Below are 72089 nucleotides of genomic sequence, written 5' to 3' on the forward strand. Positions count from 1 at the left end.
TTACAAAGGAAAAGTTCCAACATCTCCTATTTTTCAACCTAAAAAACCTTCTTCCATGCATCCAACTTTAAAATAAGATAATAACCCTATGCCTATTACTCCTAAACCTTTACAACCATCAACTAAAACTAAATGAAATATTTGTGTGAGAGAATGTCGATGGAGACGTCATGCTAAGTCTCGTGAACTTGCTTCTCAAAATACTTCTTCCCTAAATACACCAAATCTCGATATAATACCATTTTCTCAACCTTCGTCTAACCCTTGGGAAGAAGCTCAACCTAGTTCTCTGAGAGGTAAAATCTAATGCTTTCAGTATATCTTAAAGTCTAATGCTTTCAATATTTCTCAAAGTTTGATGCTTTCCTTATACCTTTCTCATCTTCGTTAAAGTTTGATTCTTTCAATATTTGTTTGTTCCTAAACGGGCTTGTATTGCTTTTATTTTGATCTTCCTTCGTGTGGCTCCTATGAAAGAACTCTTTGCTCATGTTTGTCTAAGAAGTTTAATATAATGACTTTGGCCTTCTGATTTTACAACTAGTTCTTTAATCCTTAGCTTGTGTTGTATGGCTATGGGTTGGCCACTAGTTGCTTGAGTATTATTTTGTTGGAATGTTCTTTTGTGAGTGGGTTCCAAATCATTACAAAACTTGAGGGTTTTGAATCCATTCAAAACTTGTTATTCAAAGTTTTGGAACCCCTCAAAACCAACTTTTTCCTTAATAAAAAATAATAGATACACTAAGTCTAGTACTTGCTTATGAATAATAAATTTAAATCTATATCTCTATAAAATAAATATTGGTTTTTGTACTTTCCTCAAAACCCACACATAGTAATCCAAAATTTTATTTCTATTTACAATTAAATTTTTCTATGCCCCTACCATCCTCTATATGATTTTGGTATTTTGTTCTTTTATTTAATATGTAACACAAACTGTCCACCACACATTTCCTTACAAATTCTTCATGTTTATTTTATTTTTAATGATATTAATCTTTCCTCTATTCTTTTTATATGCCCCTTTTTGGATTATCTCTTTTAGCAACCTCTTTAAATCTACAACATTTTAAATAAGAAGTCTTTAAATTATGAAATATGCACCTTTCTATTATTTTCCTCCCTCACACATTTGACTTCCCTTCCATGCACTCCTCTTGTGACAACCTATGCCAAAAAAGCCCTATATATATAGACACACACATACACAAACACATGCACATGCACACACACGCAAACATGCATGCGACACACACACACACACACACATACACACACACATATCTTCAAATATTTTATTGGCACCCCTCCATTATTCTTCTCACATAGTTGCTTATATCTTTCTCTATTTCATACACCTTAAATCTTCCCACTCTTCACATCTATACAATGTAAGTTGGCCTAGTAGTGGAGTGTGTGTGTTCTTGAAAGAGTTGTCACAAGTTCAAATCCCATAGGGGGTAAGGTATGTATGCCTTATTTGTCGTACAATTAGGTACCTCCCATGAGGATTATCTTTCCCATTGTATTATATATTATTTTAATCTAAAGCTCAAACTATTGATTTCATGCATCTATTTATCTTCAATTGCTAATCCATGTCTACTTGTTGTTTGTATATTCTTTTAATCTACCACGTACTCAATAGAAAATTCAACTATCCTCTATGATGGTTTTATCAATGCTAGTATTTTATTATTTTTTTAACTTTTCATATTCCAAACCTTTGTATAATACTATCTTCTTACTATCTATTCACTTTTTTGTCACAACACAAACAAATTTGGCTAGAACACAAGCAAATTTGCAAATGCCCAATTTGTCTTAGTGAAATGGGAGGCAAGGCATCTATTATATAGATAATCTGAAGAGAGGTGACATTATGGCACCACCAATAATACATCTACAAATATAAATAATGGACTACAGGATTTAATAGAAATTTCTTGTCCCAATGACCATTATTTTTTAATCTGCCAATGGACATTATCATTGTCTACCACCATCTGCATTATTACTAAATATTAAATAGATTCATCTCTAAAAAATTCATAATTTTTTTACATTAAAAAAAAAATTATAATGATATAGGTAAATTCACAAAATCATTTAATCAAATTTTATATCTATAATTAACTTTTAGATAAATATTTATTCACACAACCTTAGGCTATTGAAAACCAGAGATCACTGCTTTGAATACAAATATACCTTGTTTGAAGTATAATAATATTACAAAGGGGAATGCACATGCTTTTAGGTACACTGCCTAGAGCTCACTACTCAAATACAAAAAGGGCTACAACCCTAAGGAAGGCTCACTACCTTACAAATATATTACAATAGATAACTAAAGTGGTTGAACTAATAAATAGCATCTAGAAATGCGTGGAGATAGTTCCGATTAAGCTCATATATCAAACTGCACACTCTGCAACACACTTTGCTCTGATATGTTGTTCTACTGCAATTCAAAGTACCAATCTTCCACTCACGCATGAAGAATTGTGAACACTAGATAACCAATGCTCACAAAATAACCGTCGATCTCATAAATGATACTACCAATCACTCTTATATATCTGCAACATCAAATTAGATCTTCTACATGTTGGCCCAAAAATACATAACACACAAATAAAACATGTAATATCTAGTCGGTTAACTCCAATCTCCAATATGCATGCAAACCAAAACAATGTCTACTAAGATATAGTCTGGACCCAAATAAACACCACAATTATGAAACAACTCCAAGAATTATGCCTCGATCATCCGCAACATGCTACAACTCCATAAATGTCGCATAACACGAAAAACACAACAGATCAATAAAATAATCAATATCATGCACAACAATAAATGCAGACCAACAAAATGAATAAAACATGACCTAGGAAAATTCACTAGAAATATGAATTGCACCACAACAAGTACAACAACTCGGATTACTAAAATCATCATCATTTCTCCACCGAAGCTCAAGAACACTATCAAAACTGATTGTCAACATGAAAGATTCACTTGTGGATATCGAAATCATGAACCAATTGAATTGAGGATACACGTCTACATCTAGAACACATCCCATACATCTGCAACTAAAGATATAGAAATTTTGGAGCACAAACTAGAATACCGAATAACACAAACAATTTAATATCAACCTCAATACTGGATCACCTAACTCAATCAAGTCACCATGTGGACCACTGAAACTTATGTTGAATTAACTAGAGATACTTATCTCAAAACCCATTAAACTGCATCAGCTCAACTGAAACACACTGACCAAAATAACTCATTTAATTTGACTACAACACTAGAACACACAAAGGAATATGTTGACATCAATGAAAAAATAGTGTTCCAAAAAATATCTCAATAATATCCAACAATCTTCCCCTTTGGCATTGATAGCAACATATGAATGTGAAAAAAATTAATACAAAGAAAGAAAACAACTACTAACAACTCCCCATAACTCTCAACAAACTCCCCTTGAGATCAACACAAGATATAGTAGTTTTTAACATGATTCTCTCCCCCCTTGACAATAATGCCAAAGACATATACAACACAAATCTTAGATCACACATACAACTCAACAATATCCAACATAACTTTCTCTTTCCCTCGACAAACTGAAATATGAACATTTGAACCAAAACGGTGACTATTCCTCTTTGACATCAATATACCAAAAGTCACACAAAATGACTATGAATAAAATGACTCCACAAACTTACACAAGCTTGAATACATCTGAAAAAGGACCCAAATTGCTATCCCAACTACTTCTAACACTCTGAAAAAAAGATTTTCTAACTATTTTCCAAACTGCAAAACCTGCTTCTCTATATCCTCAGGTGCTATGTGGTTACATAATCAATTTAATAAAGCCAAAAATTATGGAACACTAAATCACCCTTCCTTGTCAATGTTCCTTGATTGTAATAGAATTAAATAATCAAATTATAAAATTTGATATATTTAATAGAAGAAGGGTTCAAATTTAACTAATTAATTGATTTTAATTACTCAGTAATTAATCAAAGATTGACTATAGAATAATTTAAAAAAATTAATTAGCTAGAAGGAAAGACCCCCTCTTTATTTTCAAGAAGAATTATGAGAAGAATGATGTATTTGTTCAGTAGGATATGGACAACAGTCCTATTCTTCTCCCTTCACCCAAAACTCAAAGCCTAGGATAAAGGTAAGACCGTTCATGTCTAAATTTTTCAGGATGTGCTCAACATCAATAAAAATGTTATAGCGGGAATGCTGAAATTTCAAATATGTCAAAAAATATTCAATAGGTTGTTGGGTCATGTCATTTTACCCCTCTTTTTATCTTTTTTTTAGTTTTTGGGTAGTTGTTGGTTGTCTTTTGGTTCTTTCTCTTATTGTTGGATGTCTCTTGTTGTTAAGGGTTTTGTGTCCCTTCAAAACTTATTTTGCTCTAATAAAGAATAGAAGTGATTTGTATATGCATATAATAATATATATTGTTTAGTATCTTTGAAAATCATTAAATTCATTAAAATAGCTTCAAAGTTTTTGATTAGGATAAACAGGTTTTGAGGGGACCATAAACCCCACACAACAAGTTTGAAGAGACCTGAAACCCTCATAAACTACATGGATCTAGAACCAATAATGGGACACTGCAAAAAAATAGATCAAAGACACCCAACAACCAACACTAAACAGATGCTAGCAAGATTACAAAGATAGAACAATACAAGCCATGCTGGCAGTACCAATGGATCTAAAACAACTAGTAGATCTCTAAGATAAAGAACAAGGGTTTGTTTGCCACCCTCAGCCAATAAGAAGGGTTTTCCCAGGAACCCTTATCATAAAGTAAAATCAACAAAACATCATCAACAAAACCTGATCCTAACCAAAAACAAAGACTGATTAGACAGGGCTCTTGAAAACTGTCAGCATCCAGCCTAGCCCTGAAGAGAGAATAGTACATAGGGTTTTTATAGGCTCCCTCAACCTTAAGAGTAGGTTCTATAGGGCTCCCACAACCAAAAGACATGGGGTTTTTCCGGGCTCCGCTAGCCTTGATGGGTTTTGACAGGTTCCCAAAACCAGTAACCAAGCTCCCACAACCAACAATAGGGATTTTCCAAGCATCCACAATCTTGAATGAGGGTTTTCCAAGGTTCCCACAACTTGATAGTCGTATCGCCAAAAACTACCTACAACTCCTATAAAAAAACACAACATCCATCTTCACCTCTATAGAAGAAGAGCCAACCTTAGAACACACCATCTCCACCTCAATAGAAGAAGGAGCCACCTCAATAGACCGAACCAAGGAAACCCAAAGGTGTTGAGACTAAAATAGGAGAGAGAAAGGCATAGGAGTCAAGAAATAGGTACAACAAAAACTAGACCCCATCAATAGTAATAACTAGGGTTTTAAAATGGATCCCTTAACCTTCCTCTAGAACAAGAAAATAGGGGTATACATAAAAAATCTAGGTTAAAGAAAAACCACCCCAACGGGATTAACACACTCCCCAAACCAATAGGGTTGGCTTTTAGAATGGCTCACACAACCATAACAGACATGGCAGTGCCAATCACTAGAGAACAAAGGACAACCAGAAACCCCTAAACCAAAGGGACAAAACATGCTATCCAAGAAAAATACCCAGAGCAACCCTATACACCCAGAAAAAGGAATCCCTATCTATTGAAAGCTTTTGATAGAGTCAATTGGATTTTTCTTCTTAGAGTCCTTAGGGAATTTAGATTTGGAGATAACTTCATCCAGATTATTGATCAATGTGTGTCCACTCCAAAATTTTGAGTCTTCATCAATGGTGTTGCCTCCAATTTCTTCTTTGGGTCGAGGGGAATTAGACAGGGGGATCCTTTATCTCCTTTCCTTTTCATTCTGATGAGTGAAGCTGTCAATAAAATTATCCAAAGGGAAGTTAGAAAAGGAAATCTTTTGGGCTTATGACCCTCTTCTCAGGCCTCTACTTGTTCTCACCAACAATTCATGCATGATACTTTGGTGATGGGGAAAATTTTAGTTAAAGAAGCTAAGAATTTAAAAAAGACTCTAGATACTTATGAGAAAGGTACTAGACAAAAAATTAGCCTGGCTAAAAGTTCCATTTTTTTCTTTAACACCCTGGACCATAGGAAAATGAAGATTGCCATGATTTTGGGGTGTAAAGTTGGGGCTCTACTCGACTCTTATTTAGGTCTTCCCCTTTGCCATGGTCCGGCCCCAAATTACTTTCAAGCGAATCTTATTGATAGATTCCAGAATAAGCTAGCTAGGTGGAAAGGTGCTTTGTTAAGACAGGCTGGTAAGATCTAGCTTCTCAAAGCTACACTATAGAGCCTCCTGGTGTATGCTATGAGTTTATTCAAAATTCCCATCAAAATTGTTGATAGACAAGAAAGAATTTTAAAAAAATTGTGGACAGGGACTGAAATTAAGAATAGGTTGCATCTTGTGGCTTGGAAACAAGTTTGCTTTCCCAAGTCCATGGGGGGGTTGGACATTAGAAATCTGAGAGATTTCAATAAAGTCTTGATGGCCAAGAATTTGTGAAGATGTCTTAAAGAGAACAATGAATGGATTGACATTTTCAAACATAAATACGACATCCAAGGTATCCAAAACACGCTGGAATCTTATGACCTTCCCAACTCTGACTCTGATTTATGAAGCAATTTCTTTGGTTCCACCAATATTATCTTGCATTGTTGTAGATGGGTGTTGGGGAAAGGAACTAAAACCAGATTTTGGGAGGACTGGTGGATTGGTGATGGCCCCCTTGTGGATTCTATTTGGGGCTCCTCCTTTGAAGGAATTATATCTCAGAAAAATTGGCTCTTGGGTGGCTGATTATGTTAGAGATGGAGCCTGGTTAGATCTCAAATTTGTGGATGATGCTTTGATACCTTTGAAACCTTGGTTAAACTATATTTATATCCCATGCTCTCATGTGGAGGATAAAGTGTTCTTGAATTTCTCCTCTTTAGGTAAATTCAAGCTTTATGATGCCTACAAGTTCATCTCTAGAAGTTTCTCTCCCTTCCCCTTTCTAGGTTGGTATTTGGAATAAGCTTTTAACTCCAAAAATTAACATCTTTTTTTTGGCTTTTCATGCAAAGTAAGATTTCTACCAGTGACAACCTTTGCAAAAGAGGTTTTCCTATTACTAACAAATGCTTCCTATGGAAAGAAGCGACAGAAAATGTTGGTCATCTGTTGCTACATTGCTCTTTTTCCATGGATATATGGAGTTTCTTTGTTGATATTTGGAACACTAATTGGGTCTTCCCTGATTCTGGTCAAAGGTTGTGGTTTGAATGGAAGTGCCCCTTCGATAATCAGGCTTTGGGAGTCCTATGGAATATGTCTCTTCCTCATATTGCTTGGGGTATTTGGAAAGAAAGAAATAATAAAGTTTTTGCAGATTTGGAATCTCCTACGCTTGTAGTGGCTATTAGAATTAGAAATGATATCAAGGAGAATTTTTTTCACTCCTACCTCAGTAGAAGGAATGACCATCCCCTCCCTACTCTCCAGGATGAGTGGGATACTATCAAACAATGACAAATTGGCAGGAATATCTCCATTCCTATGCACAAAATTAAACAGTGCAGACATAATGTTCCATGGAATCCCCCTTATGGGATGGATCAAAATCAATGTGGACGGGGAAGCTAAAGGGAATCCTGGGCCGACTGGGTGTGGGGGAGTGGCTAGGAATGATATGGGTCTACTGGTTTCTATGGTGGCACTCCCTCTTTGCACCCTATCCAACCATTTTGTGGAGGCCAGTGCTGCCCATTTAGAGATACACATGGCTAAAAGGGAAGGATTTAGAAAGTTATGGCTGGAATCCAATTCACTTAATATTATCAATTGTTTGAATGGGCATACGGATCCTAGCTATACTATTTCTAACTTGATCAAATATTGTTGTGATATGATTAAAGAGTTGGATGAATTAAAAATCTCTCACGTATTTCTGGAAGGCAATAAAGAAGCAAATTTATTGGCCAATATGGTGGTGGGCTACGTGGTGGAAAAATGGTGGAACAATCGGGACTCTTTCCCAAAAAACTTATGCAACCTCACATATGATGATACCATCCACTTGTGGTAATTAATGAAGAATAATCATGATTTGATTAAGTTGTTGGGGAAATGGTTTCCTTTCGATTTCCCCATTCGAAGATCTAGAAACTTCCCTTGTGCCTAGATTTTTTATCTTCTTGTGTGGCCCTTGTCCTTCTTCTGTTTGGAGACTTGTCTTGTGTGGCCCATTTCCTTCTTTTGCTTGGCAACCTAGACCATTATGGGTGGGGACAAGAATAGGCAAGAACAACCCACTTTTTATGAATGGAAGAAAAGTAAGGAGGTGTGGTAGGAACTTGTTGATGGGGGGATGGTTCCCTTCTTGGATAGACTCTATGGTCCTTCTCCTCTGCTCATAGAAACGTTTCTCAATAGGTGGAAGAAAGGGGTTTTGAGGGCTTATGGTGCTGAATTTTAGGTGGATGAAACCCTGGTGGCCATGGTTATGGGTTTGGCTACGAATGGCAGAAGGTTTTACAGAGACAAAAAAACAAGGGAGGAAGACATGGCAAATTTTTTTGATAAAGATAAGGAACATTTAAGAGTTAATAAAATGGCAAATGGTGGCTACAACATAAAGGACCTAATGGCTCCTTGGGTAGATATAGCTGAATTCATTGTGAGGTACATTATGCTTGATGGCAGATATGCCAATATCTTTTCTTATCATTTTACCATCTTAAATCACTTTAGTCATGGCAAAGTTATTTTGATTCCATTCTATCTAGTTTCTTCTTTGGAGAATAGTCTAGAAACACATGCTGAGAATCCGAATAATCCATTCCTCCATGAAGGGCTTATTGTTCTCATTATGGAGTATGCCAAACCCATAAAGTTGTGCTCTCTCTCTTTGTGAAAGGGCAAATCCCTAATACTGATGTTCAAGATGTCTTTGATACGGATAAGGAGATGGAAGATAGTGGGAGCGCCAAACCTCTTGTTGACCCTGATTACAAGCTAGTTGAAGAAGGTGAGATGTTGGTCACTCTTGGATCCCATAGCAGCAAGAACCCCCCTAGATGGGCTGCAAGTAAATATAAATCGACCAGCAAGATGGTTTCTCTCAAACTGAGCCTTATTCCAAAAAGAAGAAGTTGGTTTCCAAAGACTGTGGTCCCAAGACCTTGGACCAGGAAATCAAATTGGACATTCCTCTTCATGTCCTGATGGAGAAGCAAGGGACTCTGCCTAAAGATGTGGATAGTGGCTTACAAAAGGATATTACTCTGTTGAATCTGGTGATGGAAGAGAATAGAATCCAAGAGAAATGTTGGAAGTGTGTGGGGAAGGAGATTGATACCCTCAAAGAGGGGATTAAGGAGATAATTGATATCTTGACTGATTCACCTGAGCCTAAAAAAATAGAGAAGCTCATGATCATGACCCAAAAGCTTTCCCATGATGTGGAGGTTATCAAATGTAATCATGAGCAAAGAATTTAGAAGGTTGAGCAGTCTATGGAGGATATCAAGAATAACCTTAAGAATCTGGTGGACATAAGAAAGGAGGCCATGAGAAATAGTATGGAGGGGTTGGAAAAGATCAATTCCATGGTGGCGGAGTACAGATCCAATCCTACTGATAGTGATTATCCTAGTGACAGTAACACAAAGAAAGAACTGGGCGATAAAGACTCTGATGTGGGTGGCAATAAAAATACGGGCCCTAGTTTCAGGACCAGAAGTAGGAGTAACAATAAGGGTACTGGTCGCGCCCACAAAAGGATATGAAAATCACAGTAAAACCTTTCCTGGGAATTGGGCATTCCAACAGGTGACCAATATCTCTCTCTGTAGACGTTCATTTACTTGTCAAACCAGGGGACGTATACTTTAAATGGCATAGCAAAATATATGCACTAGGAACTCATTTTGGTCAAAACTTAGCAGAAATACATACTAGAAAGAAATTCTACCTACGCTACAGGAAGGTAATCCAAAGCTCTTTAACTCAACTATGATCTGATTAGAACAAAAATCATGATAACTACAACTGAAACACAAACTATGAACTGGCCTTATGCTACAGGAACAGGCATAGTGATGGATTCCTTGTGCTGCAGGAGCAACGTAAAGCTAAGTTTGTATAAAAATTTTAAAGATGAAAGCAAACTGAAGCTTTAACAGGAAAGAACAACTAACTAACTAGCTATAGATACCTACTAAGTGGGCCCCCTTAGCAAGCATCTCCTGATTACGCAGATGCTAAACTCAGAACTTCATTGAACTTTATTCATAAAAACAGAATGATATACATTGTTTTGTTGATATGGAAACTAACAACAAATTCTGTCTTTTATTATCATATTGATTCTTACATGATAACTACTATTCTAATTCTATCTTACTCTATCTATCATCTCCTCTCCTCTCTCTCGCACAGGAGAGAGCTTTATTTAAAAACAGGAGAGCAACTAACTAACTAACTTCCTTAAAGAAAGACGTGGGAGTAAAATATATCCCCGAGTCAAGGAACAAACTTCATAAATGAATTTATGCGTTCAACCCGATCCAGAGAGAAAATCTAGCGCTCCACTCTTTCCCAATTAACTGCCATTAAAATTCTTTCCCATGGTTCGGTCAAAGAGTCCTTGCCGGAGCTCCCTCGAAGTCGTACAAGAAATGGACTTTACTACAAGGCTGAGATCGGCTGCGCTTGACTCGATCGTTCTTCAACAACCTGCGAAACAAAAGGTAACAGGCAACAGAAAAAGGCGTATGGCACATACACGATATCTTTTCATTAATCACACATTTAAATCTACTTCATCATTCAAAAACTGTATACGATATACCAGTCATTTTAGGGAGTCGACGGGGCAATAAATGCAATCAAGTCAACACAATGAGCTGGAGGAATATAAAAGTATCTTGCTACAGGATATTCCAAAAAGGTTTCAACAAAGTCTGAACATTCATGAAATAACAAAAGCAAAGGCATTTAAAAGTTTATCATAACATCCAAATTATGAGCATATTTTAAGCTCATCAGGTACCTCTAGGTTCATTATGGAGGACTTGGAGGAAATCAACAAGGTTACCATGTAGAAGAACAAGGAGCTAGTGCACTCGCTTAATTTATTGTTTGTTTGTGCTTTGTTTTGTTGCTTGTTGTTTCTTTTTGCTTCTGAGCTCGGTCTGGGGTCTTCCCCTGTTTTGTTGTTAGTTTCTGTTTGGTTGGCTTATGGCTAGTATCTATAAAACTCTTGGTTTCAGATCCATGTGAAACCCATTTATCTTTACCAAAAACAAAAAATATTCTCCTAAACTAATATTTATTATATCAATAAGAACTTGTTTTCTATTTGTGAACTAGTTTCGGGAAAATTTTTAATGGATTGTATCTATCTATAAAGAGTAAAATGTTACAATAGGTTCATTGAATTTTTGGATATATAATTAAAATAAAAATAAAGATGTAAAGAGCTCTCTGCAATGAAATAATCTATAAATTGGATTTCAAGCCATTTTGGTCATAATTAATTTCTTTTCAAAGAAAGCATTTTGATCGGTTTTAACGAGTTAGTTAAAGGATTCTTTATGAAGAAATGAAGTTTAAAGACTATACTATTTTCAAAGAAAGCATTTTGAGCGGTTTTAATAATCTACCTTGTTATCCAAGTCTGAATTGTCACACTGGCATTAATGGTAGAACCAAAGATTTATTGGCTATGGTTTTTGGCATTCAAAATCATTAGATATATTATGTTAAAACAAAATAGCTCACTTACTCCCATGCTTGAAACAGACTTGAACTACCAAGGCAGGGCATGGCTTAATCTTTCTACAATAACTTTATCTAAAACTGACTAAATATTAATGTCCATTATTTTTCAAAAAAAATAATTTATTTAGTCCTTAATGTGCTGCAATTTATTCTCAAATGAAATGTGTTAGAGTTATCTTGTATTAGCTAATAATTATTTATTTAATTATGAGTTTATTTTACTCTACGCTTAGGCTAAACTTAGGCATTTAGGGTTGCACACCTTTAGGATTGCTAATATCCTTTTATAAGGATTGTATTGTACTTGTTCATTTAATTGATTCCCTCTCTGAATGATAGACTTTTTCTTCAGAGTCATTATTATGTTTTGTCTCCAATCTTCTCTTGTGATAGGTATTTTTCTAACACGTGTTCTTGGGATCTCTGAAATTGTATTATATCAACTTCTTCATGGTATCAGAACCTACATCTGCTGCTGCTTGTTCCTAATTTTTTAGAAGATTTTTTGGAGGGTTTCAATCTTTTTCAAAGTTTTTTATTGGATCTAGGGTAGCTATTTTGTTTCTGATCATTTTGGGCTCAAACGGACCTCACCGTTGAGCTCGAAACACTAAAAAAAACCCCATTTCCATATAAAATTTGTCAGATTTTGACAAATTTGGGTTCTGGACATTTTTTTAAAGTGCCACTATGCATTGTATACCTAAGATCTTGCACATCTTGTGCCTTATTGTACATGCACTACATTATTAAGTTTCATGGGGGGTTGATGTTTGCCTTTGTTTGTCATTTACCTTTGTCATGTAAGTGTTCCTTCCATGACATTAGCCTCATGATGTGTGTCAACTGAGTGTTTCTTCCATGACACTATGTACTTTTCTCTACACCTTCGATGTTCCTGGTTCTTCGTCATGTAGTTCTTGTTGGCCGTCATTTTTGATGTACTTGTCTCTCTCCCTTGTCAACATTATGGGGAGGTTTCTCCCATTGTTCTAATGTTTCCTTGGTTCATTGGATCAGCTCTTTAGGCTTTGGTGTTTTATGCCATCTGTATCTTCGAGTTCACTTGTTTTCCTTTGTTTTCCATCTGATTCGAGTAGAATTATTTAAGAGCACTCATGCAGATTACAGTCTTCTCTACCTGATTGTCTTCTCTTTCAGTGGAGGTTCTTCAAATTGATGGTTATTCTTCAACAATGTTTGTAGGTTCTTCATGCTTCAGTGATTCTTCTGCTCTTCTCTTGTTCTTATTTTTTTGGAACATTCTTGTTTGGAGGCTTCTTCAGTCCTTGACGTCCTTTTTCCATCTCTTTTTGGAGTAGAGATTTTTCCCATGTGGTTTTCTCTATTTCTCTAGTTCATAGAGATTTGATTGTGATTGGGTACCTCATTAGGCTTTATTGCCGAAACCTAATTTTTTTGCCTTCATCATGTAGTTGCATTTTTTTCTTCATGCATTTAGTTTTTTAGCTACTCCCTAAGTTCATCTTAAGGGGGGGTGTTAGATTTATTTTGTATTAGCGAATAATTATTTATTTAATTATTAGTCTATTATACTCTATGCTTAAGATAAACTTAGGCATTTAGGGTTGCACACCTTTAGGGTTGCTAATATCCTTTTATAAGGATTTTATTGTACTTGTTCATTTAACTAATTCCCTCTCTTAATGATAATCTTTTTCTTCAGAGCCATTATTGTGTTTTGGCTCCAATCTTCTCTTGTGATAGGTATTTTGCTAACAGGTGTTCTTGGGATCTCTGAAGTTGTATTTTCTCAACTTCTTCAAAATGCATAAATATAATTAAATATTTAATACTTGTGAAAAATGTGAGAATGTGATTAAACTTGAATAATGACTACAGAAGTGGATGAATTTGTCTAGACACATATAAACTTCATTGCCTAAGCAAGGATTTATTAAATCTTACTTCATCCAGCAAATCCATTCATACTTCCCACCCTTAGACCCACCACTGCATCACTAATAACACCAAAATAATGTCAAAATTAGAGTCCTTTCTATGTTGGGTTTTGTATGAAGCACAAAGAGAAAATCCTAAATTTAATTATTCAGAAGTTTTTGCAAATCTGTATAACAACAACCTTGTTTCAGATAACAAATATTCACTTAATTAACAATATTAAAACAAGATATATTGTAGAAAATAAAATTTAAAAAACTAATAATTTCAAAACCCACCATTATACCAAACAAAGAAGACTCTAAATTTGGTGGTGGAAATTTAGGTGAGACCTACCAAATTACTGAAGTCATGGAGTTCTATTTTTGCAGCAAAAATATACAAATAATTCTACCAATAATGATATTGAGTAAAACCCTTTAATGAGTAGCCCAAATTATCTCAAAATAGCTTCAATTTCTAATAGCCTACTATTTTAGTTGGGAAAATCTAGGCCAAAAATATAGTTGCAAAATGTATAATACATCTATTGTGTATGAGACTACTCTAAAGTTCAATCTATTTGAAAGGAAAGATGCACAAACACAAATATATTTACAACTACACAATGAAAATCCACTATTGTCAAATTTGATAGTTTAGAATAGACACAAGACTTTGTTTTTAAGTTGTGGGTGCGAACTCTAACTAGGTTCAAGAGCAATGTGAGCTATACACTTTACCACAAGCAATCATTTCCTTTAATGTAATCCCTAGCAACATAAATCTATAAACACATGAGTTAGAAGTTTTCCAAATATATTCTTTTGCAAAATATTTTTTGTATTCGAGGCTTCAAGTTTTGAGAAAGCTGCCAAAATATTGGGATAAGTCACCTAGTATGGTTTCAACAAGTTTATTTTTGAGTGGATATGAACTTTTTCAATGAACTTTTTCATGCTTGTCTATTTTCACACTACGCTCAATTGTAGAGAGTGCACACATATATTTCTTAATATTTAGTCTTAAACTTGCAAAAAATTTGGTGCAAACTCACCTAGAAAAAGCAATGCCTTTCCCTCCTCTACAATGCATTCTTTCCTTTAGAGTGCTAATCATGGGAGTTGAAATAAATGCCTTAAAGACTACTTCATTGTTTTATGAATGGCAGCTGCAAGCAACCAAAAACTTAAAGACTACCTAGTTAATACTCTGACCTTTGTATCGACTAATGCTTACAATCAAGTTTTAAGTACAGGAAGAGAATAGTGGAATGCACGGTAATGAAAATGTGCTTTTTTTTTAAAACCTAAAAATCAATGAAATATCTACAAAGCATTTAATAATAAGTAAATATTAAATTATATCAGAATCAATTCATTTATTTGAATTGTGCTCGCTTGCACTTGCCATGAGGATAGGTGCGAACTGACACAGAGTTATTTTCTATATTTTGCTATCGAAAATTTATTTAAACCCCCAACAAAATTATATCAGCCAATAACATTTCAAATTTTTTTTATAAAATCTGAAAAATAATATGATCAAAAGAATCATGCTTGAAACTTTATGATTAGAGATTTTTTATTTCATTTGACAAACAAAATTAATATATGAAAAGTTACATGAAAGGATTAGCTCCCTACTTAAGGCAAGGACTAATAAACACCTTAAAAATAATATTTCTTCATATCTTTTAGGTAGACTCAAGGACCTTATTCCACTTAAATCACAAGCCCAATTAAAAAAAATATCATTGAGATATCATTCTCAAGGTGCCTATTCCACTTAAATCACAAAAACAATTATAAATAGACACATTGAGATATAATTCTCATGGAATCCAATCCACTAAATGCCTTGAAAATAATATTTCTTGGTATCTTTTAGATAGACTCAAGGAGCCTATTCCACTTAAGTCACAAGTTCAATTATAAATATGATCATTGAGATATCATTCTCAAGGTGCCTATTGTACTTAAATCAAATAAATAATTATAAATGCATGAATTAAGATATTATTCTCATGATATATAATCCACATAAACACAAAAACAATTAAAAATGCATATTAGATATTATTATCAAAATTTGTATTCTACTTATATAGGGTTATTCATCCTTTTTAGTTAAGATCAAGGACTAAGGGGTATCCATTCCATCAAAGGCACCATCCTGGCCTCATCCCTTATGATGTTAGAGCCTTTCAATCAACAAAAAATGATCCCTCGTAGACTCATTAAGAGCTTTTGAAATTCACCTACACCTATTGACAATAGTTTTTTTATAACTTTTTCATAGAGAATATTTCTCGTTGTTTCAAATATAATTAAATATATTTGCATTAGAGCTTCAATTAATATTATAGCCATTCTTGATGACCCTTAAAATTTACAAAGATAATGCGACTTTTGAAGTCGATGAAGTTGTTCCTATCAAAAATGGATTAGCTTTTAAAGTAGCTAAAGTCAAGTCTTGCAAAGATGGCCAAGTTTAAATAAATAGAAGCTTGAATTCTAATAACCAAGTTTGTTGTGTGATACATGCCTTTTGAAGTTGCATTTATTCATCAGTTCTTCCTTCGCAACTGGACTAGCAAACTTTTTCATATAAATGGTAAATCACTCCTCCCATACCCCATGTATCCATCTTCATTTACTTGTTCAATAGAGATGGTATATATAATGGAAATAATAAGGAAGTTGTATATGCAAGGTAAGTTGAATTGGTAACATAATGCATGTTGTTGGTGGTTGAATGGTATATACATCTCCATAATATGTGTGTTTTTATTGCAGAGGTGGTAGTTGTTAAGTATGAGATACAAAGCTAGTGTCAATACACAGTTTGTGAGATTTGAATATTGTAATACCATTTTATAGTTGTTGATATCTTTCAGCCATTCCACATATTATTAATTTATATCATTTTATGCTCTTCACCATTCATTTTCTGTAATGGACACAAATTGAAAATTACTTCAAAAATAAACAAACAAAAAAATTATTGTAGTATCACATATAAGTATTTTCATAAATACTATATAAACAAGTGTTGCAAGCCGCGAAATTTCTACCGAGAGTCCAATCTTGTGTTTTTTGTATGTGTAGATTTATAAGTTTGAGGCTAGTTGGTTTGGGCTAACTGAAGATGGAATAGTAATAGGCATTATATTTTATAAATTATGAGTTGTTTTTTGTGTACAAACATTTAATAGCATTTATTCTAGAAAAAAATGAAGTCACAAAATTAAAGAACAAAACCAAGAAAGAAATGATTGATTGCATGATAAAAAGCATAAATATGGATAATTCATATTGGTCTAAAATAGTTTATTCGACTATATATTTGATGTACCAATCTCCAATAAAATATTCATATTGTAAGTTTCCTAAATAAGCATGATCTATATAGGAATCCCAAAATACAACATCTAAGAATGCTATAAAAACACTATATTTATTAATTCATAGACAAAACAGTCCAATATAGAGCAAAAGACAAAATATCTATATATATTGACATATAGTTCTTGACAATTGTTAATAGATTTATACATGGAATTTAAATTAAAAGTAGTTGTCCTGAATATTGTTTGTCAGTTAACTATGTACAAAACTAGTATAGTGGTAATGAACACTTTAACTTCATTTTCATTATATTTGGTAGTTAGCTTCCAAACAAATAAGCGATTATACAGAAAGTGGATTGCAATAGAAAGTATTGTGAAACGTTAAAAAATATATATATTGTTATTAATATAGATATAATTTTTAACTCTAGTTGAGAAATCGATATCAAGTTTGTTTTCTTTGAAAAAAAAATCAATCAATATACTATAGGTTACAACAGTTTGAGTAATGCTCGTCAGTTTCATGTTTAAAAGTACATCAAGGCCTTATCTATTTCACCAATTTTTCAATGGGCATCAATTAGACACCTATCACTGATTGCATTAGGAGTCAAGCCTTCATCTATTATTTTATTCATGAGTGAATGTTCTCTAGAGAGATCTTCTGCCTTGCAAAGACTATCAATGACTATGTTGTATGTCACTTCATCAAGTTTCAAATCGCCCGTTGCCATGTCTTCTAACATATTTCCTACCTTGATCATGCCTATTGTTCTAGAGAATGCACGTATTAGAGTATTATATGTAATTATATAAAGAAGATATCCCTTGTTTTCCATCTCAGAAAAGAAGGCTAAATGCTTATTTTCCCATGTTATCTAAAATAAAGCAACAATCAGAATGTTGTAGGTAACAACAGTTGGGGAGAAACCTTGCTAGACTTTTGAGCCCTATCTAGCTCATGAAAATTACAAAGGTTGTAAACAAAAGAATTATAAGTAATGACATTTGGCTTCAAACCCCCTTCAGACATGTTATGAAAACAATACCAAGCTAGGTCCATCCTACTCCTTACACAATCCATCTATGACTAAATTAAATGTCACTTAATTGGGAAAAGGGCCAAACTCCATTTTTTAAAATAAATTGTAGGCTTCGTCTATTCTTCCAGACTTAGAGAAGCCATCTATCAGTATAGTATAAGTGTAGGTGTCAATAAAATACATACCAAAAACCTTGGTATATTGTCCATACAGTTTTATGGTGATAGTGAGGTTCAAAAACCTTGACACAAAGAATATACCAAGGTTTTTGTATATATGTGTATGTGTATGTGTATGTGTATGTGTATGTGTATGTGTATGTGTATGTGTATGTGTATGTGCATGTGCATGTGCATTTGTATGTGTCTATGTGTGTATGCATGCATGTATGTATGTATGTATGTATGTGTGTATGTATGTATGTATGTATGTGTGTATGTATGTATGTATGTATGTATGTATGTATGTATTTGTAAAATACATTCCAAGTACAAGTAAACTTTCCTTTACATTATCTTTCTTTCAATCATTTTAAAACATATATAATCAATTCTTAACACAAAAATATATAATACTTTCCTTTAGTATAAGTGTAGGTGTCAAGAAAATATATATATCAATACAATTTTATGGTCATAGTGTCATTCAAAAACCTTGGTATACTCTTTGTGTCAAGAATTGATTATATAGCTAGGTCCACACAATGGCCTTAATGAATGAAACCAATGGCATTAATTGGTAATCCATTACAGTTTTGATTCTCAAAGTAATAATAAATAAATGCATATTAAATATAAGTTTAGTTATGTCTACACATAATTATATCAATCCAATTCATTGTCCTTGTAACAAGTTTTATTATCTACTCTTCTACTCGGTCTACCACAAGGTGATGGTTAGAAAATCTCAACTTGAAGTCCTCGGAGTATAAAAAATTTTGCTACAACACTGTAAGCTACTATAATTAATAACCAACAAACAACATCTCAAATTCGAGTACACTGGAGAAGTTTTGTATTAGTTTCACGCATGTAAGCTTGTCATAGTACAATTCTTTTATAAATTATTTATTTAAGATCATCTTTATTAGGTCACTAAGTGATTTCTATTTCCAGATTAAACAACTAAATGGTTTGCTCAGTCCCTCAATAGTTTGGGTTTGAATCTTAATTATATAAGAATGAGATGTGGTTGTGAGATATGATCACAACCTCAAACTACTACCCAATCCCCAACTTGAGACTAGAGGAAGAGAAACTTCAGTTAAATCTAATGTCTCAAGATCTTAGGAAACACAACACTTACAAACACATGAAAAGAACCAATTGATCAGTTTCAAACAAAACATAATCCAACATTTATATTTTCACTAAGATTCCACTATCCAAGTCAACATCAATTTTGTACAATGTATCCAAAAATCATATCAAATGCTAGTAAATAAACTTTAGAATATTAATAATTGAATAGCTAACTATGCAAAAGTTACCAAAACATAGAACCCTACTCTATGCCAAGTTGCCAACAGTAAAATAGACAAAATCTTGGTTGAAGCCAACACATAATAGCACTGCAATTTTACTAGACTCTCCTCTGGAGATTTTTAATGCACAACTGACTTAGTGCTTTGATTTTTGATATACAATAGTAGGTATAAGCCTTGAGACTAATGAAAGAGTTTGGAAGCAGAAAAAGTGCTCCTATGAGGGATAATAAAAATAAACTTAATCAAAAACCTATAATAATCTCATAATAAAATATGTTTTTATTAGTATATTCATCTTGATCTACAATACGTATCATCAACATCATTAATAAATTGATTTTTTATTTGATTTGGATAGAAAAAATTCTCTACTGAATAGATACGATTGGATCTATCTTTAATTGTGATTTTGGTTTCACATTAGCTTCACTAATGGTATGATAACTAGGAGTTTTATCATGAATAATGAAGTTCTCAAAACAAGAATCAATTGTGCAAAAGGTGGTGAATTGTTTATTAGAATATTGAAAATATTGTAATGGGATTAGATGATAGACTTTCATATGAGGATAAGGATTATTTTTTTCTCAAAGCTTTTGGATTTAGACATGATAGGTGTTGAGTGTCTTGTCCTAGAATGGAAGATGGGTGGGCAAAGAGAACATTTGTTATATTTTTTCTTAAAATAGTGTCTTCTAAAGATTGGGGAACTAATTTGAGTATACAATACCAACATAATCATCAATTTCAATGAGATCTTATTCTTCTTGATCAACAAAAATACCATCATCATAATCATTATGATTGTATTGGTTTAAGGAAATAATTTTATCTAAGGATTATATGATACTCGGTTTACCTTTGATTAATATTTTTAGGTTTATTAAAGTAAGATGTGGATCCATGTTTTCTGCCTATTTATATATAAAATTAGGAATTAATCTATATTAAATATTTTAATATGTTATTTATTTAATTAAACATTAAAATAAAATACAATAAAAATATATATTAAAATATAGTATTTATTGTCAGTATTGTTAGTTATTTAAAATATCATTACTAATTATGAGTCCTCACTCCTCCATAAATTTCATTATAAAACATGTCTCACAATGATATACCATCATTTTAGCACCAATGCACAATATTTTTAACACCAGTATATGCTCTTCACCAATCATTTGTTTGGGAGTGTATGCATTTAAAGAAACATTGTATCTTTCATTGGTGGTTAATCATATTACAATCATAATTACAAAGATATGCTCCACCTATTCCACCAACCTACAGTTCTTATTGACTCTAACACTGGCCAAAATTGTACTTAAATTCATTTTAAATCTACTTATTCTAAAATGTATATACCTCTCTAAAAGAGTGATCCATGGTGTCCCATTTTGCAATTGTGTCTTTGATTAACGATTGTAAACAATGTACAAGGATTTTCTTCACTTATTTATATGCCTTTACCAAGATGCAAACAATTAATCATTTATTTTGAGAGAGAGATCATGATTGTTTCATATAGAACTCTTCTTTCAAATGGCCCTTAAGAAAGACATTTTTTTCCATCCTTTCAAGATATGTGCTATAATGGGCAACAAAATTCTCATTGTGGTAAACATCAGAGACAAAAAGGTTTCACCATAATTTATACTTTCCTATTCTAAATAATCTTATCTAAGATTTTTACTTAGTGATTGATCAATTTTTCTTGAATTTCATGTGATACACACACTACCTATTGACTTTCAGATTTTTACTTACTAATTTATCTACTAATTTTGACCCATTTTATTTTATCAAACTATCATAACCCAATTTCATCACATGTTTTTTAATTTGTTTCATAACAACTCCATTAAAATAGAATAATATGTCAAATTTTCTAAATTATTTAATTCTTATAATTATAAAATTAATTAAATTATAAATAAGTTTGAAATTTGTAATTTCCTTTTTAGAGTCTCATATTGCCAATGCAATAGGAACTAGTTCCAATGGTGTTACTACTCTTGAAGGGATTAAGCCTGCCTTAAACTCCCCCCTTTTTTTTTGATACAGAAATAGCTAGAAGGGACAACACCTATTTGAATTAATAAGTTTAGACATTATAGAGTCTATATCATGTCCATGTTACCAAAAATTCCACTTGAAAATTACAGTCTATAGTCTATTCACATTACTAGAAAACCCCTTATCTCAATATTCCATAAACATTGTTCCTAGTTGGATTCAATTCCATTGCCTCTTAAGAAGGCTCTTATACAAATTCAATCATTCTCAATCTGTTTAGAAATGACAAGGAAGATCCACCTAGAATGATAGATATGCCACCCAAGGAATAAATTAATGGTAAGTGGAAATTTGTATGAGAAATCTTTGTAAGTTTTCTTGATAGCAATATTATTATGATCTTCAATATGTTCATACTATACCAACCATCTAAGGATCTATCTTTGGCTCTATTATTATTATGATTTTCCAAAGAAAATATTTGATTAAACTATTACTTCTAAATTGTAGGGCCATGTTGAGGCTTATTTTAGATGTGGAAATGCCTTGGATAGAATTGATGGTTTTTATACTAATATTTTAATTAGAAAAATGAAATATGGTCTATTGTAAGAAAAAAATAAGTTCTACAAGAGAGAAATTGCAATCACCCAGACAACTTTCTCAAACAATCATTGGCATAAATACAAGCTCTTTTTGTACAGCTTCAACACAATTGCTAACAGTGCATTTGACATCAAAAAACTAAAATTGTTTCTATAAAATGGAAGATTTTATTGTGTATATTTTTATATTGTACAATTTTTCTTTTCATGTGAATGTGTGGTGAGGACTAAATTTGGGGATGAATGTGAAATTTTTCGCTAAACAAAACAAGATCAATTTATGAAGATGGTCACCTTTATTAAATAGATCTAATTTGTTTCTTGTATGTGTTGTGTAGTTTTTATTAGCAATTTTCAACAACCAGAGACTTGTACTTTTAGTTTTCCTTTCAATACAAAAAATATTTTTCAGCTATATTAATATTTCAATTTTCCTTTGAATAGAGAAAACATTTGTCAACTTTAATAAAAACGAGATTAGAGGACTACGCATCTAAATCAAATTTTGGATTGCTTGTAATAACTTAACTATGATTAGTGTTAGACATTTGTGGTTCAGAAATAAATGTATCTTTTTATGTTTCCCTACAAAATTTTGATTATGGCACTCGAGGACTCCACTTTTAGTTTGTTATTAGTCAATGTTTTAAAATAGCATAATAAATATATATTGATTAGGATTATTTCAAATAACAGAAGTCTTATTGTTGACGACCACTCGAATTTTAAAAGACTGGGGCTCTCATATGATACGCGGCTTTGAAGTCGGGTTTAGGCTTCCACCGTAACACACGAAGCTCTCTTCTTCGTGTAAGTCACTAAATTCCTCTTTGAATACTCAATGTAACCATCTATCGGAAAGATATTGGAAAATATCAACTTTGAGCGGTCTATATTATAAAAATTAATTGTATGAAATATTTTCTTATCAATGTTTCGGGTAATAGCCTGTTTCATTATCAGAACGCACTAAGTCAGAATTCTTATCCATGATTCTTCGTAAGAATGTAGAAAGTCAGGATTTCAAACATTGATGGTTGTTCACATCTTGAGAATGGATCATATGATATGATTGAACTTGATAAATATATACGATTATGTTTGTGTGTGGAATAATATATTAATAAGTGTTGTGGGGGGTACACCGCCACCGGAATTGTTTCACACCGCAAATTCAACATTTCTTGTTGTCGTCGATTTTTCCGGCGGTTTTTCGTGTCATCTTGTCTAATGCATGGCTAGGGTTTATCTTGTAATAATGTGAGGGGCTTTCGATTCTAGTTGTGCTTGAGATTAGGGTTTATCCTGCAACCCTGTGATGGGCTTCTGATTCCAGCTGTGCGGGACATTGTTCTGCTTTCCTGCATGCATCCTGCACTCCACACATTTTCACCATGGCGTCCAAATTCGCTCTCATCCACCACTTCCCCTGCACACCGTTCAGACCCACCAAAGATTTATATAGACAAAGGAAAACAAAAAACAATCCCCAGCTGTTGCAGGTCTTCTTTTAATTTGTCTGGCTCGCTTTGAATTTATTTCCCTACAGTGTTTGCAGCTTATTCTTTGGTTGGAAATTTTAGGGCATTATTCTGATGCATCGGGCTCTATTGTGTGCATCATAGGGTTTTCTGCTTCTGCTTCATATAGGCATTTTCAAAGATAGCCTGAAAATGCAACTGTATCTATTTGGAATGCATTACCCAAACACCGCAATCGATCAGTCACACACGAAGTTCCACAAGTGTGATCTTTTTCAAATCTTAATATGATTTCTATCTCGTCAACCTCTAAAGGAGCCACCTAACTTGGCCCCACCCAAACCAAGATCCATTCTTCCCACTTTTCAAGATTGTATTTCTCTTCACTATCTTGCAGTTTCCCTCGTGAATTTTCAATTATAGTGCAGAGTTCTTCACAAAGAACACCACCACATCATCTAGAGTCTATGCTTCAATTTTTTTCTTTGATCCCATGGAGGCCAATAGTCCTTAGTCTGAGGAAGTGCTTCCTAAATAGTAATGTGGGGGAGAGGTAATGTTTGAAATCGCCCTTCTATTGGGAGATTGTGTACATAACCTCTTGGTCTTCTGAAAGCTAAAAATTACTTCAAGTCCGCCAACTCTGGTTCCACACTATAGAATTTTTTGGATATTGACTTCCAAATATCCTTCAGTGCAAAAGCATCATTCTCATAATAGAAAAAACGTGCTCCTTGCATGAACACATTGATTTCCTCCAAAGCGTGGCCCAATAGGTTTCGCAACAACTCCAATACTAGTTAGTCCCTCCGGACATAAATTAGAGACGTCACATCACACACTCCAGACATTGTTTGTTTGTTGTAAAGCGGAATATCGCGATCGAACCCTAGTTGTTCTCCCCTCTTCCAACTCTAAGGAGAGAGAAGGGAGGTTCGCTAGGATTCGATGGTTTTCACTTAGGGGGGAGACTTTACATTCAAAAGAGGGGTTGAAACCCACAAGATCCAATCCCACGCAATGCAAGATTGGATGCTAAATGAGTTTCAAGGGTTAAGATAGCAAGGCTACCCTCTTTTGTAAAGAATGTTGATAAAGGAATTGAGCTAGGAATGCATAGAAAGTGACAAAGATTCGCTTATAAACTGAGATAGGAATACAGTATGAAGCTGCGGACCTGGATTTAGCAGTAAAATGTCGATACGGTGCTGTCCGGCAAATTTGAGCAAAAGTTGTCGGGACGATGGCGCCCGGCACCACGGTCCTCCGAAAAATCCGCGAAACGAAGGGGGATCTGTTCGTCTCTGCACAACGATTCCAGATCTTCAATTTCAGCCCCGTACCTGCAACCTACACACAGAAAAGCGAAGACAATTGGGGGGTTAGGGATTAGGGGTTTGCCTTTAGGTCAAACCCCGGTTTTGGAATTAACCAAGAAATGAGCAAGAGCTGTAAATGTAAATGACTGTAAAACAAGTACTAATACCTTGTTCTAAGGATGTTGGTATCCTTATGTGCGAAGGTTTAGATGTTGTATGTTGTATGTTGTAGTAGTATGTGATCTCCTCTTCAATGGTTGAATCCTTGTCTTGAATGCAACACTTAGCCTTGAATGGAGACTTAGAAGGAATGCTTGAATGCTTGAGTATAGTTTCCACGCCTTTTCCATCATATCGAATGAAAGAGGAAAATGTAGTTTATATACTTGTCATTTAGGGCTGATACACTGATTTTCGCGACCTTAGGCCGACCAGGAAAGTTAATTTCCAAATTGCAAACAAAAAGACCCGAGACCCCTTAGGAGACCGGGCCCAAAATAGGACCCAGGGACCAGGGCGCTGGGCGCCCTGGTCCTGGGGACCAGGGCGCTGGGCGCTCTGGTCCCACCTCCTGGGACAGCAGGGTGCAAGGAGGTTAAGGCCAGGGTACTTGAAAAATACAGTTTTTGGTGTCATGAGTAGGCTTCGGGGTCTCCATTCAGGTTGCGTGTTGCGTCGCCATCGTGAAGACCGAAATGCAGTCGAAATTGCAAGTGTCACAATTTTAGGATGCTACATTTAGCCCCCACTTTAGCGGGAGTATGTATGCTCATACTTCCAGTAAAGTACAAGGAAACAACATTGAAAAACTTTCACCACGTCAAGGAGGCAAGACACACCAAGCCCCCAGTGGACTAAGGATCTTACGACTTTGATTGACAAAGTAAAAGGGAAGATCACGAAGGAGAACCATGACTGTCAGTAGTAAGGTTCCCTCACTATGAGTCACGCAAGAAAGATATCAAGAATTTTCAAGGCAAAGCTAAATTTGCCAAGAAATTCTCAAGTATCTTGAAAAGATATGAACGGGATGTATGCCCCCCTACATTAAAGCGATCGCACACGCCTCACCGGGGGTGATTGTTTTAACGTAGTGATACACATAAGAATGAGAAAGGAAAGGAGCACGTTATCGCAAGGATTTAGCCCCCAAATGTGAGATAAGCCAAAGGATAATAGACACAAAACACAAAGCACGAGGTGACTTTGCTTTCCTTGGGGTCAGTATGTTGTATGATAAGTCATGTATATATCATATATATGTATGCATAATTGTTCTTCATTCCCCAATCAAGGAAGGTCACCTAGAAGAAGGGAACACATGTGTCTTTTGAGTCAACATGAGAGAGATCGAGAGATCTCAATGCTTTGCATCGTCCTCAAGTAGGCAACACTAAGGACAACAAATAGAAGAATGAGAATAACATATAGAAGAAGTAACACAAGAGAGGAGGAGAGAATCTGCTATGCTAATGTAACTAGTCTAGCACGTCATCTACCCCCCGATCTTGCTGATCAATGTTTCGGGAAGGCAGGGAACATGCTAGAGGAGGAACATTCAACACGGTAGATGGAGCTATCACAAGATCCAAACAAGGGCTATGTTCATGTTCCGAGCCACATTGTTCTTGTCTAGGAGCTAGGATAAGTGCTTTAGAAAATTCAGTAGATAAATGGTTATCAATATCAACAAGTTCATATTCACTATCAGAAGCAAGAGAAGTAATATTTTCATCATGAATAACATTTTCATCTATATCATCATCAAGATTTATAAAAATAGGATCTTTAACTCGCACAGGATCAAGACCATCATGCATCTTATGTTTAGGAGATTTAGGCTCAATGTCCGGCTGAGGAGAAAATGGAATAATGCTCGTTGAAGGTGTTTTTGGAGATTTCAAAGTTTGAGAAGCAGCTGCTTGAGCCCTAAGATGACGCTTTCGTCGGCGTTCACGTGCAGAACGATTTCGTCTAGTCTTAGTAGGCAGTGAAGAAGATTGAGGAGGAGGAATGTTCTCATCCCTATCACTTGGGTGTTTAGGTTGTGGTCTCTTAGGCTGAATAATAGGAGAAGAAGAAGATCTCTTCTCTCTATAAAAGGAAGGAGGAGGAACTGCTCCATATAAAGGAGGAATTTTTGGTTTAGGAAGGAGACCAAGTCCATCATGATGAGGAGGAATAGGTCTACTTGTAGGAAGTTTATTAGACATAGACATAGTCACATCCATAGGGATGGGTTGGGAACCTTCTTGAGGAAAGACATTAGTTTTATCTTTCAAAGGAAGAACTTCCTTCTCAAGAATGATAGGAATGTCAAGTTTAGGTGTTCTAGGTTCACTTAAAGATAGGATCATATCCATTTTCCACTTTTGATAAGATTTGGAAAGATGATCACTTTGCGGAGGAAGGGATTGGAATTGTTTAGGCCAAAAGTAATCAAGAGGAACACTAGAGGTTCTTTCAGCTGGTTTAAAGAGGCTATGATTGATAGTAACAATTTCACCATTATGGGGAAATTTTGAACACTTATGAATAGGAGAAGCAATAGCTTTCATGGAAGATAGCCAAGGATAGCCAAGCTTCACACGAAATTGTTCGGAAGATGGAATAATAGCAAAGTTCACATCAAGGGATTTGTTATAGACCTCAATAGGCAATGTAATAGAACCAATTGCAGGAGAAGAAAATGCATCAAATAGTTTCACAATCACATCTGTTTTGTCATAAATCACTTGATTCAATTGCAAAGTAAAAAGAAATTCTTCAGTAATAACATTAACCATGCACGAAGGATCAATAAGCACTCCACGGCAAGGTGTATTCTTGACTTTTGCAACTATGTATAAAGGACCATCAGTTGCCCTAATGGTTTCACTGGAATCAAATGTGATGGAAGGTTCTTTAGGGTTTTCTTGCTGCTCTACAAAGTTAATCACATTTGGAGTCATAGACACAAGACCATCAGATGAAAGAGAGGAATCATTAGTCTCAATCGCATGAGAAGTATGAGAAGGTAATGGATTAGTGAAAATCTGAAGATTTTGATTAGGAGGAGCTACAGATGTATTGCCTTTATCATTCACTCCAGAAACAGAGATAGTATTATTATCAATCAAATCTTGAATTTTACCCTTTAAAGAAAAACATTTTTCAGTATCATGCCCAGGTTGACGATGAAATTGACAAAAAGATTTGTTATCAAAATAAGGTGAATTAATCTTTGCAGGATCAATTTGCCTTATAGGAGGAAGAGTAAGCACATTTTGTTCCAATAACTTATTCATAATACTATGCAATGATTCATTCAAAGGAGTATACTTTCTTTCTTTCTTGAAAAATTTAGAAATAGGAGGCACACCTGATGCTGCATTCACATTGTTGTTGATGATGTTTTCATTGAATTTGATGGAGTCTCTGTTCGGTTTAAACTTCCCAAATGGTTGTTGACTGCTATCACCCTTATCACTCGGAGCCATAGGATGTGATTGTTCCATTTGACTCACAGTCAGTTGATAATTGTGAAGAGTTGCACACAACTGTTGGAAAGAAGTAAACTCAGAAAACAGAAGTTTGTCTCGAATATCTTTTTGTAAATTAGAAATAAAGATTCTTTGAATATCATTGTCAGGCACTGGAAAAGAAATTTGAGCATACAAATGCTTATATCTACCAATGAAATCAGTCACTTTTTCTTTAACACCTTGTTTACAATGCATTAAATCAATCAAAGTAACTTTAGGACTTATATTGTTTTGAAATTGTTGAATGAAAGCATTTGCAAGTTGTTCAAAAGAAGAAATAGAATAGGAAGGCAATGAGCAATACCATTGTAGGGCTTTGTCTCTTAATGTTCTCGTAAACAGTTTTGCAAGCAACCTTGGGTCATAAGCAAAGTCAGTACATATTGTTTGAAAAGTCTTAACATGTGTTAGAGGATCACCTTTACCATTATAAAGTTCCAAATGTGGAATTTCAACATGTTTAGGGGGAATAGCTCGAACAATGTCAAGAGAAAGTGGGCTCGCAACATCAAATGTGGGCACACTAAACTTAGATTGATTCATAGAGGCAATTTGTTGATGTAAAGAAGAGACAGTTTGTGCAAGATTGTTAATGGTCGCTTCAGTCGAAGAGTTCATATTAGATGTGTTAGATTGAGATGGAGGTGTTATGTTATTGAAAGAAGGTAAAGAGTAAGGTGGTGGGACCCTATGATAATTAGTCATAGGAGATGATTGGACAGGAGGAACACTACAAGGAGGAATGGAATGATTAAATGAATTGCCCCCTTGTGTCATGTTCATTTGTGAAGATGTAATAGGAACACTCATTGAAGGAATGAATGAAGAAGTCGGATTGAATGAAGGAAGAGGGTTAATTGAAAAGGAAGGATTGCCCCCATGACTAGTGATCACAGGAGGAATGTCTTGTGTAGAAGTAGCCATTATGTTTGATGTAAAGGTAGGTATGCTAGCAATAGAAGTCATCAAAGGAATAGAATGATTGACTTGTGTAGGAGGTTGTGTATAACCTAAAGTTTCGGCACAACTCTTCATAGGCATCACGTTCGAATTCACAATGTGTGAAATACCACGCAAAATATCAATTCCATTCTTATCACTTTGAAGCATACGTTTTAGACCCTCAATTAAAGGAAGAGCTTGACTATCAGGGTACTCATGAGACATCCATTGGTGAAAATCATCAAATTGGTTATCCAATTTTGAAATTTGTTCTTCAGAAACCTCATGGAGAGCTTCTTCATCATTAGGAGGATTAGAGGAATTACCCATGTCCTCGTTAAAAAGGCTATTCAAATTAGGTTCCATCTCCTTAGTAGTTAAACCTCGGAAAGACTTAATTCTACGGCTTCGTCTAACAGGAATAGTGTAAGTAGGACTTATTGTTGTAAAACTCATGCACTAGAGAAGGAGAGAAAATTTTGATTTTAGAGGTAGCAATTTTCAGTAAAATCAGCCAATCTTCTGGATTTAAGCTGTTAAATGCAATCACGACAGTCTCCCGAAATTTCGGAAAAAATGTCCAGGACCGTGGCGCTCGGAGTGCAACACGGTCCTTGCAACTTTTTTCGAAATTTGCAGGGATGAAAGGTATGATGATTTTAGAGCTAATCTGAAAAAATTGAGTGATTTTACGATCTGTAGATACGCCAAATTAAAGTTGCAATCTCAAAATTGAACCCTACCCAGATTGTCGAAAAATGCAAAATTTGAATTTTGAAAAAGAGAGGGGAACTGAAATTTTGAATTTTATGATTTTAGAGGGAATGTCAAGAGTAATGCAAATTTTGAAATTTTTTTAAAATTGACTCAATTTCACGCAAAATTCAATTTTGAAAGCGGAAATCAAAGTTGTTGTAATTAAGCACTTAATTTCAAAAGTCACCAAATGCAAGAATTTGAATAAAGCACTGAACTTTTTAATGAATGCAAACACACTTTTCAGATTTAGGACAGTAAGAACACAATTCTGACACAAAATTTCAGTTTCAATGATTTTTGAATGTTTAAAAGCCTTAATCCAAGCAATCACAAGACCAACTTTGACTATAATTTGGAAGGTGTTAAAATTGATAAAATCAGCCAAAATTCTAGATTTTAGCAGAAAAATATAGTAAGATCTTGCTCCCGAAATTTCGGAAAAAATGTTGGGGATGATGGCGCTCGGCGCCACGGTCCTCGCAACTTTTTTCCAAATTTTCAGGGATGAAAGATATTGTGATTTTATTGCGGAATCCAAAGTTACAGCTGAGTTGGAGATGTTTTGATCAGTGAAATTGTCGAACAAAGGTTGAATCAAGAGGGTTTCAAAAATTAGGGTTTTGACACTTAACCACTTAATTTTCAAAATTAAAGCATAGATATGAATTGATAATTTGTAATAGAAGGACAGATCTGAAACAAGCATTAACAATTAAAAATTTCACAAGTTTAATTACTAAAAAGAAATTTTAGGGTTTTTATGCAATCACCTCTAAAATTTTGCAAAAGATCAAACATGGAAATGTAATCAATTTTTTTTTCAGATCTAAGCATGAAAAATCAGAAAGGATGTTCACGTCGGGTTCACCAAAATGTAAAGCAGAAAATCGCGATCGAACCCTAGTTGCTCTCCCCTCTTCCAACTCTAAGGAGAGAGAAGGGAGGTTCGCTAGGATTCGATGGTTTTCACTTAGGGGGGAGACTTTACATTCAAAAGAGGGGTTGAAACCCACAAGATCCAATCCCACGCAATGCAAGATTGGATGCTAAATGAGTTTCAAGGGTTAAGACAGCAAGGCTACCCTCTTTTGTAAAGAATGTTGATAAAGGAATTGAGCTAGGAATGCATAGAAAGTGACAAAGATTCGCTTATAAACTGAGATAGGAATACAGTATGAAGCTGCGGACTTGGAATTAGCAGTAAAATGTCGATACGGCGCTGTCCTGCAAATTTGAGCAAAATTTGTCAGGACAATGGCGCCTGGCGCCACGGTCCTCCGAAAAATCCGCGAAACGAAGGGGGATCTGTTCGTCTCTGTACAAGGATTCCTGATCTTCAATTTCAGTCGCGTACCTGCAACCTACACACAGAAAAGTGAAGACGATTGGGGGGTTAGGGATTAGGGGTTTGCCTTTAGGTCAAACCCCGGTTTTGGAATTAACCAAGAAATGAGCAAGAGCTGTAAATGTAAATGACTGTAAAACAAGTACTAATACCTTGTTCTAAGGATGTTGGTATCCTTATGTGCGAAGGTTTAGATGTTGTATGTTGTATGTTGTAGTAGTATGTGATCTCCTCTTCAATGGTTGAATCCTTGTCTTGAATGCAACACTTAGCCTTGAATGGAGACTTAGAAGGAATGCTTGAATGCTTGAGTATAGTTTCCACGCCTTTTCCATCATATCGAATGAAAGAGGAAAATGTAGTTTATATACTTGTCATTTAGGGCTGATAGACTGATTTTCCCGACCTTAGGCCGACCAGGAAAGTTAATTTCCAAATTGCAAACAAAAAGACCTGAGACCCCTTAGGAGACCGGGCCCAAAATAGGACCCAGGGACCAGGGCGCTGGGCGCCATGGTCCTGGGGACCAGGGCGCTAGGTGCCCTGGTCCTGAGGGACCAGGGCGCTGGGCGCTCTGGTCCCACCTCCCGGGACAGCAGGGTGCAAGGAGGTTCAGGCCAGGGTACTTGAAAAATACAGTTTTTGGTGTCGTGAGCAGGCTTCGGGGTCTCCATTCAGGTTGCGTGTTGCGTCGCCATCGTGAAGACCGAAATGCAGTCGAAATTGCAAGTGTTGCAATTTTAGGACGCTACATTTGTATTGCATACTCTATCTATTTATCACCCTTAAACACTTTCCTCTTCTTTTCTCCAATTAATCTCTTCTAGGCATCTGATGAGCTTTTTTCCATGTCATTCAAGATAATGCCTGCTTGCTTTCTTTTACAAAATTTTCTTGCACATGACTCTTCAGCTTGTATGTTCTGCTTGCATACAGATATAAATTTTAATTCATGCTCAAATAATAATTAAATAAAATAAGCATTTGTAAAGAAAAGATTTAGTCAAACGATGTTACATATTATCTGATGGAAAGATCCTAGACAATTCTTGGAGAGAGGAAACATCATTGATAATCATTTTTTTCAAATAACACTGAATCAAATAAATAATAAATGTTTAATACAATTTTTAAAAATAGAACTCGTTCAATGCTTTCATTCACTGACGGTGAATCCGTTTGACCCACATCATCTCTCACCATCAGAATTTCGACAACAACTAATGAAACGTCTAACAAGGATGTTGTATATCCGACGTCACTTCCATGTTGGATGGTCGTCGAGGAGCAATCATAGCATCCGTCAGAAATCCAACAAAAATCAGCTGATATTTATGGTCAGCGGTGCAAATATAGCCACCGTCAGAGGAGTTCATAACATCGTCAGACGACCGACGCAAATGGCATCGTTGGGAATCCCAACGATGAGTTTTCGATGGTAAATTTGGTCAGAAGTCCAATGTTTGGTCGTCGCAAATCCGACAATTAGCCATCAAAAATTAGGCCCAAATGTACTAGTATCATATGGTATTGTTATGGGTCATATCGTGTCCTAAGGGGTCATATGGTATTCTATAACCCATTATGACACCATATGACCCCTTAGGACACCACATGACCCCTAACAACACCATAAGGTGTCGCTAGGTGTCATATGATGTCCTTAGGGGTCATCTAGTGTCATAAGGGGTCATATGGTGTTCTATGACCCCTTAGAACACCATATGACCCCTAAGACCACCATATGGTGTCCTGAGGGATGATATGGTGTTGTTAGGGGTCATATTGTCTCTTAAAGGATTATATGGTGTTCTATGACCCCTTACGACACAATATGACCCCTAACGACACCATATGGTATCCTAAGGGGTCATATGGTGTCATAAGGGGTTATATGGTGTCCTTAGGGGTCATATGGTGCTCTATGACCCCTTAAGACACCATATGACCCCTTAGAACATGTCATATGGTATCATTAGGGGTCATATGGTATTCTATGACCTATTAGGACACCATATGACCCCTAACGACACCATATGGTGATGTTAGGGGTCATGTGGCATCCTAATGGATCATACGGTGTCCTAAGGGGTTATATAGTGTTATATGACCCCTTAGGACACCATCTGACCCATTAGGATGCCATATGACCCCTAATGATACCATATGGTGTCGTTAGGGGTCATATGGTGTCCTAATGGGTCATAGAATACAATATAACCCCATGGGACACCATATGATCCCTAATGACACCATATGAACCCGTAAGACACCATATGACCCCTAACGACACTATATTGTGTCTTGAGAGGTCTTACGGTGTGACACATGGTCATGTCATGTACTAGGATATTAAAAGGGATCATATGGTGTCCTAGGGGGTCATAAAACACCATATGACCCCTTAGGACACCATATGACCCCTTAGGACACCATATGGTATCGTTAGGGGTCATATGGTGTCCTAAGTGGTCATATGGTGTCCTTAGGGATCATATGGTGTACTAAGGGGTCATATAGTATTCTATGACCCATTAGGATGCCATATCACCCCTTAGGACACCATATGACCCCTAGTGACACCATATGGTGTTGTTATGGGTCATATGGTGTCCTAAGGGGTTATATGGTGTTCTATGACCCCTTAGGACACCATCTGACCCCTAACATCACCATATGGTGTCCTAAGGGGTCATATGATTTTCTAAGGGGTCATATGGTATCCTAAGGGGTCATATGGTGTTTTATGACCCCTTAGGACATAATACGACCCCATAAAACACCATATAATCCCTAATGACACCATATGGTGTCCTAAGGGGTCGTATGGTATTCTATGACCCCTTAGGACACCATATGATCCCTAAGACCACCATATGGTGTCATGAGAGGTGATATGGTGTTGTTAGGAGTCATATGGTGTCGTTAGGGGTCATATTGTGTCATAAGGGGTCATATGGTGTTCTATGACCCCTTAGGACACAATATGACCCTTAATGAAACCATATGGTGTCCGTAGGGGTCATATGATTTCCTTATGGGTCATATGGTGTTCTATGACCCCTTAAGACACCATATGATCCCTTATGACATGTCATATGGTGTTGTTAAGGGTCATATGGTGTCCTAAGGGGTCATATGGTATTTTATGACCCATTAGGACACCATATGACCCCTAATGACACCATATGTTGTCGTTAGGGGACATAATATGACCCCTAACGACACCATATGGTATCATTAGGGTTCATATGGTATTCTAAGGGATCGTACGGGGTCCTAAGCTATTATATGGTGTTCTATGACCCCTTATGACACCATTTGACCCCTGAGGACACCATAGGACCCCTAATGACACCATATTGTGTCTTTAGGGGTCATATGGTATCCAAATGGGTCATAGAATACCATATGATCCCTTAGGAAACTATATGATCCCTAACAACACCATATGACCCCTTAGGACATGAGATGACCCCTAATGATACCATACTGTGTCTTGAGGGGTCATACGATGTCACAAGTGGTCATGTCATGTACTAAAACATTAAAAGGGGTCATATGGTGTCCTAGGGGGTCATAGAACACCATATGACCCCTCAGGACACCATATGACCCATTAGGACACCATATGTTGTTGTTAGGGATCATATGGTGTCATAAGGGGTCATCTGGTGTCATTAGGGGTCATATGGTGTCTTAGGAGTCATATGGTATTATATGACCCATTAGGATGCCATATGACAAGTTAAGACACGATATGACCCCTAACGAAACCATATGGTGTTGTTAGGGGTCATATGGTGTCATAAGGGGTTATATGGCGTTCTATGACCCCTTAGGACATCATATGATACCTAAAACTACCATCTGGTGTCTTGAGGGGTCATATGGTGTCATTAAGGGTCATATGGTATTTTTAGGGGCCATATTGTGTGTTAAGGGGTCATATGGTGTTCTATGACACCTACTGACACCATATGGTGTCCTAATGGGTCATATGGTATCCTTATGGGTCATATGGTGTTCTATGACCCCTTAAGACACCATATGGCCCCTTAGGACATATCATATGGTGTCGTTGGGGGTCATATGGTGTCCTGAGGGGTCATATGGTATTCTATGACCCATTAGGATACCATATGACCCCTAACGACACCATATGGTGTCGTTAGGGGTCATATGGTGTCCTAAGGGATCATACAATGTCCTAAAGGGTTATATGGTGTTCTATGACCCCTTAGGACACCATATGACCCCTAAGTACACTATATGGTGTCCTAAGGGGTCATATCATGTTGTTAGGGGTCATATGGTGTTTTATAACCCCTTAGCACACCATATGACCCCTAACGACACCATATGGTATCCTCAGGGGTCATCTTATGTCGTTAGGGGTCATATGGTGTCCTAAGGAGTCATATGGTGTCACATGATCCCTTAGGACACCATATGGTGTTGTGAGGGATCATATGGTGACGTATGGGGTCATATGGTGTCCTAAGAGGACATAGAACATCATATGACCCCTTAGGACACCATATGGTGCTTTTAGGGCTCATATGGTGTCCCAAAGGGCCATAGTGATTAGGAGTCATATGGTGTCCTAAGGGGTCATAGAACACCATATGACCCCTTAGGACACCATATGGTGCCGTTACAGATTATATGGTGTAGTATGGGGTCATATGGTGTCCTAAGGGGTCATAGAACACCATATGACCCCTTAGGACACCATATGACTCCTTAGGAAATCATATGACCCCTTAGGATACCATATGGTGACGTTAGGGGTCATATGGTGTCCTAAGGGGTCATGTGGTGTGCTAAGGGGTCATATGGTGTCCTAAGGGGTCATCACACCACATGAGCCCTTAGGACACCATATAACATGTTCTAAGGGGTGATATGGTGTCTCAAGGGGTCATATAGCACCACATGACCCCTGAGTACACCATATGACCCCTAGGGATAGCATATGACCCCTTAGGATACCATATGGTGTTGGGTCATATGGTGTCCTAAGGGGTCATAGAAGACCATATGACCCCTTAGGACACAATATGACCCCTAATGACACCATATGACCCTCAGGACACCATATGGTAGTCTTAGGGGTCATATGGTGTCCTAAGGGGTCATAAAACACTATATGACTTCTTATGACACCATATGACCCCTAACGACACCATATGGTGTTGTTAGGGGTCATATGGCATCCTAAGGGGTCATATGGCATCCTAATGGGTCATAAAACCATATGACCCCTTAGGACACCATGTGACCCCTAATGTCACCATATGACCCCTTAGGACACCATATGACCCCTAACAATACTATATGGTGTCTTAAGGGGTGATATGGTGTTTTAATGGGTCATATGGTGTTCTATGACCCTCTAGGACACCATATAACCCATTTTAACATCCTAGTACATGACATGACCACTTGTGACACCATACAATCCCTCAAGACACAATATGGTGTCGTTAGGGATCATATGGTTTCCTAAGGGGTCATATAGTATTCTATAACCCATTAGGGTACCATATGACTCCTTAGGACACCATATGACCCCTAACGACACCATATGACCCCTTAAGACACCATATGACCCCTAATGACACCAAATAGTGTCATTAGGGTTCATATGGTGTCATAAGGGGTCATAGAACACCATATGACCCCTTAGGACACTATATGGTGTCATATGGTGTCCTAAGGGGTTATATGATGTCCTTAGGGGTCATAAAACACCAAATGACCCCTTAGGGCACCATATGGTGTCATTAGGGATCATATGGTGTTCTAAGAGATCATATGGTATTGTAAGAGGTCATAGAGCACCATATGACCCCTTAGGACACCATATGACCTGTAACGACACCATATGACCCCTTAGGAAACCATATGACTTGTAATGACACCATATGTTGTCCTAAGAGGTGATATGGTGTCCTAAGATATATAGTAATGGTTTCCTAAGGGGTCATATAGCCCACCATGCTCCTGCATATTCCCAAATAGGTTATATAGAGACATAAGATACTAAGAGGGGGAGAGTGGTATGAGAGACCTAGATAGGGTGAGAGAGAGAGAGAGGGTTGAGATAGATGGAGGGGTATAGAGAGACGTTGGTAATGAGATATGGATGGAGATGTAGAGAGGTGGAGAGAGAATGAGGGAGAAACCTAGAGAGGGGTCGAGAGGGTGTGATGGAAAGCTGATGATATATATGGTAAAGAGAGAATAAGAATTAGTAGCGAAGTGAGAGAGAGAGATGGGGATAAGGAGGGAGAGGGAGATAGAGAGGGAGAGGGGAATAAATGGGTAATGTGAAAAAAAGGAATTCATATGCAATATCTTATTAAAATTTTGAAGTTCAAATATTTTAATTCTAATTAAATAGGTAATGTTATTCTCTTAAGATTACATAGTTCTAATCAAAAATCATTCTACATTATTCACAACAATAATATACATACATACATACATACATATTTGAAAAGAAGATATTTGTATTTGAAAAAAATACAAACGTTTTAATTTCTAATAAAACAAGTACATAGTTTATGAGTATATTGACGTAAAAATAAGGGGATGGCTTTATGTTTCCTAACAAGTCATTTGAAACAAACTTAACAAAAACAAATTTACACAACTATAGACATCACTTAAACCATAATGCTAAAATTAGACTACACATCCATAAATACATAAAATTTAGTATTAAACGATGCATAATACAATATGTATGCAACTATGTGAGTGTGTGTTCATCTAGTTTCCATCATGCTAATTATTGCAAGGTGGGTAGGAAACTTCTACCACACCCAAGTTCTTTTCTTTGACATGTTCTTGCATCATTCCCACTAAGATTAAATGATCAATAGGTTAGTCCACAAAACTATAGTTGAAGAATATTTCATCATAATTTCCATTTTAATGCCATGCATTTAAAAATAACATCTAATGTAAAAATCATTTATCCATAATAAATGTGGGATTTTGCCAAGATCAAGAGCTCAATGAAAAGTACAAAATAGAGAGAGAAAATATTGATAGGATTAAGCTATATTCTATCAAGATGAAAATACTGATCAACTGGATCATCAAGTTACATATAATATAGATGGGCCTTATTATAAAGGCAAGGCTAGGAGACAAGAGAGCACACAATGATGTCATGTGGCTCAGTGAGATGCAAGGGTACATAGGGGTAGGTAGGAGAAATAGTCAAATATTCCACATGAGGTGGAACACCCACTAAAGGTGGAATTATCACTCCACAATAAGTGGATATGATAAGTAGAAACAAGATCACACCATAAAAGGTGGAAATTCTCCTACATACACACTCTCAATGTAGAAAATCTCCCTAGGTGTCTCATATGCAAACTACTATGATATGCATGTACCTAAGTAAACTTAAGTAAAGTGTAATTATATCCAAGATGTATGTATGATTGCCCATCAAAATTCTACAGCGTGTGGAAAGGCTCATATGAAGAGGCCATAGACTACAAAGATGCCATATGATGAGAATCCCCTAAATCTAGAAGTCATATCCTTGAATCATGACTTGTAATAACACAAAGAGTTTTTCCCTTTCCTTTATCTGTCCCAAAGGAGTGATTCTTTCCTTTATCCTTTTCCTTGGAAGAAGAAGCCAAAGTAGACATTCTAGAAGGTAAATTGATTTTGTTCTCCTCAAGAATATGTTTCAATTCATCAATATCATTCTTGTAACAATGTTGTTCATCATGTCCTAACTTCTTGCAATATGCACAAAAAATATTGTCCTTAGATTTCCTCTTAGGTGAGGATGTAGAATCACCTTGTTGTGGAGAGGAGGATTGTGCTCCATCTTGTTGTACTTTAGACTTAGGTTGCTTTGATTCTTGCCTTTTCCTTGATTTCTTTGATTCCCTCTATTAGCCACCAATGCTTGCGACTTTGAAAATTTGAGAATCCCCATCTTGGTCAACTTAGATTGGTCAAGTATTAATATCTTTGTGAATGCATCAAAGGGAGAAGTGTATGAGGAACTTTGAGCTAACCTCTATGTGTGAAAGCTAGATACAAAGGCTGCATACTCTGATGAAAAAAAAGTCCAACAAGTTATAAATCAATTGAGAATCCTTCTTGTCAATACCACAATCCTTTAGATTTTCTCTTAGATCATTTTCTTTTGTGACATAATCTTGGATTGTATCAAAATCCTTAGGAAAAAAACTACAAACTAATGGGATATTATGAAAGTAGATGAAAAATTATGCACTTTAAAAAATATGGCACCTAAAAAGAAGGTCGTATGACCCCAAACGAAGCCTCTGAAGTTGCAAAATTGGGGATTACACAGGTACAGTCATCAAAATTTGAAAATTCTGAAAAATATATCCATTAAAATAAGAAACTTCCTCTACCACTGTGAAGAGCACAAAATTCTAGCCCATTTCAAAATAAAATGCACCAAAAAAGGAGCCAAAATGAGAAAGTTATAGCCATTTGAAGTTGAACTGCAAATGCAAGGGGTAGAATTTTTTTCCAAAATGTTGATGTAATGCTGACATCAAAATTTCAATGTGTTAAATTTGACAGTCGTCTTCCCGTCAAAATGGTCTCCGCACCCCTTGTCCAGGTTGCACAGATGATGACATCGGCAATACGAAAGATGTTGCATGGCTTGCTGACTGAGCTGTATGGAATTCGACGTGGCGTGCCTAGTTGAATAGGCGAAATTTTTTCCTTCACCAAATATGGCCGAGTTTATACTGAAAATTTATGCAAATGGTCTCTTGAACTCAACCATGATGTCCAAATTGTTGTAGGACGCCCCCAAAAATGTAGATTCCCAAATCCAAAAATTGAAGCCTCCAAAATATCTCAAAAAGACTAATCAGTGAAGCCCTCTAGGCTCTGATAACATGTGAGATTTTTTGAAGATCAAGAGATCAATGAAAAGTACAAAATATTGATAGGAATAAAATCTATCAAGATGAAAATACTGAACAACTAGATCATCAAGTTACATACAATATAGATGAGCCTTCTTACAGAGGCAAGGCTAGGAGACAAGAGAGCACACAATGATGTCATGTGGCTCAATGAGATGCAAGGGTAGGTAGGATAAATAGTAAAATATTTTACATGAGGTGGATCACCCACTGAAGGTGGAATTATCACTCCACAATAAGTGGATATGATAATTAAAAACAAGATCACACCATAAAAGGTGGAAATTCTCCTATGTACACACTCCCAATGTAGCACATCTCCCTACGTGTCTCATATAAAAACTACTATGATATGCATGTACCTAAGTAAACTTAAGTAAAGTGTAATTATATCCAAATGAATAAATAATTACACCAACAATAAAAAAAACATAAGACATTTATCCATAGTCTCAACCACTTTATTGTATTAATAATGCACTGAGCAAAAAGAATAAGATGTGACATCCTTCCCCACTAGGAAGATACATCATCCAAAACTTATTATAAAAATACTAAAACAATAAATATAGTAGACCAATGCAAATGTCAAAGTATCACACTAAGCAAAACAAAGTACCATAATTTAAGTTCTCAAATGAGGATAAGAACAATATATATCCTCTATATTCTCCCATGTGTCACTATCCACAAATACTTTATCCCATTAGACCTTATATTGAATAATAATCTATTACACAACTTAACATCATTCCAATCTAGAATTTGAATGGGCTCTGCCAGCACCACTCTTGGATACCAAATCTATAAAGCATGCCAATCAAGTATATGAGTAGCATCAAGATGATGTTTCTTAAGCATAGATGCATGAAATATATTATGGATATGATTAAAGATCATTATATTAGATAAAGTCTATATGTAGCTACAGTCATTACTTCTGACACATCAAATAGACCTACAAATCTAGGTGCTAGTTTGGCTAATTTTTCCAATGATATAGAAATCTTATGAGGTTTAACCCTCAAAAAGACTTTGTTTTGAAAGTCCTATTCTTACGTGCATAGCTCTTCTATTTTTTTTCTACCTTCTTTAACCACCCCTTGGTCAATCTCATTTCATCATGCATCTCCTAAGAATATTTGAACCAATTCCAATCTTGTATTCAACTAGATATCCAAAATGATATGTGTACAATACTTTCATCCATAAAGAGCTTTAAATGGTGTCATACCAAAGATGCATGATAGGAGTTATTATATGCAAAATCTTCCAATGGAAGATACTCCTCCAACCTAGACTATTAATCCATGAAATACATCCTAAGCAGGTCTTCGACTACTTGCTTCACTATCTTTGTTTGTCAAACTAAAATTCAATATTGTCCCAAATATTTCATTCAATATTTTCCAAAATCTAGAAATTATATGAGTATCTCATTTTGATATGATCATCTCAAGTACTCAATTCAAATGCAATATCTCTCAGAAAAACTTCTTAGCTGAAGTAAACAATCCATACTTAAAAATCCTTTGGGTGAAGTACGCTACCTTGGTCAACTTATCCACAATTACCAAAATGACATCATGTTTATTCTTTGATATAGGCAACCCTTAAATAAAATCCATGCTAATAACTTGTCATTTATATTCAAGTATGTCATGTGACTATACAAACCTACTAGGTGTACATGCTTAGTCTTGGCTTGTTTGCAGTCCAATCATCAAGCTACAAATTCAATCTCATCCTTCTCAATTCTTGGCTAAAAATATACAGATCTCAATTTTCCTACCATCTTGGCTAGTCCTAGGCACCTTGAATAAGGTGTGTTGTGGATCTCCTCTAACATCAACCTCCTCGAATCCCTAAGTTTAGAATGTACATTCTCCCTTGGTAGCTTAATAATCTATCTAACTAAAAAAAATATCTATTAAATCGATGGTCCAAGGGGTTTTTCTCTACATCTTTCTCCATCATGGAATAATCTCTTTGAAGATTATGAACCACTTTCTTGAATTAGACCTTTTAGTAATAATGGCTGCTAGATGCATTCTTCTACTAAGAGCATCTATTTCTCTATGTTTCATCTCCTTGTAGCAATCATGTTTGCACTCCAATCATCAAGCTACAAATTCAATCTCATCCCTCTCGAGTCTTGGCTAAAAATATAAAGATCTCAATTTTCCTACCATGGTGTGTTGTGGATCTCCTCTAACATCAACTTCCTCAAATTCCTAAGTTTAGAATGTACATTCTCCCTTGGTATCTTAATAATAAAATCTAACTAAAACAAATATCTATTAAATCGATGATCCAAGGGGTTTTTCTCTACATCTTTCTCCAGCGTGGAATAATCTCTTTGAAGACTACAAACCACTTTCTCAAATTAGAGCTTGTAGTAATCATGGCTGCTAGATGCCTTCTTCTACTAAGAGCATCTATTTCTCTATGTTTCATCTCCTTAATGTATTCAATCCTAAATTTATATTCAGTAAGAAACTATATCTATCTATTTTTGTGAGCATTGAGATTGGGTTGAGTAAATATATATTTAAGGCCTAGGTCGTCCATCTTCAATTCAAAAGGCTTACCCAAAATATAGTGCCTCCACATCTAAAGCACATGAATTATGGCTACTAACTCTAGGTCATGGGATGCATAGTTCACCTTATATTATTTCAACTTCCTAGAATAATAGGCAACAACTTGCCCATTCTGCATTAGCACTCCTCCTACACCTTATCCTTATGCATTTTGTTATCACCATGAATTACCCATTTGGATTATGTACAATCAATATAGGATTTGAAATGAGCTTCTTCAAAAATTGGAAAGCTTGGTCACACTTCTCATTCCACTCAAACCTTTTCCCTTTCTATGGAGTGAAGTGATTGGTGCTACAATTTTAGAAAATCCTTATACAAACTTCTTGTAGTATCTTGCAAGTACCATGAAGCTCTAGATTTTAGTTACATTATATGGTGTAGGCAACCCCACGATTGCTTTTATTTTCTCTAGATCAACTACAATCTCTCCCATTGAAATCATAAGGTGTAGATAATTCACCTTGTCCTTGTAGAAAGTACACTTGAATAGCTTACCAAAGATCTTATTCTCCCTTAGGAATTGTAAAACTATCCTCAATCTCTTGATGCAATGTTCAATAGATTCATGAAATTTGTAGCATTATTTGACTCGAATGACACTAATGTGAAATCGTAGTAGCCATAATAAGTCCTAAAAGCTATCTTTTAAATATCCTCTTCCTTAATCCTCAATTTGTGGCAGCCATATCTAAGGGACCTATCTTAGATAATATTATAGATCCTCTCATCTGATCAAAGAGATCATTAATCCTTCATAGGGGATACCCATTCTTGACTTTTACTTTGTTCAACATCCCATAGTCAATACACAAGCACAAGGTCCCATTATTTTTCTTCACAAAAATGAGCAGTCCACTGCATGGAGATAGACTAGGTCTAATAATCCCTTGGTTCAAAAACTCCTGCAACTATGACTTCAATTCATACACCATAATGCATTTCACCCAATAAACCTCTCTTGTATGATGAGGGTGGATTTTATAAAAAATGATAATGTGGTTGCTTAAACCATTAGCACGACATTGTAGTGACGGCAATTGATTACTAGTAATGGTTCCCTAAAGAATCTATTTATAAAGATGTAGGATTGTTGATCAGTAATGGAGATCTAATAAGATATCAAGAATCAAGATCGAGTTGTTAAAGTGATTATGAGGTAAATGGTGGAGGATAATTAGGATTTTTAAATGATTTTGGGGGATAGTTATAAAATGGTTACGAAATGAGTGGAGAGGAATAAAATAATTTTTTAATTCTTTTATATTTATTTTTTGGTGCTTATGTGGGGACTTTTAGTCAATTTTATTTCTTGGATTTTTTGTGGATGGGACATTAAATAGGAATTGGGACTCCAAAATTTGTGTTAGGACATAGGGAAAATGGATTAGAACTTAAGGAAAATTAGGAATAATTTGTATAATAGGATGAAGACATAACAATGAATTACTTACATTTAGGAAATAATCAATATTAAATTAATTGATAGTTATCTATTGTGATATTTATTGTGTAATATCTTTGAAAAACATCAATAATGCATGGAAATATCTTCAAGGTTGTTTCATTCTTATTATATCAACAGTTTGTTTTTAAAGTGACACACCCATAAAATTCTTGAAAACTAGTAATATCATGTAAATGTATTATCAAATGACTCAAGCACAAATATTTATGTCCATAGTAACAATACACTATATAAAATGACTATAGAAAACAGAAACGTACAAAATATTATTACTAATTATCCCTCATCCTCCATACATTTCATTAGAAAAACATATGTCAATATAATTAACTAAATTTAACATGCATTGTCAAGCCTTTAGAAATTCGCGTAACTTTAGGATATTGAAAATCAGAGATCAGTGCTTTGAATACAAATAAATAGATTTTGATGATGCACAAAATGTCAGGCCTGAGATAACAGAAATCTAATTGTTGATGACCATTCGAATTTTAAAAGACTCGGGCTCTCATAGGATAGTCGGGTCGTGGCTTCTTTGCTTCTACCATAGCACGTGGAGCTCTCTTCTCCGTATAAACAACTAAACTATTGATAAGTGTTTGTGGAGCTCTCTTCTTTGATTATGTTTGTGTGTGGACTAATATATTAATAAGTGTTGTCATCTTCGTATTGACACTGTGGTGTAGCCGCGTAGGCCGTTGCCAGTTGCAACTCTCACCACTTATTATCAATAAAACATTGCTGTCATTTCACCAGTAATGAGAGAACCGTTATTCACACGCAATACACTGTTCTGAGAGAATATTAAAAATAAATATATACTTTGATATTTTATTTTCTTTATATTTAAAAATTAGGTGTCATATATTTTCTTAAAGACTTGTTTCATAGCTAAGATATGAGATGCTTCTCCTCCTATTGTCATTATGATAGGTTAGGCCTATTACTATAATCATATGATTGTTTATAAAAATTTTAACATATAAATTAATAAAAATATTGGTAAAACTATTTTGTTGAAAGAACGCAAAGTTATTTGTTTAAATGGAATATACATTCTTAATTGTACATCTTTGTATATTTTTTGTCACATAAAATTCAATAATGATAATTGTGTCTTCTATTGGATAGGGTTCTTCGAAATTTCTTACACAAGATGTCATATAATTTTATTAAAAACTATTCATTTATTTCTCAACCCTTCACTTGTATAGAAGATGGAACAATCACTTAACCTTATACAAGATAATCTACTATAGAGGATCAAATATTTATTGTAAAAAATGGTGTACACGCACTCCAATATATTCGCAATCAATTTGTACCTTATACTAGATGTTTAGATAGGAGTTCCTCAATTATAAATTATTCGAAAAGGAAGGTTGCTAGTCTAACACATCTATGTGCAAGGAGCATCATTTGTATTTATTTTGGAGTTGAAAAGTGAATAATAATATTTACGCATTTTATGGGTACAAAAGAAACAATTGTTTATATGCATTTTATGGTTGCATAATGAAAATATAATGTATGTCCATTTTGTTGGTACAAAATAGATTACTAATGTTGGAATATTACCGATGCAAAATAGAACTATGTTCATGCATTTTTGAGCGTATAGTGAAATAGTTGTGTGTATGAATCTTCTTTGCACAAGAAAATGATCATTGTATGAATTTTGAGTGTATAACAAGATTTCCTTGCATGTGTTTGTCCAAGGTTATAAAACAGATTGAATTGGAGTACTAAGGTGTTCTTGTGGTTTTATGAAATAGTGTGTTTTACAATATGTACATATACTAAGTGTCTATGTTTTTCTTATTTGAAATGATTTTTTATTTTTTTTAAATTAAAGTGTGTATTTTGAGATGGAAGAGCTTTGGGAATCCTTTTATGGATGTCACTAGAAAATTGTGTTTTTTATGAAAACTTGAAAGTAAAATTGTAAATCATGATTGATACTTGATTTTTTGTTTTGTTAGTCTATGTATCTTAGGTAGGTCAAGAAAATAATGCCCTCATTTATGTGTATTTTTACTAGTTGAAACTCTTCTCATTCTTTTTAAGAACCAAAATAGTCAACTCAGTATTCTTTCATGTGTTAGGAAGTTGAGGAGTATTGTAAGCTTAGCCAAAATGTAACCATTACTTTTCAAGTTCACATGATTTAATTATGTTTGATGAATGTTTTAATGAATTTTTTAATTACTTATTTGTATTTTGAGACTAATTCAAACAAAGATCATCCAATGCTTTAGAAATTGTTTATCCTCCTTTTATGTATATATATCTAGTTATGAATCTAAAACAAATGTAGTAAGAAAAGTTTATTATGGTGAATATTTTCCAATCCATGCATGTTTGTTGTAAGTATGATTGTTGGTCATGTTCTCATCTCCGAGTCTCGTATGGTATATGTTTAGGATCTAGATGGTTGGGTGTTGCTAATATTTTTTGGGATGTATGCTGGGATCATGGTGGTGCATTTTGAATATTAGGTTAGGATCTCATTTTATCTCCTTTGGTTATGTCTTTATCATGTTGTAATCTTCATCTTTTTATAATGGTACTATTTTTTCATCACTATATATTGAAAATTGTGTATCCATGTATTTTTTAGGATGTAGGCATGATTTTTTAAATTTATTTGTAAAATTATATTTGAATCAAAATATACATTGAAAAGAGAAATTTCATGAAAATATTGCTTGAAATTTTACTAAAAAATAAACATAGTAAAATTGTAAGCTTTTTTATTAAAAAAAATGATCATTAGAAATATATTGGTGAACAATTTTTATATCCATATTTTTATAGTAAACAGATAAGAGAAAAAATGTTCTTTTGCAACCTTTTTCATATACCATAGTTGTGTTGATTTGAAATTTTAGGTTCTACCACTTTTGATATTATCCATTTTCTATTATGGATTTTTTGAACTTATTGGACATTCTTTTACATCCTCTTTATATTTCATATTAGAATTCTAAAAAATGTTAATATTTGAGCAATTTATTATCATTTCAATGTAAACTATAAAATATGATTACAAGGTCACAAAATGATGGTACAAAGGATTCCATTTCTTTTTCAAAAAATATTTAACACATTCTATTATTTTATATAAGATGGTATCATTTACATGTATCTTACAATGGTTTTCATTTTTTTTGGTTATAAATAAATTTTTTTATTTTTCATTAATATGTGGACAATATAGGTTGTTGTACAAATAGATCCTCTTGTATTTTAAGTTTTTCTATCACATTGAATATGTTTTAATGGTTTTTTATATGTTTATTAGTGATTGAAAAAATGAGATTGTTTTTTATATGTTGGTTAGTTTGCTACACAACTTTGCTAATTGATGCACAAGTGTGGTTATGGTTGATGTTTATGTTGTTGTGTAAGTAAAATAACCAAATGTTGGTATGAATGAGGTTATTTCCTATCTAGTTAATGGGGGGACCTAATCACATGTTAACTTAGGAGCATGTTAGCTATCCTTATATCCTAGGTGGCATGCTAGAAGTTTTCTTATAATGGGACCATGTCTCATTATTTATTGTTAGTAGCATATGTTATTTAAAAGTTTCTCTAGGACTTTTTTATTTTGTATTAAGCATTTAATGTTTGTATCAAGGGTAGTTGTCATGTACATGTGTGTGTGTGTGTGTGTGTGTGTGTGTGTGTGTGTGTGTGTGTGCATGTGTATATATATGTATTTATACACATATCTATGTGTGTATATACACATGTATATATACACATATCTATGTGTGTATATACACATGTATATATACACATATACATGTATGTATGTATGTATGTATAGACATGCACATACACATACACATACACATACACATACACATACACATACACATACACATACACATACACATACACATACACATACACATACACATACACATACACATACACATGCACATGCACATATACATATACACATATATACATACACATAACATGCACACACTTGATCATCTATAACGATATAGTCATGATATTAATTTATTTTTATATTAGTCTAATATATGATTTGTGATTTATTTGAATATTTTGGTCAACCTTTATGTGTCTAGTGTTTGTATCATTCACGATTCATTAAAAATGTCTTAGAAAAGAATGTAATACTAGGAAAACATTAAACATTAAAATAGTTTTAATAAGAGTATCAAGTAGTTCTTGTATTAAAAAAAAAGGTGTATCATCCTCGAAAATAATCAATAATGTATTAAAATATCTTTGAAGTTGTTTCATTCATATAAAATCTATTAACCATTTTTAAAATGACACATCTATTAAACATTAGACTATAGACAACTAAAGAATGGAGTTGGGGGCTTGCTCTAGGATTGGTCCTCTAATTGTGTTTGGGATTGGTCCTTCAGTTGTGTTTGGAATGGTTCCTCTAGTAGGTCTCTCTGTCTCTCTTGATTGTGTTGTATGTGGGTGGGTGAGAGGTGAATTGTTCCTTTGAGGTTGGGTCTACAGGGATTCTAAATTGTTCCTCCAAATTCTATAGAGGGGGAACAGGGAGCTCTTGTTCCTCCAAATTCTATAGAGGGGGAATAGCGAGCTCGAGTTATTGAACCTACAAATTGAAGGTTATGTTGGGGGTGGGGGCATGTTATGTACAAAATCTGATTTCACATCATGGTATTGACACATCGATGGGCTCAGTGGGAGAGGTAAAATTACTCCTAGGAGAGCTCATTGCAACTCTAATTGGCTGGACATGGATCTATGTTCATATGGTGGGAGAGAGACAATTACTCCTAAACTCTGATTTATTTGTGTGGAGGAGGAATAGAGTGTGCAGTTGTAGCATGCGGAATGGCTAGGGTTACGTTTCCCCCCTTACTTCCTAGTTCATGAAAGCCGTGTCAATCCATGCAACGATGATCAGGTGGTCATCGGGATCCTGATCATTTGTCATTCAATTAGCTTGTTCCCGGATAGAGAGCTGAACCAATACCAATCCCAGGTCAAATCAGAGATAATTCAAAGATGTATTGACATGAGAGGGTCATACCCTACTATTATAAGGGGTTCTATTGGTAGCCCTTTATAATAGTAGGCAGATCTAATTTGATTTTTTCTCGGGCCTAGTCTATAGAGCCTATAGTTTAGATCCATGCGTAATGTATTGACCAATGGAATCCTTTCTCTAGCATAAATTCAGTTTCTAGAGATTAGCATCCAACATAGCATGGCAAGCGTACCCCTTGGTAACCTAGACTGGTGACTCATAGGGGGGCTAAGTGCCTAGATTTCCTCATGTTTCGACCAAGGTGTTCATGGGGATCCTTAGTCCATTGTGTTTGGTGTGATGCATTGAGGATGTGGCGATATATCACTTCAACCAAAAAGTAACCTACCACACTGACCTATAGTTACCAATCATTACACAAATGAGAAGGAACAGTTAGCCCCAGTCAATCATCAGATAACGTTGAGACATGTTACATAGATAAGATCCTATATCCACCCACCCCCATACCCTCCCTTTCTATAGTTCTAGGGCAAGATACCCTCATGTTAATCTCTCCTCCTAATGTTCCGTGTAGGGTGTGTTGTCTAACTACAATCCCTAGTCCCCTGCATCACTTTCCACTCCATATAATTTTAGGTGAGCCCATAGAATTGTAGGGCTTGACTGCAGTTCATTACTAAAGCCCAACCAAATTGTAGGGGGCCCTCCTCCCCCCACCCCTTATTATAGTTATCCTATTATAGTTATATTTGATTACAATTTTGAATGGTGTCTACTAATTTCTAGATATGTGAACATGATGAAAAAATAGTACTTTTAAAATTCTTCTTTTAATTTAAAAGAATAAAATAAAATACATCTCTTATAAATTAAAAAATAGAATTTGTTGTCCTAAATATGCGGGTAGATGAAGAACATTATATGCAACGTAGTCATTATCTTCAATTCCACATCTGGAAAAAGACGCACCTCAATCACCTGGACGCTTAGCACAACGATCTAGCTCTAAAGGTAAAGTAAAATAATTCAATTCAAATATCTTTGCTACTTATATTGTAATTGGGTGGAATCACGAAGGAAAACCATTGCAAAATTTGTTGGAAGTGACTTAACTCTGAGAGGGGGGTGAATAAGAGTCAATTGGAAATTTGACTTAATTGGCTTAGTTTAAGATTCTTCCCAACTGTATCATTGACAATAAATCAATCTTATAAAATCATGTAAGCATGACCATTCAATATGGGCAAAGCGAATAATCATATAATGCTTAACTAAAACTGACTTTACATAAAGAGACAAACTTGAACTTCTAACACATTGCAACATAAACTTTGTAACTATGAACAACAACTTTGAACCTTAAACATTGCATTTAATATGAAATGATTTAGACCAAGATAACAAATGAAATGCAGAAAATTAAGACAAGGCAAAAGCATTAGAGAAAACTAATGAAACATATTAGAAACATTAGACAGAAGACACAAAATTTTCATGAGTGGAAAACCCCCTTGGGGTAGAAAAACCACTCGGTAAAATATCCTTTTATTATCTCAAAGAGCACCACCTCTGTTACACTGAATTTAGAAGTATTAAACTTCAAGGAGCACTAACCCCCATATCTCATACTATGTCAAGAAATGTCAAGTTACAAACACTGATAAATTTATAATTGTACAATGATTTTGCAACTACAAACTTGTCAGTGACTGATCAAGTTTACTAAAGAGATATTCAATAATGCCAATTACAATTCTCTATAATCAAAATCAGAGAGTACATATTTCAATCTCTGTAAGACTTAAATCCCTGGAATACAATAGAGAGAGATAACACACTTTATCAAAAAAAATCAATTTATAAACCCTCTATATCTGTGAAAGATTTATGCTTTGTTTTGAAAGAAATTCTCTATCATGAAAAAAACTCTATCCAAAAAATATCTTTTAAATAGCCAATGTTGTCTGAAACAAAGTTTTCAACTGTAACCCTTCTTTCTTTCCGTAATGCAACCCTAGTCTTTCAAAATAAAACCTTTTTCATTTTTCATTTTGAAAATAAAATAAATAAAACCCTTTACATTTTTTGTTTCTAAAAAGAATTTCAAAATAAATCCTTTATTTAATTTGTTGTGGTTGCATTTTTAATAACTGAAACTCTTTTCCTTTTTATTTTATTTTAAAAAAGCCAGCTTTCAAAACAAACAAAAAACAAAATATGAGATACCAGATTCTTTCCTTTCATTTAGGAAACAGTATTATTTGTAGATATAAAAAAAACTAAGTATAGACAATTGAAAAATCTTTACAGAATCCAAACAAACTTAGCCACGAAAACAACCATTGAAATCTTCAAAAACCAGTAGTATGAAATAGTAAAAAATCATATCAAGAAACAAAAACACAAACTTCCTGTAACAACCAATAGGATCTTCATAGCGACATCCCTAATAGAAACTTGTTTGATCCTTAAGCTTCCCTAAATAATTTTTCAAATAATTTTGAAATTGCATAAACTTTTCAATTCCGGCTAGATATGATAAGAATAATATCTCAAGCACTTGCGGGGCTCAGGGCTTGCAATGAGCAATCAAAAACTTGATGAACAAAGTTTGCTATCATATATTAGATAAAATGCACTTCCAACAAAGACTAATGTATGGTGGAGCCCACAGTGGTTTGTACCTAGTTAATATTTTTAACTTAAAGCCTGACAAAACATACACCAACATCCCAAAGTCATTTTGAATCCGTAGCATTCATTATGCCATATCATAGGATCCATGGAAGGTATCTTTATGTTTGCATTAAGGCCTAATTTAGAATGAATGTATAGACACAAAAGTGTGACCTTTTAAAATAAAAAATATTTGTTACCTTTTTAAAGATAATATCACTATAAAAGTGACTTTTGTATCCTTGCGGTCTATCATTATTCAAACCAAATGTGAATTTGAATAACATAAGAAAAAATATACTCAGTTCTACTGCATTATGAATATCTACAAATGATAAACATCTGTAACAAAAGTAACCAATTTGGATGCCAAACGGTATAACAAAACCCAATATAAATGCTCTCTTTTTGTCATCAAGAAAACTAAGGGGCAACAAACTCCCCCTTTGTCCTTGATGGCAAAAATCATGCCATCATTGACTTGTATGTCAAAATCACCACTGAGATATATCAGAATATCAAAGGACTAGAAATAGACAATCCAAGTGTTTGTATATGAATAATGAGAATCTGCTGAAAAGAATATAACAAACATCGTGAAGTCATAAAATAAAATCCACCTGTCCATAGTACCACAAAATATACCAAAATGCCACTATAACAAAGTATGCCATTGTAACCAAGTATGCCACTGTACCAGAATAGATCACCAATACCAAAAATGTAGCAAGTCAAACCACTCAGATACTCAGAAATTAAGAGATGCGATATGTCAATGATGTAGAATTCTTCTTCCCCTTTTTGTCTCAGAGACAACAGGCAAAGTAGCTGAGTGCTGCTGGTGGAGAGCAAAGCTCCCCCTAAATAAATATATTTTCAAACAATAGAAGATTGAGAGAGGACTCCCAATCTGGTTTTAAAGCGTTCAAATGCTTCTTTAGATAATACCTTAGTAAAAATATCTGCTACCTGGGAATGCGTAGAAATGTAAAGCATTTCAACCTCATTATCTTGAACCCTTTCTCATAGAAAATGATATTTAATATCAATGTGTTTGGTATGAGAGTGCATAATTGGATTTTTGGCAATATTAATGGCACTAGTGTTGTCACACAAAATAGTAAGTGGTTTTGAAACAGTAACACCCCTATCACTTAACTAATAAAAAATCCAAATAAGTTGTCGTATTGCTGCTATATATTCAGATTCAGCCATTGAAAAAGTGACACAATCATGTTTCTTACTATGCCATGCAACCAACCTATCACCCAAGAAAAATGCAACACCACTAGTACTTCTCCTTTGATAAAGACGACCAGACCAGTCAGTATTAGTGTAACCAAGCAAAGTAAAGTCTTCACTTCTAGGATAACACAGACCATAATCAATTGTACCTTGAATATACTTAAAGATTCTCCTAACAACATTTAAATGTGCTTGTTAGGATTAGATTGAAATCATGAAACTAAACAAACTACTTGCATTAAATCTGGCCTAGAAGCATTTTAATACAATAAGCTGCCAATCATTGATCTATATTCAGATTGATTTACCTTGGGAGAATCATATATCTTTGTTAATTTACAACATGTCATCATTGGTGTACTAACAGGTTTACAATCTTCTATGTTAACTTTTTAAGCATCCCCTAGGCGTATTTAACCCATGACAGAAATATTCCTTGCTTAAGCTGCATTACTTGCAAACCAAGAAAGAAAGTTAATTCTCCAAGCATTGACATTTGAAATTCAAATGCCATAATCATTGAAAACATTTTAGATAATGAATCATTATTGCATCCAAAAATGATATCATCCACGTATACTTCAACAACCAATATGTCATCTCCTTCAACCTTGACATACAAGTTGTTGTCCACTTTACCTCTAATGAAGCCATTAGATGTAAGGTGGGCATCCAACCTGGAATACCAAGCTCAAGGAGCTTGTTTAAGGCCATAAAGAGCCTTTTTCAATCTGTAAACATAATTAGGCTTATCTGCAGAAAAAAAACCTTCAGGTTGTGCCATATACACTTCTTTCTCAAGATAGCCATTCAAAAACACAGTTTTAACATCCATCTGGTATACTTTAAATTTTTTTTAAAAGAGTATGAAAGAAATTCTAATAGACTCAAGTCTAGCTACAGGTGCAAAAGTTTCACCAAAATCTACACCTTCTTGTTTTGCATAACCCTTGCAAACAAATTGTGCTTTGTTTCTGACAACTATACCAGATTCATCAAGTTTATTCCCGAATATCCATTTTCCTCCTATCACATTTTTACCATCTTCTCTAGGTACTAATTCCCATGTCTGATTTTTCTCTATTGAATTAATTTCCTCTTTCGTAGCATCTAACTAGCAGTTATCATTCAAAGCATCAGAAACAATTTTCGGTTCAAAATTCGTTACCAGAGAATAATGCTCTACCATTTGAGCTTGTTCATCAGTTTTTGCTCTTCTTCTAGTTAAGATCCCTGCATATTTGTCACCAATAATCTGACTTTGAGGATGTCTTTTAGTAATGACTCTGGAGGGTGCATGTAGAGGAATTTATGTTTTCGGACTTGATGCATTTTCCTCATTTGTTATTTCTACTTCAACAAGATTAGGAGCTCGATCAAGTCTTATTGGAGTATCCTCCTCAACATCTTGTATATCATCACTAAGAAGCAATTGCTCATCAAATCTCACATTAACTGTTTCAACAATTTTATTTAGCCTATTATTGAAACATTTATAGGCTTTGCTATGAGTGGAATATCCAAGAAGGATACCCTCATCAATTTTAGTATCAAAGCTTCCTAGATTCTCTTCATCTCTCTTAATATAACATTTGCAACCAAAATTTTTGAAGTATTTAATAGAAGCAGCCTTACCATACTAGAGTTCATATGGAGTAAAAGTGGAATTTACCCTGATTTGCAAACGGTTTAGAATGTAAACAGTTGTATGAACAACTTCTTTCCAATATCTGTCTGGCAGATTTGCCTTATTGAGCATTGTGAGAGACATTTCTTTAACAGTCATGTTCTTTCTTTCAACCACCCCATTTTGTTGACATGTCTGAGAAGCAGCATATTGCCTCTTTATGCCATGTTTTCTGCAACAATCTATAAACTCTTGTGATGTAAATTCAGCACCTTTGTTAGATCTTAAACACTTAAGCTTTAAATCAGATTCTCTTTCTACCATTTTTTTGAAAATTTTTGAATCTATCAAATGCTTTTGATTTATGCTTAAGAAAAGTAACCCAAACCATTCTTGTATAATCATCAACAAAAAACATAAAGTAGCTTAGATTTAAAGGATACTTTTATTTTTTTACCTTTTGGAAACTCCTTACACACAGAGTTTGATGGTTTACTCAACATAGGTAAACCTCTAACATTTTGGTTCTTTCTGATTCGAACCAGATTCTCAAAGTTCACATGTCCCAAGAACTTGTGCCATAACCAATTTTCCTCTACTTGACTCATAAGACACGTGCGTTCATTGTTTTCATAGTTAGTGGAGTCAAGAAAGTTGTAAACATTGCCAATTGTTCTCAAACAATCAACAATAATTTTACCAGATTTATTTTTGATAGCACAACCTTGAGAACCAAAGGATACACTATAACCACTATCACAAATTTGAGTAACACTTAACAAGTTGTGTTTTAATCCTTCTACGAAATAAACATCATGGATTGGAGTGTAATCATTCAACAGTAATACCTTTACCTCTTACATTAGCTCCTGAACTGTCACCAAATCTTACAAAACCTCCATCAAATTCTTCCAGATGAAGAAACTTACTTTTGTCTCTTGTCATATGGTGTGAACATCCACTGTCCAACACCCATAATGATTTCTTATTTGATTGAAATTCAGTTTGCACTAACATTGATTTCTCTTTGCTAGGTACAAACTTAGTTTTCCACACCTTATCAACATTTATCTTTGATTTGCACTGAGTAGAGGTATTTGCAAAGGTGTTACATTTGACACACTTCACAGTGTTTGGAAAGCCACAGGCTTGTTTCTGTCCAAACATAGGGGTTCTATGTAGCAAAAATCTTCAAGCATTAACATTATGGCCAAACTTATTGCAATAAAAGCAATAGCCATGAAAGAGCCCGAATTTAAATGGTCTCAGTATGCGGTAAGCTTGAAATTGTTTTTTGTTTGCAATCTTAGTGGTATATTTTGATGATTCAGCCTTTTCAAATTCTACACCAGTCAAGTTCTTGTGTTGTTTTGGCTTGCTCAAAATATCATTTAAATGCATTGTACTTTCATACTTTTCTAACTAGCAATGCTTCAATAGCATCTGAGAGTTCAGATTCACTATCAGGTTCTTCTTTTTTTTCTACTTTGAAAGCAGTCTGTTTAGAAGTGGAAGGATTGATACCAATCCTCATTTCATAGGCTGTAAGTATGCTTTGTAGGTTATCAAGAGACATAGTAGAAAAACTCTTCTTCTCTTCTAAGGTTGAAACCTTAGTTTCAAATTTGGGCAAAAAATTTTGAATGACCTTTCTTACAACATCTTTTTCATCAATAGTTTCACCAAGACCTCTTCTAGAATTCACAACTTCATCAATTTTGAGAAAGTAACTTACAACATTCTCATCTTCTTTCACTCTCAAAGACTCAAACTGATTCTTTAACTTTTGCATCTCCTTGATAAAAAGTTTCAAGTTTGTTACATATCTCATGGGCAAATGAACAATGTATAACCTTAACAAAGACATCCTTTGTAAGACCACACAAGATAGCATGCTTAGCTCTGGCATTTAATTCATATCGTGTCTTTGCATTAGGATATGTGGGAATAGTAGTAGGAACAACATAATTTATGGTCACAGTGTTCCATACATTAAGATCAACAGTAACCAGGTAACTTTCCATCCTAATCTTCTAGAACGCATAATCTGTGCCATCAAAAAGAGGTTCTCTAGAAAGTGAACCACCTTCTTGTGAATGAGACATTATAAAACTTCTAATTGACCAGGAACAATCTCTAGGATAGACCTATATGGAGGGACACTATGCTATGATACCACTTGTTGGAAGTGACTGGACTCTGAGAGAGGTGGGGGGGCTGAATCAGAGTCAATAGGAAATTTGACTTAGTTGGCTTAATCTAAGATTCTTTTAAACTAGATCTTTGACAATAAATCAATCTTATAAAATCATGTAAGCATGACCATTCAATATGAGCAAATTGAATAATCATATAATGCTTAACTGAAATTAAATTTACATAAAGAGACAAATTTAAACTTCTCACACATTGCAACATAAACTTTGTAACTATGAACAACATCTTTGAACCTTAAATATTGCATTTAACATGAAATGATTTAGACCAAGATAACAAGTGAAATGCAAAAAATTAAGACATGGCAAAAGCATTAGAGAAATCTAATGAAACAGATCAAAAACATTAGACACAAGACACAAATTTTTCATGAGTGGAAAAGCCTCTTGGGGTAGAAAAACCACTCGGTAAAATATCCTTTTATTATCTCAAAGAGCACCACCTCTGTTACACTGAATTTAGAAGTATCAAACTTCAAGGAGCACCAACCCCCATATCTCATACTATTTCAAGAAATGTCAAGTTACAAACACTGATAAGTTTATAATTACACAATGATTTTGCATCTACAAACTTGTTAGTGATTGAACAAGTTTACTAAAGAGATATTTAATAATAACAATTACAAGTCTCTGTAATCAAATTCAAAGAGTACAAATTTCAATCTTTGTAAGACCTCAATCCCTGGAATACAACAGAGAGAGATAACACACACTTTATAAAAAAAATTCAATTTATAAACACTTTGTATCCATAAAATATTTATGCTCTATTTTGAATCAAGTTCTTTATCTTTGAAAAAACTCTATCCAAAAAATATCTTTCAAATAGCCAGTGTTGTCTATAACAAAGTCTTCAACTGTAACCCTCGAATAGGGTTACCAAACCCTAACTAGGGTTTGCTAGACAACCAAAAAACCATCTTTCAGTTTGCAAAAAATTGAAAATGAAAAATATAATATCTTTTTCCCAAATGAACAAAACCCTTTATGTCCTTCGGTTTCTATTTTCTAGAAAATAAAACAGTTTCCTTCTCTTTTATTCTTTTCTGAAAAAAAAAAGTTTTGATAATGAAAACCCTTCTTCCTTTTTCAAATTCAACCCCAGTCTTTCAAAATAAAACCTTTTCATTTTTTGTTTTGAAAAGAAAATAAATAAAACCCTTTAAATTTTCTATTTCTAAAAAGAATTGCAAAATAAAAATTTCTCTTATTTGCTATGGTTGCATTTTTAATAAATGAACTTTTCCTTTTTTTTTTTTAAATGCCAGCTTTCAAAACAAAAAAAACAAAATACGAGATACCAGATTCTTTCCTTTCATTTGGGAAATGATATTAACTATAGATATAAAAAAAAAACTAAGTATAATCAGTTTAAAAATCTTTACAAAATCCAAATGAACTTACCCACGAAAACCACCAATGAAATCTTCAAAAACTAGTAGTATGATATAATAAAAACTCATGTCAACAAACCAAAACCGAAACTTCCTGTAACGGCCAATAGGATCTCCATAGCGGCAGCCCTAAACTAGGGTTTTCAAAATAACTTCAAGTGATAGAAACTTGTTTGATCATTAAGCTGCCCTAAACAATTTTTTGAATACTTTTGCAAACTACATATAGTTTTCAATTCCGGCTAGATATGATAAGAATAATATCTCAAGCACTTACATGGCTCAAGGCTTGCAATGACCAACATCCCAAAGTTATTTGACATATGTAGCATTCATTATGCCATATCATATAGTACACGTAAGGTATCTTTATGTTTGCATTAAGGCCCGATTTAGAATGAATGTATAGCAACAAAAGTGTGACCTTTTAAAATAAAAAATATTTGTTACCTTTTTTAAGATAATATCACTATAAAAGTGACTTTTGTATCCTTGCAGTCTGTCATTATTCGAACCAAATGTGGAAAATATATACTTAGTGCCACTGCATTATTTATATCTGTAAATGATAAACATTTGTAACAAAAGTTTCCAATCTAGATGCCAAATGGTATAACCAAACCTAGTATAACTGCCCTCTTTTTGTCATCAAGGACAACTAAGGGGCAACAATAATTAGGTGAAATCACAAAGGAAAACCATTGCAGAATCATGGGCAATACCACTTTGGCCTCTAAGAGTGCAAAGTTTTAATCAATGCAAATCGAGGCCTAATGAAATGGCATGAATGCATTTGAATGCTTAGTAGCTTTTGAAATTCCTTAAATGAACAACTTTGGGTTGAATTTGTCCAAGTTGTCTCCCCATAAATATGGGTCAAGGTGCATTGTAAGGATTGGAATATCAAGTTCAATACATGCAAGAATTGAGAACCTGCCAAGATTTACTAGCTTATCCATTTGTCAAACCAGTGCTATCACAAAGTGGTTAAAGTCTCAAGGATTCTTTGAAAATTATCCCCATTTGCAATAGTAAGGGTACACTATGATATATATTAATCTACAAATCAAAGTTTACCTTAATAGCTTTCTAAGGAATGCAACCAATTTGTGGGAACCATAGACTGACTTTAAATCCTCCTCTACCATCTAGCCTAGCATTTCAAATAGGGTAAATAGAATATTATGAAATTTAAACATGTTATAGTCCAATTAGGGAAACAAATGAAATCTGAGTAGGGTTAATGGTATTTATTCTTACAATCATTAGGTCATTCCTGGTGTTTGCATTAAGAAAATATTTTTTTCCATGCACTTCTAAGACCTCCTTACATGCGTGTTCTTGCCAGTCCCGATGTATTCCGAACAAAGATTGTTATAGTTTCTTGTCTAGCTATATAGAAAGTTATGCATTCAACAATTATTTCATCTGCTATCATGTGAATGTTCTTCTACACTTTTTCTCCTTGCTCCTTGTTGGTATTCATCATTAGTCCAATTATTGTTGCATGTTCTCTTTTTAGGAAGAAACATGTTTGAGTTGGATGCAACCTATTGGTTTTAGTTTTGTAATATTTTCTATTAAGCATCAATATTAACCATTTTGTGATTTCTTTTATTTTAATATGTGTCGAGTCTTTAGTGACTTTAATGAGACAAGAGCTCACTTGGCAATTCCTTCTTTACATATTCTAGAAACTTGTCTCTTATACTTCATAGACTTGACAACATGGCATTTCATTCATTTTTTTGTAAGTGATAAAGGGGAGTGTTTGACTTGCCTCTTTGCAATACTTCAATAGTAATTACATGCTCAAGTCAATTACAAGTAAACTTGATATCCAATCTATTCAATAGCACCCTGTAATCGCCATTACCTTGCATGTCCTTCCCTGTTAACATCATGGGAAATTGTTGATGCGGTTGATCAAACCTATTCATATAGTCTTTATTTTCTTCTCCATTCTATTCAATGTGTAAAAAGTAGAATAGTGCTATCTATTCTATAAAAATTAGAGCAGTGTTACAAAATTCTGGTAGAACTTTAATTAAACATTTATCAAACTTTTCAACCATTCTCATTAGTAACATCTAAAGTATTTCAGAAGCTTTTGGAAGGATCAAATATATAGTCATAAAACTCAAGAAATAAAAAATATCTAGTGCATAAGTAGAATCCATACTTTCTTTTCCGATGATCATAATCGTAAAACTTACCATATATATTTATATATGGTATGTTCTAAAAAATATCATTACTCTACAAATTTTGCAAATATGAACTTTTAATCATATATTCATATTCTACTCTTTCAATCTCCTTTGATGAATTTATCCATAGGCCAGAAAGTTTGCAGATTTACAATAACGTAAAACTTCTCATCTCTGTTGACTGCTCATGGGATGTAGGAGTCTAAACTTCTTAGGATTTTAGTCAGCCTACCTTCAATTACTAGCTACTTAGATTTTTTTGCTGGTCATTCTTTAGAGTCTTGCTTTTAGTTTAATGAGATGTTGGCTTCCCTTTCTTGTATATCTTTGTAGCATAGGCTCCAAAAATGTTAGAATGTATGAAACCATTGGTGATTTACTAAAATCAGCATATTTATAAAAAAATGTCAATTTGATCTCGAAAAAGTTCATCATTGTCCAAATAATTTTTTGAAAGGTCATCTGACAATATGACCTAGACAAAAGTAAAACTTGAAGTAATGAATCCCTCAACTATTTTAGGTACAAATCCATGAAGAAGACTTGGCATGCCACTCTTCCAATATGAAACAATTATAACACTTCAAATAAGTAATAAAGATCCTTGCTAGCTTACTTCCATGATTGCAAAGATTTTAATGTAAATTTCATCACCAATTGTATCTAGTCACTGCAACCTTGTACATTGATAAGTTCGGAGGGCTAATAATTCACTTTAAAATGAAAAAGAAAGTTGTAATACTCATGGTAATTGTCACGATCTGTAAGACCTTGTCCTATTTTTAATATGTAAATAAAAGAGTTCCTTTCCATAAGAAACACTTCTCTAGAATATCAAGCTTTGAGCATTTTCATTCTACTAATACCATACTTGGTAGATCTAAGCGCAACAAGATGGTTCTTTGTTTAATGATATCGATGTGATGACTCTTACCAATATGAAATGAGTGGAAGGCCTTTGCAAATTCCTTAACAAGTATGTAGTGATACAATTGATTTCCATAAGTCCAATGTTGCTCTTGGTACTTTCTTGACGTCATTTCCTATAAGAAATCAGCTACTCCTTTTCTGTCATGGTATGAAACCCATAGAATTGAAAAAATCAAACACATATTCTCGATGTCCTTGATACACAATCTCACCTCTAGACAAGATTTGTCATCAAATAGATCATATGTTTCATGACCAGGCTGCAAAAGAGAAATCAATATTTTCCCATCAAGAACATAAACAATTTGGTGCAAACACTTAATAATTTGGTATGTTGTAGCATTGTCCAACCTTATTGAAATTTCATCTATAAGCAAGGATTTGGAATGAGCAACTAGCATTTCCACTACTTCTGACAAGAGATTCCATCATGCATTTTATTTTGTGGGTTTTTTTTATAGATTTGTGTTGTGATGAAGTGGCAATCCAATTCCATTGATTACTATCAACTTGTAGTATCATAGATATCTATGATAATAAAAAAAGCTTCATTTAAATATTGTCAAGACATAAAATTTAATGCACCAATCTATACAAAAGAATAGTTAAAAAAATCACATAATCAAAGATTATTCATTTTAATATAATTATCAAAGTAAAAATTATTAATGAATGAGAACACTATATAAACTTTTGATCTAGCATTATAATGCTTTTTAGAGTATTAATGAACACTATCCATTCATGCCATAATATTTCATTTAACAACTACAAAAATCCCATGTCAAGCTCAAGAATCTGTTAACTATAAGCCCCAATATTTTTAGATCTACTTTTTTTATGTTGTTAATAGATTGAAGCAGCAACTATAAGGAGATTGGTTCTGATTTGTCTCATTTTAAAAAAAAATCTTGAAGCAACAGCTACTTCTCACCCCAAGTATGTCCAGGTATTTGCTATTCATGTCATTATTTTTGCACAGGATGGGATTTCCATGTTATATTATTTTTCTTATTTCCAGATATTAGGAGTAGCTTGGTGATCATAAACCACTTATCAATAGTTACTATCAACAAAGAAAGGTAAATTCATTTTTAATTCATCTTTCAGAACATCAGTTTAATATATTTTCAATTACTAAAAACTAAATTTGTAAACTCTATTGATGTTTTTGGTTTTATGGTCATGATAAAACCAAAAAAATTTGTAAATATTACCATACAAAAATTGTACTCTCTAACATATTAGCTTACAAAAATTGTACTCTAACATATTAGCTTACACATATTTTTCTCTCAGTGTAATCCTAGTTAATAACATGTTAGAGTCTTCATTTCTCCTTAACTTTCATTACAGAACATCTTTAGTATAATTTACTAAATCAAACGTGCATTGTCACTGATATTGAAATGATTCAAAATCACCGATAAAAATATTTTGATGTGGCGATGTGCAATAAATGTATATCAATGTAGAGATGGTGAAGCCGAAGATTATCAACAGAACTCTTAATCTTGAGGACCATTAACAACAGAATTCTTAAATGTTGATGACCATCAACAATAGTTGTCTTAGTGTTGATGACAACAGAGCTCTCATAGGATACACGGCTACGAAGTCAGGTCTTCATTTCCTGGCTTGCTCTGTAACACGTGGAGCTCTCTTCTCCATGTAACAAAACTACTTGAAAACTCATGTACCCATCTAACGGAAAGCTAATAGAAATTATCAACTTTGAAAGGTCTATAATATCTACAGCTATAAATGTTCTGTTAAATGTTATATAAAATTTTTTAAATTTTGTTATCAGAATGTAGGAAAACAGAATTCAGAATGTAGAGCAAAATTCAGACTGTATTATTATGGAATATGATCCTAAACATCCTCATAAAATTGAAATGCTGACCAGGGGTTCTCATAAACTGATTAGCAAACAATAACAACAAAAAGAAGAAATTGCAAAAAGAAATCAAAATTCAGAATAAAAAACAAAGCGCTTTGGTTTTTTGGAATTGCACACACCAATATCTTTATTGAAGCTTAATTAAAAAATTACATAGAGGCTCTATATATAAAGAATTTGCAATCTACAAGAATTAATAATAATTGCAGTTCTAAATATATTCCTAGCATTGCATGGAAAGCTACTAAGGCTTTCAAACTAAAAAAAGCAAACTACTCCCTTAATTAAGAATACAATAAGTGCATGCATAGCATGCTTTATTTACTAAAAAAACAATCATGCAAAAAACAAAACTAAAAATAGTCCTAAGGATTAATGCATGTTGGAGTACATGCTTTATTTGCATGAATAAACAAAAAACTATTAACTAAATTAATCTAGCTGCATGCTAGAGCAGCATCAGTTATCAACATACTCCCCCTTGATGCTGAGAGGGCTCACAATCTTATCCTGTAGTGCTATAAACTGAGCTTTCGTAACTGCTTTGGTGAATATATCTGCTAGCTGATCCTGGGTGTTGATGTGCTTCAATTCGACATCCTTCTTCTACACCAAATCTCGTATGAAGTGATATTTCAAATCAAAAGGCTTTGTTCTACTGTGATGAACCCGATTCTTAGCTAACTTGATGGCACTCACATTGTCACAATATATCACTGTAGGCTAAATTTTCTTTTCTCCAATTTCTTCCAAAACTTTTCTGAGTCAAAGAGCTTGTGTACGTGCTGAGGTAATTGCAACATACTCTGCTTCTGTAGATGAGAGAGCAACAATACTTTGCTTTTTTGAGCTCCAGGTAATCAAACCAGAACCAAAAGAAAAACAATTTCCAGATGTAGATTTACAGTCATCCATACCACCTTCCCAATCTGAATCACTAAAGCCTACTAGATTGAACTTTTCAGAAGAGTAGTAATGAATACTAAAACTTAAATTCCCTTTCACATACCTCAAAATCCTCTTGGCTGCCTTCATATGTATTTCAGATGGATTTGTTATATACCTTGAAACAAGTGAAACTGAATAGGCAATATTAGGCCTCGTGTGGATTGGAAACATCAACCTCCCCAAAATACTTATCTAAGCTGTATCATCAACTAAATCAGCACCATCATCTCGACATAACAAAACTCCATGAGAACTTGGAGTGGAGGCAGGGTTACAATCAGTCATATTAAATTTCTTCAGCATATCTTGTGCATACTTTGTTTGACAAATGCAAATCTCATCCTTACTTTGATAAACCTCCATTCCTAGAAAATATTTCATCAGACCAAGATCTTTCATCTCAAATTCTTATATCATAGCAGCTTTCAATTCATCTTTCATCTTATAACTACTACCCATATACAAAACATCATCAACATACAAACTTATGATGAGGATATTAGTACCTTCTTGTTTGTAGTATAGGGTAGGATCACTCTTACTTCTCTAGAAGCCATTCTCATGAAAGTATCTGTCAATCCTGGCATACCACACTCTTGGTGCTTGCTTGAGGCCATACAAAGCCTTCTTCAACTTGTAGACATAATTATCTTTTCCTTCCACTTCAAAACCTTGTGACTACTCCACATATACTTCCTCTTCTAAGTACCCATTCAAGAAGTCACTTTTCACGTCCATATGATGTATGCTCCACTTCTTCTGAGCTACTAATGAAATCAGCATTCTTATGGTCTCTTGTCTTGCTACTGGTGCAAATGTCTCTTCATAGTCAATTCCATACTTCTATGTGAATCCTTTAGCAACTAATCTTGCCTTGTGTCTTTCAACACTCCCATCACTGTTAAACTTGGTCTTGTAGACCCATTTGGTGCCAATCCTTTTTTTGTCATGTGGAAGTTTTGTTAACTTCCAAGTGTCATTCCTGTGAATGGAATCCATCTCTTCTTCCATGGCTTTCACCCAAACCTCATTAGTACATGCATATTGAAAACATGATGGTTCAAAATCAGCCTTGGCTAAAAAAGAAAAATTCACTGTCTCACCTATTGGGTTTTCATCATGTACTTGATTTTCACTCTTCTGGTAGATATCACTCAATCTCCTTACCTTCCTTGCAGAACTTGGAGAAGAAGCTGGACTTGAACTTGGTACTAAAGAACTTGATGAAGGATTGCTTGGTGGAGTTAAACCACTGGATATAGAAACATTAGTTGGCTGCTCATGATCAATATCAGCAATTATATCATCATTCAAAAAAGATTTTGGCTTCTCAACATGGCCTTTTTTATGACCATAAACTCCCCCTTCATCAAAAAACACATCTCTTGAGACCATAAGCTTGCTAGTGAGGGGATTATACAATCTATAAGCCTTGCTTTTCTCACTATACCCAATAAAAATACACAACTCAATCTTTGCATCTAATTTCATACTATTCTGATCAGGTACATGCACATAAGCCAAACAATCAAAAACTTTGAAATGATTAATATTAGGCCTTTTACCATACCAAGCTTCATAAGGAGTCATCTTTTCTAGTGCACTAGTGGGGCTATGGTTGAGGATGTACACCGCTGTAGCAACTCCATCTCCCCAATAAGAATTGTTCAATCCCTTGGTTTGTAACATGCACCTTGCCATTTCAACCACAGTACGATTCTTCCTTTCAACTACTCCATTCTGTTAAGGTGTGTATGCAGTAGTAAGTTGCCTCTTGATGCCATTAAAATCACAAAAACTTTTGAAAGCCTTGGAGCAAAATTCTCCTCCACGATCAGTCCTTAAACATTTGATCTTGCATGCTTTCTCATTTTCCACAAGGGCTTTAAACTTCTTGAATGTATCCAAGGCTTCATCTTTGGCCTTCAAAAAATATACCCAACAATTTCGTGAGTAATCATCAATAAAAGTGATGAAATACGATGACTTACCCAAACTCTTAGTTTGCATAGGACCACATATACTTGAATGAACAAGCTGAAGTGGGTGATGAGCCCTCCATGCATTGCTCTTTGGAAACATTTCTCTTGCATGCTTTCCTTTAGCACAACCTTCACAAACCTCCTTGTGTTCCTCAACCTTGGGCAAACCAGAAACTAATGCATGTGAGGTTAGAAACTTCAAACTATGAAAATTTAAATGCCCATACCTGAGATGCCATAACCAACTTGAATCCTCATAAACCATATTTGCCAAACTATTGTTCTGTTCACCAAACCTCAAGGAGAACGTCATATTTCTTGTCATAGGAACAACAGTGATCACCCTATTACCCTTATTCTTATCATAGATAGTACATGTCTTATTCTCAAAGACTACTTTATAATTTTTCTCACATAGCTGCCCAACACTTAACAAATTATGCTTCAATTGTTGAGTATAATAAATATCATGAATACTCTTTATACCTTCTTTTGTTTGGACCTCCATAGCTCCTTTGGCAGCAACCTCCAATGATTTATCATCACCAAGCTGGATCTTGGATTTGAAACTTCCATCCTTTGTTGAGAACAACTTCTCATTCCCTGTCATATGGTTAGAGAATCTAGAATCTAGGTACCAAACATATTTACTAGTATTTTCACCCTTGGCATAAGATAAAAATAAGTGCTCAAGAGGATTGTCACTACTTTCTTGAGCATAGTTAGCACTTTTACCTTCTTTCAATCTGCATTCTCTTTCAAAGTGGCCATACCTATTACAATGGTAACATTGAACATTTCTCTCATCAAATCTGCCTCTACCTCTTCCTCTAAAACCACCACTTCCTCTTGAGCCACCTCTTCCTCTACCTCTTGAAGAATTTTGGCTTTGCCCTTTACCTTGGCCTTAATTGATTTTTGCACTACTGCTGCTTGCATCTTCATTTTTTGTGATTAGCAGTTTAGAGGAAAACACTTTCTCTACACCTTCTAGAGAATCTTTCGATCTTTCTTCATGAGACATCAGGGATCCAACTAGTCGATCAAACTGTAGTTTTGTCAAATCCTTGCTTTCTTCTATGATTATTGCTACATGATTCCATTTGGGTGTCAAAGATCTCAACACCTTTTTTTATCAAAACTTCATTGCTTACAATTTCCCCAAGTGTAGCCATTTTATTGACCACATCTTTGACTCTGACACAATAATCACTTATACTTTCAGCTTCTTGCATCCTCAAATTATCTAACTCTCACTTCAATGTCTGAAGCTTGACCACTTTAACTTGATCACTACCTTGGTAAGCTTCTTGTAGAGTCTTCCAGGCATCTTTGGCAGTTGTTGCTCCTGATATTCTTGGAAATAAGCTCTTATCAAGAGCTATCTGAATGTGAAACAAAGCTTGAGCATTCTTTTTCCTTGCTTCCTTTCTAGCTATTTTGTCATTGGTTGTAAAGGCATTGCAATTAGCTGGCTCTTCATAACCCGATTCAATAATCTCCCACAAATCTTTTCCAATAAAAAAGGTCAGCATCTTAATGCACCAATAATCATGATCATTCCCATCAAATTCTGGAACGGGCATATGGTTAGAATTTGACATGATTAAATTTGGCAAAATTCGAACAATAAAACTTTAACCCAAAACAATTTAACCTGCTCTGATATCACTTGTAGAATTTTGAACCTGACCTATCTTCTCTGAACCAACTGATTAGCAAACAATAATAGCAAAATGAAGAAATTGCAAAAAGAAATCACAATTCAGAATAAAAAACAAAGTGCCTTGTTTTTTTGGAATTGCACACACCAATATCTTTATTGAAGCTTAATTAAAAAATTACATAGAGGCTCTATATATAAAGAATTTGCAATCAAGAAGAATTAATAATAACTGCAGTTCTAAATATATTCCTAGCATTGCATGGAAAGCTACTAAGGCTCTCAAACTAAAAAAAGCAAACTACTCCCTAAATTAAGAATACAATAAGTGCATGCACAACATGCTTTATTTACTAAAAACAAATTCATGCAAAAAAACAAAACTAAAAATAGTCCTAAGGATTAATGCATGTTGGAGTACATGCTTTATTTGCATGAATAAACAAAAAACTATTAACTAAATTAATCTAGCTGCATGCTAGAGCAGCATAAGTTATCAACAATAAGATGCATTGCATGCTTTCTCAAGCCAGGTTCATGCTTCTTTTGGAACTGGTGGAGCGGTGTTCTTTTTATAAATGATAAATCTCTCCTCATATACCCAATCTATCCATCTTCATTCAATCCAGACTGTATAATGGCAAGAGCATTAGACCTTCCGCTTCTCATTGTGGTGGGACTAGCCATCTCTTTATACAAGCAAGGTAAGTTTTGTTGCTAACATACTGCGTGTTGTAGATGGATTAATAAGATCTCTAAAACAAACAATTATAGTATGTGTGTCGCAGAAGCAGGAGCAGTTAAATTTGATATACGAAATAGTGCAGGTACATAGTCTGGGCGGCGGGATTACCCGGAGGAGGGCAGTAATTCAACTAGGGTCAAACACAGGTCATTAATTTGGCGGCGGGTACATAGTCGGCAAGGTTCTGGGGCTGAACCGACTACTCTTTCGATGCGAGCAGGCGAGGAACCTGTCAAACCAGTGACTGCGGCAGCCAACTGAGCTGCACAGTCTTGGGAGCTGTTCCCACCACGTTGGCCAAGTACACCCAGAGCAATCAGGACTACTACGATGTCTCGCAAGTGGATGGCTTCAACATTCCTCTTTCCATCAATTAATATTATAGCCATACTTGATGGCCCTTAAAATTTACAAAGATAACGCGACTTTTGAAGTCAATGAAGTTGTTCCTGTCAAAAACGATACAGCTTTTGAAGCCGCGTCTATTCTTCAGTGCTTCCTTCGCAACTGGAGTAGCGATCGATTGCCTTTAGATAGTAGGGGTGATTATGCTTCATAAAGCTCTTAGCCTATAATAAGACTACGTTGGTAACCACATCCTAGATGTGCCTGCCTCTATTTCCACCTTTGCCCCTGATGCTGGATCAACTGAAATTGAGTTCACTGCCCCCGCAAAAACTGCCACCTCTGTCTCTGCCTCTACCTTTGCCGGGTCTTGATTGCAAGCTAGAAGGAATGCTAGACGCTTTATAATGGATCATTATGGAATGGGTCCACTCGATCTACCCTATCATTCTATAGGGGATCATAGGGGTATGGCTCTCAAACTAGCTCAGATGTGGGCTATGGGCTTGGTAGGAATGTTGCGTGCTATCGATCTGGAATCGAAACAACGGGCTATGACTATATAAATGGCCCTACCATTCTCTAGGGAAAATGTCAGGTCTAAGTGGAGATTTGATTTCCACAAAAAAACTGGAAAGCTTTAACAAATGCTCCATTTTAGGTGGGACCTTCCAAGAAGGGTGAAGCTATAAGGTTGAAGCTACAATAAGAGAAATAAAGAAGCCATGGTCACTATTGGATCAAGGTGGCCACCCACCCTCGTCACTGTCCGTTGTAGATGGGTATGGGTACCTGCTCCGTTTATTTTGAAGGAGTTCTTGCTTCCTTGATTTCTTCTATCTGACCTTATCCTTTTCCGTAACCAGAGTAGGAGTAACTCAGGTACCTAGTAGTCAAGGTAGCTGCAGGTGTTAGGTCCTTGTCGGTAGCATGTACTAGTACTTCGTTCCTTGCATGCCAAGCAGGTATGTGCCTTTGTGTGGTGGGGTAGCATAGGTGGGTAACAGGGGTAGTGTCTATGATATGAACCCAGTGTATTAGTATATGGTCTCGTAGTGTCTTATCTGAGTAGAAGTCCTTTTGGCTTCCTGACCTATGGTGTTCGTAGCAGTGCCTGACCCTCACCACTAAGTTTTTTATAGATCCAGATGGGGATCTGCCCGTGGTACTACATATAGGCCAGGTATTTGTATGTCCAGAAGGGTCTATGTCCATAAATGAGGGTGACTATGGTCGGTCAGTGTTTCTAAGTACAGGCTATCGTAGTGCTTTTTGCCTAGAAGGGGGAGCAGGCCTACTAAGTATAGTGTTCATTCCAACATGGTAAGATAGATACCTCTGTCTAGTAGTCTCTTTGTATTCACCCTATCACTGTGTTTTTGGCCTTTCAGCTATAGGTCGAGTGCTGGTTTGGTACATTGAGGTCAGGTGTCTTTCTAGATAGGTCTCCATTCCATACGGCAAGGTAGGTACTAGGTAAGGAAAGTGTCTCTACTTTGTACCCTATAGTTGTGCTCTTAAGCAATCACTTAGACTCTGGATCGGCAAGGTATATATATATATATATATATATATATATATATATATATATATATATATATATATATATATATATATATATATATATATATATATATATATATATATATATATATATATATATATATATATATATATATATATATATTGGGAGATTGATCTTGGTGTTACTTCTTGTGATTTTCACATGAATAATATTATTTTTTGATTATAATGTTCTTGTATCACTTAAAGTAGTTTGTCCTTGAGGTAGGTTGTATTGAGACAACTCTCTAATTTTATATAGTTCTCATTTATGTTTTTCTAATGTGTTGTTCTAAGGTTCTTGTCACTCATTCAATTTTTTAGATTGATGTTCCATTTCTTGTTATATGTGTCACCTATATATTTTTTCCACATATGTATGGACAATTTTATTAGTATTATCGTTCTTTTAACACACCATTTCATGCTTGTGTCTATTCTAACATTGCTTATTTTTACTTTTCTAATATAAGAAATTTACTAACCCATTTTTTGTTTGTTAATGTTTTTGATTAAAAAATAAGGGGTTTCGAAATGGGCCCTGACCCTTTTACAATAGGATAGATCAAACGAATAGATCAAATAGCACTACAAAACAACAAGAGACAACCAAGACAAACAACAAACAAACAACAAAAGACATCAAAACTTACAAACACCCAACCCCAAGTTAACGTGGTTTAAAGCCAAATTATTCCAAAGATTTTTGTTTCATGGAGCAAGAGTTAACAAGCTCTATGATTTTTCTATTAACCCAAGGAGGAGAACAAGCATTTAAACTTGAAACCAAAGAAGAGGTGTTCATCTTCTCACCATCAATAAAGGCTTTCTCGCTATTTTCAGCCCTTTGAGAAGCCTTGTCATAGCCACCAACAAGTTGCCATTTCTCATTCTTGGGGCAACTGGCACTAGAGTGACCCAATTTACAATAGCAATGGCAAAAAATAGAAT

The sequence above is a fragment of the Cryptomeria japonica genome, unplaced genomic scaffold (genome assembly GCF_030272615.1).
Source record: "Cryptomeria japonica unplaced genomic scaffold, Sugi_1.0 HiC_scaffold_66, whole genome shotgun sequence".
In the NCBI taxonomy this organism is placed as follows: domain Eukaryota; kingdom Viridiplantae; phylum Streptophyta; class Pinopsida; order Cupressales; family Cupressaceae; genus Cryptomeria; species Cryptomeria japonica.